General features: G+C 38.2%; 2 long non-coding RNA genes across 2 annotated transcripts; one reads left to right on the top strand and one right to left on the bottom strand.

Annotated features, from left to right (window-relative positions):
* Nucleotides 1–17,455: 17,455 nt before the first annotated feature.
* LOC120308849 lies at nt 17,456–33,832 on the bottom strand. Its single transcript, XR_005556938.1, has 3 exons — nt 33,561–33,832; nt 28,222–28,277; nt 17,456–17,613 (listed from the first exon to the last, which is right to left on the bottom strand). It is a non-coding gene; the product is annotated as an uncharacterized LOC120308849 (long non-coding RNA).
* A 1,938-nt stretch (nt 33,833–35,770) lies between these two features.
* LOC120308848 lies at nt 35,771–40,506 on the top strand. The gene is made up of 2 exons (XR_005556937.1): nt 35,771–36,304; nt 38,885–40,506. It is a non-coding gene; the product is annotated as an uncharacterized LOC120308848 (long non-coding RNA).
* Nucleotides 40,507–60,948: the final 20,442 nt, after the last annotated feature.

The raw sequence follows: 60,948 nt of genomic DNA, 5'->3' as shown, positions 1-60,948 counted from the left end.
ACAAGAAGTACATCCTAAAAAACATCTTAGGAATACAATGTGAACACTTCCACAGAAACATACTTTGCCAATTTATACGCAGCTTGGGTTTTTGATCCCTGATATTAGCTGACTTCAATATTTGACATGCTTTATATCCAGCTATCAACAAATAATAGTAATAATAGTAAAGTTGGAAGGGACCTTGGAGGTCATCTAGTCCAACCCCCTGCTGAGGCAGGAAACCCTACACCATTTCGGACAAATGGCTGTTCAGTCTCTTCTTAAAAACTTCCAGTGTTGGAGCATTTACTGCTTCTGGAGGCAGGCTGTTCCACTGATGTAGTCATTGATTTTGCAGTGGTAGAACTCCGCACTATTTGTAGATGGCATATTTCTCCCTACATGCTTATCCTCTTCCTGTTCCTTAAACTGTTCAAGCAGACCCATTTCAAGACCAGTTTCCATCTGGAAAAACAAAAATCACTTCTTGTTTGGGAATACCACTTCCTGAAAATGATGACCTGCCTCCAAATGATCAGAACAATATATTCTAAAGAATACTAAAATATTGTCTTACCAGAACATGTAGCTCTCACTCAATTCTTGGCTTGCCTTGCTGTCAATTTCTTCTTTTCTCAGCTGACCTCAATTAGGACAAAATCATTGTGCAGCAGTAGAAAGCTACAGTATGTACCATATTTTGAGCACTGAAACTCTCCAACTGTAACCTGAACTTTAATGCAGACTTCTTTTAATACCTTTTCTGTGTTAAATTGCTTTTTTCTTAGTAAATGCATGGTGCATTTAGAATTATTTTGGTTACTTTTTTTCTTGGCCAGACCAGACTTTATGAAATCATTTGTTTTCTTCCATACCATCAGTCAGACTCTCATTTGAAAACATTATACATTTAAACAAACAATAGAAACCTAAATAAAATTCCATTCATGCTTAACAATATGGTTTTGAAAAACCTTCATTTTTAGCCATTCTTAAATTACATACACAATTAGTTTAACATATTTCATATGTTAAACTAATAGAACTCTCTAAAGAGTTATATGCATGTTTCTGTTTCCTAAGGTATTTCTAAATCAGTAATAGAGTAAAAATGTTTTAATTAAAAAATCTCATCTCCCTATACAATAAATAAGGTTTTTATATTTTCCTTCCAATTTACATGCATTTGCAGTATTAAAATTGTGTCCCAAAACTAAAGAAATTTGCTTAACTTTTAACAACATGCTAAGCACATGTCAGTTTAAATATCATATGAAATAGACAGCCACCAAAATGCATAAGGAATTTCTACATCAGCCTTCCTCTGTATGGCAGAGATGCTGAACTACAGATAAATATAATGATACAAATACAGAAGTACTGAACTACAATTCCCATAATCTTCCATCCATCATAGCCAGTGGCCATCCTGGCTAGAAATTTCACAATTTAAAGCTCCACTGTCTGGCTAAGAGTCAAGTTGGCAGAGACAGTGCTAAAGGACATAGGGGTAATCCTTGATTTACAACCATTCATTTAGCGATCGTTTAAAGTCACAACTGCATGAAAAAATTGACTTTCATTACAACCGTTACAGCATCCCCAAGGTGAGATGATCAAAATTTGAGCACTTGGCAACCAGCATGTATTTACAATGACTGCAACATCCTGGGATCATATGATTGCTATTTGCAACTTTCCCAGCTGCTTTCAGGAAGCAAAATCAGTGGAGGAAATTTGATTCCCTGAATCACTAAATAGATACACTTAACAAATTCAGTGATTCACTTAACAATCATGGCAAAAAATGTCATAAAATTGGGTGTGACTCACTTAATAAGTTATTGTCTTGCTCATCAATTAAAATTCTGGTCCCAACTGTTGTCGTAAATCAAGGAATATCTTTATTTTACTTGCTCGTTTACTTCAAATGCTAAAAAACAAAACCAAATAAATAAATTTTCTACTTAGAACTGCAAGGCACTTTCACAACACTAATTAAACACCATCATATAAATAATCTAATTCTCGATCACCAGTCACTTTTACTGTATTATTTTTTTAAAACCCAGGAGAAAGAGCTTATAAACTGATACCCCTATAAAAGGATAATTGATGTTTCATTTACTGTGATAATTAAAACTTTTACAAAACGCTCCCTAAGGTAGGAGCTGGACACCCAGAGTAACCATTTTCTGCTGTCCAGAAGATGAATTTTTAATATGGCTAATACAGGGCTTTTCAACCTGTGGAACATTGGCACCTAGCAGGTGGTATGCGGCCATCCTAGAAAAGTGGTAGTGGGGGAGGGGAATGAGCTGAACCGGTGGCAGCACCACACAAGTCTGAGCGAGAGATGGCTGGAGCTGCAGGGCTCAACGGAAGCACTGTCAGGGCTCAACGGAAGCACCAGGATCAGCGCCAGGCTCCAGATGGAGCTCGGCGCTGATCCTGGTGCTTCTGCTGAGCCCTGAAGAAGCACCAATCAGTGGAAAGCAACACTTATCCTGGCACTTCTGCTGAGCCCAGAAGAAGCAGTGATCAGCTGGAATGTTGCAGAATCTCCAGGGTCTTGTGATTTACATTCAGATGTTTGGCAACTGATTCATATTTATGACGGTCACAGTGTCCCATTGTCATGTGAAGTGACCAAAACCTGCTGCAACCACCCAGCAGACAGGGGGAATAAAAACCAAACACCCGCCCACCCCACCCCCACTGCCAATCCTCAACAGAAATGCTCACAACAGTGAAAACCTTGGACAGGAGGAAGAGTGCTGCCGGGCACTGTCTTTTTTCAGTGCCATTGTAACTTCGAACAGTCACTAAGCAAACCTATACTTTATCACTTTTGGGGGGGGGGGTCATCAAGTCTTTGACACCTTGCTAGGCAACTGGTGGTACTCGGATGTTGCCATATCCTAAAAGTGGTACAATGAGTTGAAAAGCCCTGGGCTAATACAATATAAATATTTAATACAATATATTAAAGTGTAGATAATTTTTAAAAAACATATTTATTCATTTAAAATTGTACATACTATTGTTCAAATCAAAATTTTCCCAGTGGGGTTTGCCATATTGTAAATATATAATTTAAAATTAAAATTTACTTACACAAAAAGATCAGGAAATGTCCTCTTCAGAGCAAATTTCAAAATATTATATTATCATCTCAAATTATTTCACTGGGTGCCAAAAATAAAAGCCAGGTATACCTCTTCGAAGGCAGTTTTTCAGAAATGGGGGGAACATTACTCAAAGTTTCCTTTTACAGATTATGTCTATGAATGTAATATCCATCACTTCATGATGTCAAGAAAGACCTTTTTCTATGTATATGCCTTGAGCACTAATTTTCTATATCTAGGTCCCTTACATTAATTACTTGTATTAGGTATATTGGGTGCCTTGAGTTATTTATAAAAGTAATAATTGCAGGATAAGAATAAATTACCAATCTGTTGTGAGCAGAACATAAATATACTTTTGTATCATAAATATACTTTTCTTTTTATATTGGCATTGTTCCAATATACTATGCTATCTATTTTGATAAATTTATTTAATAGAGTTTTTGGGAGAGTGTCTTATCCCTCTCAATTTAGTGAATTTGTGCAAAAATCCATTCAAAGATTGGATACATTAGACAAGGCAATATAAATACTGGAAATTTATAGGTCTCATGAAATAGAATAATCATATTGTGATTATTCCCAAAATTAATGGTGTCCTTCATTTCTATGAGTTTGCTTCTGTGACATATATCCTCATCTGATGATAGAGTAATTTTGCAGGTAACAGAAGAGGTAGGGGTACCATATATGATAGTTCTATTTTTATACATGCTACATGAGATTGTCAGAATGGTATAACTACAAAAGCAATTCAGAAATTTAACTAATTTTTCACATAGAAGTGCCACCAATAAGGATGCATTTTGATATTTGCAACAAAATAATCTCTGAGACCAGCTAATTCAGTTTATGCAAATCAATTTATTCATGCAATGAAATAGCATGAATAGTGCAATGAATTGTAGCATCTAATTTTCTAAAAGGTGTTTAAAACTATAGAAAAAGAAAAGCAATTTTTCATTATACAATATTATTTCATTATGGTAAAAAATGCAACCAATGTTCTTTATTAGGGGAATTAGGAGAATATTTAAAAATCTATTAATTATAGAATTGCATCATATCTATAAATCTGTATTCAAAAAGAGGTTATAAACAATAAGAAATAGGCTTTCACTGCTAGTTCTACTATTAAGTGGAATTTAATACCAAAATAGTTGCCATGGCTACCATAATCAGATATTTATTGCTGGACATAATAGCATAACAAGCATTTCTTCCTTCATGAGCAGAAAAGTAGAAATTTTAAAAATCAAAAATGCTATCTTCTTTTTCATTCAAATGCCTAAAATCATATTTCTTGCATGTAATTTGCTTTTTACAATCCTATAATCCTATGTGATGTACACAATGGCTTAGGATATGCCCATTATTTTTTTAATTCAAAAATTATGCTGATCCAAGGGACGAAATGTTATTAAAAGTGAATCAGTCTCAGTCTAGCTGCACAAAAAGTAGACAGAACATCCAAAATGGCAAGTGACAAGCAGCCATGAAAATAACTTTCTGATCTACAGTGTTCTATTCTGTAAAACTGTCTCAGTTCATGAATCTTTGTGCATGTGTGGAAGCCTGTGCGCACACACACAAAGACACACAAAGTGGCTAGTTCTTTTCTTGAGAATGATGGGGACGTACTAATCAAGAACTCCTGAAATCTGATCTCAGCCTGCAATCTGATTCTCTCTTTTTAAATTTCCAGCAATGATGAAATGGTTTTACTCTTTGCTTTTGTTTATGAAATGTGTTGCTTCCTTGCCAAAATATATTTAAGGATTAAGCAAGCTAATAATTTAAATCAGTTTTTCCCCATTCAGCCTTGGTCTCCTGTAGCCACCTACTTCTAGATAGAATAGCTGGACTTATAGAGCCAATAGGATTCCTGACTTAGTAACCCACACAAAGGTTATTAGTTTCTGAAAAGCTATTAGCTTCTGAACAGGAACAAGAATGCTTTTCCTCCTAAAGCCAATCTGGGATTATAGCAAAATCTGGCAGATCAGACTGCATAACATACCTACAATTTGAAATTCCAAAAACATTCACTTTAGAAATAATGTTGAATTGCTGGCTTCTTCTCCTTCATTACAGTAATTAAAATAAAAAGCAGTATGCTAAGCATAAATCCTTTTGGCAGAGTCTTCTGTGATGTCTGTTATATTGCTTTTCTTTTTCATTCTGGACTGTTTGTTATATTTTTGATTTTTAAAATCATTGGAGATTTATGATTACTTTATTGTAATTTATTAATTTATTCTTTTGTGAACTACTGTACTCTGGGTAACTTAGAGAAGTACAGAAGAACAATAATTCAATTAAATTGTTTGTTATTAAATTATGACATAAAATGCAAAGACTCATCTGTTGCAATTTTAAGCCATCATGATTGTAATAAAATAATTTTAAATGGCAATAGATAGACAGTTGTTTTTCTTATCACAGTTTTTCCTGAAACAAATGTTTTTTTTTCACTTTAATTTCTACTTAAACCAGCGGTTCTCAACCTTTGTGTGATGGCGACCCCCATCACACGGACGCGGCGCGCATGCGCGGCGCTGCCCGCATGCGCGGCCCGCATGCATGGCGGCGCCCCCTGAGGGGGAAAAATGGCGGATCGCATTGTTTGGCGACCCCCGTAAAATGATCGTTCGACCCCAAATGGGGTCACGACCCATAGGTTGAGAACCGCTGACTTAAACAGTCAGACATATCATACATAGTGCTTGAGACCAACATTTATAGTGGAAAAGTACACACACATGTGACAAACCATCATCTGGTTTGTTTAGTGACATATTTAACAGGTAAAGGAAGAGAAAGGGACAAGAGAAAAGGAGAAAGGGTCAACAGGTTGTAGAGAGAAAAGATACATGGAAAATGAAGAAAAGATGTGGAAACTAATTTAAGGAATCTTCTTTTTAAAGAAAAAATGCCAAGAGATATATTTTAGACTTTTTAATAATTTTGACCTCAAGAGAAAACACTGCTTTTTAAAATAAATTAAGATCAGTTGAAGAGAATGTGACCTTGTCAGTTCAGTGCAGATGTTCAAGCTATATACAACAAATACATGGATGGCATACGTCTGACCAGCACATGTAGCAGAATACCTAGGTGTAGCATATTCTGCAAGAGTTGTTTCCCAAAGTCTCCTGATGAGTGAGACATATTCAATTGATTCACAAATTATTCTCCATTTCAGAACTTCAACTGATTTGGCTGCCATGTTCTTCCTTTCTCTCCTTTTTATAGCAGATCTAATTGCTTAAACAGGGCTTATCAATCATTTGCCATTCTTCTTTAAGTGGCTTTCTACTTTTCTTTTTCTGTGTCAATTTTGAAGTACTGGCACAGCAACTCCCAGAAGTCTCAGCCAGCATTTTCAAAAGAAGGGCACAGGCCAAAGTCCCATCTTTCAGATTTATTGCTAGCTCAGGAGGCATTCTCCACATTCCAAAGTACTCACTGTGGTCCCAATTCAACACCTTCTCTTATTAAAAAGGGATTTGCAAAGCAACTAATGATATAAGATAAGTCTCCTAAGTAATTAGGAGCAGAGGAAGATAAACTGTATATCAAGTTACATCTCCAGAACTGTGATTGGTTTTCTCCAACCAAGTGTTGTAAGGACTGACTAATCACTCTACACAACCAATGACCCCTTTAGAGTTTCCAAGCAGCAAAGTTCTCACATAAGGAATTTGTTACCACACCTTGAGACAGCAAATCATTTTGAGGTGTTGAAACAAGTGAAGATTTATTACAGAACAAAGACAACTGTGAATTAAACAATTCCTGAGATGGTGGAAGTAATATGGGTTTGGGGCTTTTAAAAAAATCAATAACATTTTTATACTATGTTATGACTACATCGAAGGGTGAGTAATAGGAATTGAATATTAGTTGAAAACTAGTCTTCCGCATTACAGTATGGCAAGATATATGTTGTTTCTTTTTCAAACAGTAATTTTGTCCATATATACATGTACATTATAGATAATGTCCTTTTTAAAAACAGTATGATGTAATTGGTGACAATAGCTGGGAACTATGACAGTGTTTGACAGCAAAACTTCTTAGGGTCTAAGAGACAAAAAGTTGTTGTACAAGATGCACAGAAGAAAGTCCAAAACAAAACTTTTTCAGAAGAATAATAAGAGTGAGCAAAATACTTCCCCAAAACTTTCTGTACTAGTGAGCATCCATCTTCCTTCTCTCCAGCAAGAGAGGATTTTGAATCCTTTGGTGTATTTTTGGTATTCTACGTGAAACCAGGGATTTGATGGCATTTTGAGAAAGCTAAGGCTAGATGGAGCAAAAATATAAAGTGATTTTTTTCTGTCTTTTTTGATATATAAGTTCACTATTTTTAAAATTATACTAAGCCTTTTGTATAGTTTATATAACAAGTTTTTGAGGTTTTCTACCTCAACATGATGAGGAAAATGCCTCTAATTTTCATTAAGTGTCAGAATGGTCTTGAAGCTACTTTGAAAGTCGGGGAACTGTTTGCATCCATGGGTTGCCCATCTCTGTTTCAGATCTCGCTTGAGCTCATTATTTAGGAGCACTTGGCCAACTTTGTCTAGCCTTGGATAGATAATAGCTAAATATGCAGATGTAGGTGGTACTTTGCTGGGAGACTACCAAAAATATCAAGGCCCTAGAAAAGTTTAAAAGAAGAACAAATTACCAAACATTCTCTATGTTGCCAAGAAAACAACAATGGATAAGTTTCCAAGAATCAAGTTTGACTTGAAGAGCCCAGAAAATAGACTACCTTTGAAATGGACTATCAAGACCAAGAATTATATCTGTAAAATATTGTATAGCACTTTGAATGTTTGGGATAACTTTTCATCTCATAAATAAGAACCATACTTGAGGGGCCAGGAAGATATTTCATATGTAGCAAGGCCATGGGTTCATTTATAGCATCTCTGCTTCAAAAAGGGTAAGTTACTGTAGTAGACTTATGCTTGCAAAAAAAGAATTGCTGTCATTCAGAGAAAGACAGGCTTCTTTGCCTTGGCTCCTCCTCCCTGTGTGTGGAACTATCATACCTCAGTTCCAAATCAGCATGGGAAATTGGTATGTTGGCTATGCATTATAATAGTTTAAATCTCACATGTTTTAGTGGTACCAAACAGGGAAAGCTGGAACAGACAATAGACATTTCAGATACAATTACCTCTAATATGCAAATTCCTGGCCATCCTAAAATGCTGAATAAATAAGATATATTACTTTTATAGGAAAGTAAGTATTGTTGACCAATGAGAATCATACAGAGAAGCAATGTCATGTTCCATTTCATATTCTTCCTGGTTTCAGAATTAATCAGATTTTGTTCCCATCATATGATATGGTAACAGAAGGGATTGGATTTTTTTAAATTCACATACTCTGACACTATTTTTCCACTATGTGATTGAATAGTAATCTTGTCAACATGCCTTTTGCATTTTACTAATGGTACTTGATTTCCAAAGCAACATATGTAAAAACCACATGAGTTGGGCTGGAAAATAAAAATATAAAAAAGCCTCCTTATTTTGATATAGTAAAATCAAAACCATTTTGTACAAATGACTGTCAGATGTTTGCATTTTGTTTATACTATCAGATACGCTCCTTGTCAGAGTTGGTACTTTTCAATAAATATCATTTGTTTAGACTAGGAGAAGTTTTAAAGGGAGAACATTTTCTAAAGCCATCTTTTAAAAGAAAAAATCCAGCCGTCTCACACTTGTAAATATTGGGAAACTACAAATACCGTAGAATGAATCAAATTTAGTTGGTGGAATAATTTCATTATATATACTTACAATGCTGAAGGCCAGTATTTAATATTAGGCACATGTAAAACCCACAGGTGGAATTTTGCTTTCAGATCAGTTTTCTTGACCACAACCAACAAATTCCTACAGAAAATCCACTTGCCTACTCAAATTTCAGAGCTGATTTGTTTCTGCTGCCATCCTCCAATGTTACCAAATTGCTTGATTTAGTTAGGCAGCAATCTTACCCATAGCTTCCAAGCCTCACTAACATAAAGAACCTCACTGCTGAATAAACATGCGTAGAACTGCACTGTTAAGACTCCGTATTTTCTTATGTATTGTCAGTGCAGGTGCAGGTAGTCCTTGACTTACAGCCATTCATTTAATAACCATGCAAAGTTGTACCAGTGCTGAAAAAAAGCTATGTAGAACTGGTTCTAGTACATGTAACTATTTGCAGTGTATCCGCAGGGATAAAGATTCAGGTGCCTAGCAACCAGCATGTATCACCGTAACAACAGAAGAGTGTCCTGAAGTCATGTCATCACCATTTGTAACCTTTCCAGGCACCTTTCAATTAGCAAAATCAATGGGTGAAGCCAGATTTGCTTAACAACCATATGATTTGCTTAATGACCTCAACAAAAAGCTCATAAAATCGGGCATGATTCACTTAGCAACTGTTTCACTTAGTGATGGAAGATTCAGTACCAATTATGGTCATAAGTTGAGGATCACTTGTATTCTCATTCATGGGGCTCTGTAAGATGTGTTGTTTTCCCATATAAAGCTTGTTTTACTTGTGAGAATGAAAGATACTGGCACAAAAACTACACTGTAACAACTCGCTGGTGTGAAAGTAAGTAATACCCACTGATGTGAAGATTGGATGATAGCACAGCAGTTTTAAGAAAAAACATCATTTTTTTCCCTTTCTGGATCCAAAAGGAGCATTCCGTAGACAAATAGGACAACATCAGCATTGGTTTCAATTCTGATGAATTGAATTTGTGGTGGTCTTTTTAACACAAGCATCTCAGAGAACTGGAATCTCTGGAGTGACAGGAGAAAATATGCCAGCTTGTCTTGAAGGCCCCCAGTTGGGACATTGCTTTTTTCCTGTTGGATACTTGCATACCCAAAGCAAAGGTCAACCATGTAAGCTTTGCATACCACCTCAGCTTCTTTTAAAGCCACAAAATCATGCAATGTTCCAGTGTTTACTGCAGGAAATGCATGCCTGAACACTTCTGATTATAGGGCACAGGGAACTGAGTTGGAGAAAAATGAGTAAAAAAAAGGAAGCAAAGTAGGAAGTGTAGTTGATTTCAAGTGGTCTTAAAATAAGTACCTGTTGAAGTCTTCAGGCCTTCAAGTTCATTTTGGTGCTATACAATATACTTTAATTTACTTATTTACTTATCACTGTGGATTGGACATCCTTGGATAATCTTCATAGCATTATGACAATTCTTCTAAGTTCCTATTTCTTAGCTAGCAGTGTTTCAGCACTAAAATAAAAATTCCAATTTGTTTCACGAATGAAGGCAAATATATGTGTTTGAGGATAATATTGCAAGACCCAATCTGGATCAATCACCAGGACCAGAGGTTTACTCTTCTCAGCTTTCAAACTTGTGTCGACCTGAAGCCTTGGCAACACATGGAAACAACAGCCAATAGCTGGCCATCAACATGCTAATCAACCAATAGCAGTGGTGGGATTCAGCCAATTCGGCAGAACCGTAGCTAATTTTTTTGTTGCCCAGGCCCAAAGTGGACTTCTGGAAGTGGCATCGAAACGGTTATTCACATACTTGAATCCCACCACTGACCAATAGGAAGGTACCACAAAAATAGACACATAAAATAGCCCAAAGTACATGTTCTGGTAGAGGGAAGTTCCCTGAGCTTGGACTCTAACATGAGTCTGAAAGCTCGGAAGCCTAAACCTCTACTCCCAGTGACCGACCCAGATTAGATCTTCCAATTTATTTCAGATGACTTTTAAAGGATAAGTTATTCCATCCCTGTTAGAGCTGTTTTAGACTAATGTGATTCTGTCATTGCTTGAGCCTTAATGCACTCTTCTGGAAGGTAATCTGATTCTTCTTCCCATTTGTTCTCCATTCAGTCTCCAAACCTCCAAGCTTCCAGGGAGTTGTCTCACAAGCTGCCTTGCCAAACATCCATCAACAATTTAGGCAGTGTCAGAAATAGATAACAGAACAGGTGCACATAGTAAGGTACCTTAACATCTAATAATTACATACCCCTTTTTTAAAAATGTACAAAGCAATCCAAATTTAATGTTGAGAGGACTGAACAAGCTTCCTTCTGCAGTTAACTGAAGCTAAACAGAACAGTAGCCACTTATGACCTGCAAAAAGAAAAAAAAGGAAACAAAGCAGAATGTCAAACAGAGAGGGAGAAAAGAGTATACATAAACAGCACAAATTTAAAAATAATTACTACAATTTAAATATTGTAAGAGGAGAGTCATATTAGTGCTAACTATTTGAACAGATTTTTCAAATGAGCTGTGGATTCACCTAACAGACTGCCATTAAACCTGTTTTTAGATTGTGCTAATCAAAATAGATATTCTGTCACACGCTTGTAGAAAATCCACAGAATTCCTATAGTTGATTATCCAGTCTAGAACTGAAACAAATTAATCTGGCATGACAATCCAGCAAGTCTCTATAAAAGATTCAAAGGGTATTTTACTTTCACTAAAGCTATAATCCAGATGTCCCTTTGAGCTTTCTCACTATGGATACTACCAGAGGCCATTTTGTTGGCCCTGCTTTGATATTCTATGTTTGTTTCCTTCAGAATATCTTTTGACGTGAAACAGCCAGTCTGGTGGCATTCTATTTGAATGCCTCCATTGGAAGCACTGAGGTAAGGTCCTTTACTATTTTGTGGCAGCACAAAATGCAGTCCATCTGCAATTGGGGATCTAAATTTATTCAAACTCAGTTGTATTCCTTGATTATGTTGCTGTTAAACTCGGATCTTTCTCATTTTGCCAGTTCTTCACAATTGTCAATGCAATCATATCTTCTCAAAGAAAATTTAATTATAATTTATAGCCAAGTATAGCTCCTGGTGTCCTGTTTATTTTCTCTTCCTTTTGTTTTGAATTGATGCATAACAGTCCATGTTGTGGTTTTTAATATCTCAGTAATCTCAGCCCCATCCCCACAATTGAAGGTTATTTGTACTGCCCTTCTTTCAGGAGCAAGCCATAATAAAGAGAGAAAGAGACAGATTTTACGCATTGTTCTCTTATTATAGTACATTTTATACAATTTAGTTTTAAGTAAGCATACCATTTGAATACTGACTATTGTCCTCAACCTATCACATAATTCTTATCCCAAAAGAAATGTCTCAATTTGAATGAGATAAGAGGAGGTGCTAGATTAATAAATCGGAACAATATCTCAAATTTGGGCAGAAGTCTGTTCTTCGAACTTGCTGTTTAGTTCCCAGATGTTTTGTTACCAAACTAGGTAACCTCTTCAGCAGAGTTTGAAGAGGTTACTTAGTTTGGTAATGAAACGTCCGGGAGCTAAACCACAAGCTCAGAAAACAGACCTCTGCCAAAACCTACAACCTGACCTACAAATATTCTCATCGTTTTCTAATATAGCATATTATTTTTCAAACTTGGCAATTTTAGGATGTGCGAACCTACAGTATATCGTATATGTCCATACATATTAAAGTTACCAATTCTGAAAAATAATCTTTTAGACAAAGAGGAAAAGTGTGTGACTCAACATTAAAAGGTCACAATATACACACACACAAATAACTGCTGCCCCATTGGACAGGGAGTGGGGAATCATCATATGAGCAATTCCTTTATTACAGCTGGTCCTGATCATAAATGGCAACTGTTTAATCAGATTTCTTATATCACTATAATTATTGCCAACAATGATGGAAAGTTCATTTTTATATGCAGAACAGCTGCTTTGTTTTGTTCAGATAGTCCCATGAAATCAAAACCAAAGCTTTCATACGTATAACCTTAGCATGAAACCACAAAACCCGCAATTTTTCTGAATACATTTATATAAGTTCTATATGTAGAAGTTATAACTAAGAAAAATTGTGTTGCATATAGCTATCAGAATGCCTTCCTGGGAATGAAAAGAGCAACATGTAATTTAGAACAGCAACCTCAGCCAATTTCATTAAGTGCCATCTTAATTGGGCAGACCTTTAATCATCACACCAATGGTAATTGGTGGTTCTACCAAATCTAAATATGTGTTTTATGAATGAAGAACTCTAGCAACCACTAATAAAAGTACATAATTCACCACATCAAGACTGCTGTCTTTCTAGCCTGAATTCTTAGAACTCTTCCCAAGGCTAAGCCATAAGGGATTGCTTTGCAATGCTCCCACTCTTGAGGGCATACTTATTCAAGAAGAGTCGATTATTTGTTTATTTTTAAGATTTGTTGTTATAAATAACACAAGGCAGCAAACATACCTAATGCTCTTTCCTCATCCTATCTTCCCCACACAGCAACAATCCTGTGAGCTTGGCTGAGAGTGAATGACTGGCCCGAAGTCATCTAGTCTGGCAGGACTAGAATTCACAGTCTTCTGGTTTGTAGCCTGGAGTCTTCAACATAAGACCAAACTAGTCTATTTACTTACATATTTATTTACAAAAAGTTCTGTTCCTAGTATGGGCATTCCTTCACTGGAATATCAATTGAATTAATAAACTCTGATACCTATACTCTTTATGGTGGTAGCTTGAGCTCTTTATATCATCTCATGGTTTCCAAAAGTATCCTACTACTCTTACTAACCTGAAAAGGTTCTAGATCTCTTTCACAGAGAAGTCTGTGATAGCATTATGGTTTTGGCCCTTTATATTTTTTAAAAGAAAACTGGGCTGTGAAAATTCTGACAATCACTAAATGGAAGCAAAGAGTTTTCTGTATCATTGGATGTCCAGATTTTTTGCTATTTCTACAAAATGCTTGTTAACTTTGTGAAACACGGGATTATTTTGGTTTTTTTATATATAAATATGCAAGACTATTTTTAAATAGTTTTGATTATAAACATGTAACAACTTTACTGCACAAGTTGCAATGATAACTGTACCAGAAAACTTCCAGGTTCAATTATGTGGCTTCAAAGATATGTTGGTATCTCCCAATTATTAATGATTTTGAAATTTCTCATTTTGAAGGAATAGGATAAAATAAATACTGTCAGAACTGGTTGCCCTATTTAAATAACAGAAATGGACCAGTGAAAATCAGAAAGCAAATTATCAAAATATTTTTTAAAGAATCCTGAAAATTGTAATAGTAAATTTAAAAAAAAAAAGATGGGGAGAGAAGACCAACCCACTCATGCTTCAATTCACCCTAAAGGGCAGTTAACATGTATAGTAACCGAAAAGTGTTGCATATCAGTTCAGCTGGAAAATATTAAAATAATGGAAGATTATTGAAATAATGGCAAAATATTGGCCTAAGCGCAGTATCTAGGCCTTTTGATTAGAATAGACATAGCAGAGGTTAGGAGATATTATTATTATTATTATGGATCATCGCACAGTCAACCAGATGTTCAGACTGGATTTGGTATTTTGTCTACCTATCAAGTCTTTACCAAGGACCTGAGATAGGCAGATGTGGATGTTTGATGGTATTATAAATACCATGCAGGATGGAAGCAGTTCCTAGTAAGGAACTAATTAATTTTGCAATTAATTAATGGTGAATTTGTCAGTGCCAATGCTGCTCAAGTGGTGCTCCAGTTGTTTTGGGATTGCACCCAAGGCGCCTATTGCTATTGGTCCTACCCTTGCTTGCTTTTGCCACAGTCTTTCTATTTGTAGGTCTTTGTTATCTTCTTCCATTTTTTCTCATCTATTCTGCTGTCTCCAGGCACTGCCATGCCCACTATCCAGACTTTTTTGTCATCATCATCATCATCATCATCATTATTATTATTATTATTATCTGCCTATTTCACAATGGGGCTACTCTGCTATGTTTTTTATCAGAAAGAAGTCAGTATGCCACTTTGTCAATAATACCAATATCCATAGAGGACAATGCATTGCTGGTGTGTCACCACTATCAAGCTTTTGTGGTTCCACAACAGCACTCAGAACCATGCTGATGGCTCAAACTTCACACAGGATTTTGTCACTTGATTCAGTTGTTTAAATGGAAAGACATAAATGTGGAAATGTACAATGTCAAATAGATACTGGGAAAACTGATAGCCATTTGCTACATGCTGTTGTGCATGTGTATGTGTACATTTGTGTTTGTGTGTGTGTGTGTGTGTGTGTGTGTGTGTGTGTACAAGTGCATAAGCTGTGTTTCAGAATTTTCTTTGCTTCTCTGTGTTGCAAACATGTAATTAATATCCAAACATTTCAAATGTACAGATTGTATAAATATATGGGCATTTGTGCCATGTATTCTGGAATTCACCCATTATGGAATGTGCATGTAACCATAATTACAAACACTGGAATGTCAGCCATGTGCTTGCCCACAGAAAATTGTTGTACTTATGCCAAAAAGACAGCGAATATATCACAGCAAAACTGAATGACAGATAATGTGAAAATGATTATCACTTGTAATTTTATACACTACTGCAGCTTATTAGTTTTCATTCAGCTGCATGAAATCATTTTACTTATTTCAAATCAGTATTAGTAACACTGAGTTCGATACAAGTTTATTGAAGTTGTGCAGAGGGGGTGAAACCATAGAAAGAAAAGAAAAGGGCAAAATTCAATCCTAGCCAATAACTAACATAGATCAGTAACTCCAGAAGCTGTTACTTTAATGTCTTTATACACAGAGAACAAATGTCATGGTTCTAAAAAGGGCATTCGGTTACAATAATTATATTCACAAGGAATCATAGAATCAGAGTTGGATGGGACTTTGCAGATCCAACTCCTGCCCAGGATAGAAATCTTCAGGCCATGCCAACAAATGTCTCTGATAAATAAAAAGACTTATTTCATATTAAGCTTGCAAAGGATTATGTTTTTACTATTACGGGGAGTCTCCTAGACTTTGGTAGAAGAATTCAACTATGGACAGTGATTAGCTGCACTTATCAACTATTTTCAAAACAACAAACCAAAGTCAGTCATACAGATAACTTAATCATTGAAACTTTCTAATGATAAAAAACAAACCCCAATGCAGAAAATGCTAATATATTTATGTGAAAGAGAAAACTGAATTATTATTATAATCGTTAATACAACAAAACCTATAGCAACAAAGAAATTTTTGTTTTGTATTGTTTAAATTCTCTTTGGGAAAATAAATAAATGTGTCTGGTGCCAAGGAAGTGTGTATATCACAAGGGAGATTGTAGAAGGAGAGTCAAATTAGCCTATGATTGAAAAAATCATGAGTTGATAACACAATTTCTAACACATTTTTATCAAAAAGCCTAAACTTTTGTGAGTATAAATAACTTCATTGGATGCTTCTAGTGAATTGAGCTACAGTTCATGAAAGTTTATATGTTTCTTAATAACATTTGCTAGTTGGAATGAGCCCGGATGATCACAGGAAAGGTACAGATAATCCTCGTTTAGTGATCTTTGCAGTTACAAAGATAAAATGGTAATTTTATGACCCATTCTCACATTTACGACCTTTGCAAGTCTGTAAGGAAATTGGAACAAGATGATAAGCACAGTCACAGTTTCACTTAGAAACTACATTTCTTAACAGCCAATTTGCTGGTCCCAATTGTGGTTGCTAAATGAGGATGACCTGTATTCTATAACTTCAAAAGAAAAGTCAGACTCATTTTTTCTCATAACTACCTGCCAAGCTTTCAGTGCAGTAGGACTTAAGTTGATGATCTGCAGTTATCAAGAGAATCTAAGGAAAGATAATCCTAAAATCCCACTCCCTTCTTTTGTTTCTTACAGGCATTTGAGATGTATCTTTCTGCCCAGGACATTCAAACAAGTGGGATAATAAACTTATTATATTTATTTTCATGCATTCATTGATTGATTCATTGTCAAAACAATATACCTGTGTCTCGCATACATCTGTTTTATCTTCATGACATCCTCCAGAAGTAAGGTGGCTGAGATACAATAATTGGTTCAAGGTCAGTCAAAATTGCAACCTTTGTCCTTCCAGTCTTATTCTCTTAGCAAATTAGTGCTAGAGTTTCCATACCATGTTATAACATATTTTATTTGATTAAATCACAGTATCCTGGTTCATACCTATGCCATAGTTTAATCATGGTATATAATTTATAATGAATGAATATTCATCATGCTAAGCTAAGATCCAAGCTACACTGTTTACTGTAAACCCAGCTGTGAACACTTGTTACCAGAAAATGGTGCAAAAAAGCTATTAATGACAAGAGACAGAATTTATTTGGCTTTTTAAAAAAATCCTTCATTCTCTGAAACAGGCTTCTTCTGCAAGAAGGTGTCAGGACCAAAGGTTGCATATGACATTTTTGTACGTACATGTCATGAGTCTTCCATTGCAGCCCCAAATCTCCCATCTGGCAGATACTAACATTCAGCCCTGCAGATGCCCTTGTCGAGAGAGTTTGCAACTTGAAGTGGACCAGGAAGTGACCTTCTGAAAACAGATTATATCTTGCACTTGAGGTAGAAAAAGCCACATTTCTCTATCTCTGAAAATAAAAATACAGTGAAAAGAAGACATTTGCTGATCCAGATACCCTAAATCATCTATTTGCAATTGCTGCTTCCCTAAATTCAATGAGAAGCATAGGTCTCTGCAATTATTCACAATTTATGAACCTGGCCAATTCTATATTAGATTTTTCTGTCGTTGAAATCTTGCCTTGCCGTCCAGAATCACTTTATTGTGAAAGGGGCGACACATAAATTTAATAAATGATAATAATCTTAAGCAGCAAAATAAACATTTAGTTAAAGTTGTGATTATTAATTCTTTCACTAAGCATTTATATTCTCAGAATACACAAAAATATATGAGGCTGTATTGAAAAGATTAGGTGAAAATTACATGGACATGTTCATGTTGGGACTAGGGATCAAGCTTTTTGTGAGAGAGTCTTTATCTTAATTTCCTCAAACAAATTAACCTTAAAGCAGGTCTAAATTCTAAGGAAATATTTACCTGCACACACATAGGTTAAAAGAAATTGAAAAGCACAGAAGCGGTACTGCAGTTAGACAATTTAAATAATCCAAGGGAAGCAGGTGGCCATGAAGATGATTTGGGTATAAGCAATATACTGTGGCAAAAAAAAGTTTAAAATGCATTTTAAAAGTAAAATAACAAAATGAACCTAACATTCTCTAAAGATCAGCACTAGGCTTGTTTGCTATTTCCTTCGTCACCTGCCAGTGTCTGAAAGGTTCTCAGAGGCTCCTGTATGATATAATTCCACCATCTTTGCATCTCTAAACCCCTGAATATAAGGGCAGCTTTAAGCCATCAAAAGGTTGCCCAGTGCTGGCTTAGGTTACTGCATTATCTCATTTATTATGTAATCAATCACAACACTTAGTCTCATCAAAGCTTGTAGGGCAAGGGGATAACAGAAAGGGGAAGGGAGTTTAGTCTAACACAAGGGTGTCAAACTGTGGCCTATGGGCCCACACAGGCCATGTCCATCCCAGCTCCGCAAAGGCAAAAATGTCTAGATACATCATGATATGTCACATGACGTGGTCAAGTTTGATACCCATGGTCTAATGGATATATTTCCAAAATTTACTGGGCTTGATGAAAAGGTGATGGTAGGATTTAGAAAAGCTCTTTGTAAAGGTAGTCAAGTAGTTTTGAGGAAAACCAGTGTTTTCTAGTGATACCTTTGAAGGAATTAGGACTACAATAATCAAAGTTTAGTTCTGTCTTAGGCATGAAAGCTCACTGGCTACTTTTGGGCTAGTCACTCTCAGCCCAACTATCTCAGAATTAGATTCTAGCCTGCTTGCAAGCTACTTCTAGATTTTAGGAAAAGGCAGAATATCCATTTAACAAATACAAAAAAATAAAGACCTTAGCCAAAAATCAGCTTGGAAAAATATAATTGTAATATTGCTGCTTCTTATCCCAAATGTTCTTCAATTTGGCTTGTGTGGCAGTTTCAACAGATTAAAAAAAACATGATTTTTATGTCCAACATTTGAAAGAGAAAAATAAATTTCCATAGAAACTCTTCTGTGCCCTGAGAGTAAAATCTGGAGAGCAAGTCTGGGGAGACAGTAAGGCGGTCCAGCATGAAGTAAAATTTGCTTGTGGCATTTGGCGAGGCTGATGGATCGTCAGCTATGTGGTTTCACCTGTTGTTCTGGCTCACAGAGCGCATATGCAGGAGCAGCAGGGCCGTGACAGCTCTGAGGAAGCAGCAGCAGCTGCAGAATAGCTGAGAATTGGAGGGATGGATGTCTCCTCATCTCACTGTCCCTCTACTCTGGCACAAAGCCTACATTACAAGGCTGTGCTGTGGAGCCATTAGCCTCAGTCTGCTAATATCTGAAAGGACTGATACATGAAGGTGAAGAAGTATCTGCTCTATAAAACTCCCTAATAGGATAACCCCATCAATTACTGAACTGCTATTACTGAATTGCTATGATAAATTTATATATATATATAATAAAATGAACACCAAGGTATTAATTAAAACTATAAAAGTTTAATTTAAAAACGCCAAGCTTTCGCCGTCACCTGCCGGCATCATCAGGGCTGAGCCGCCAGGGTGTAAGAGAGTCATTTTATAGGCAGATCGAGGTCTGCACTCGGCTCCTCGATCTTGTCACTGGACCCAATTGGTTAGATTGTGCTCCGGTGGTTCGTTTCTTTCTGTCCTTCCTAGCTGCATGTGTATCTTCATCTACCTTTATGAACCTGGCTTCTTTTCTTTGGATTCTAAGGTAGGTGATGTAAAATCCTCGTCTCTCCGATTGTCTCTATCCCTCAATCCATTCCCCCTTTCGAGTTCGAGTGGTAATTTACATTTGTCCTTTTCTTTTCCCCAATCACGTTTCACCCAGTCACTTTCTCTATGAGTATCTTTCCTTTCGTCCTTAACGCCCCTCCCTCGTACCCAACTGTCGTCAAGATGGTCATGCACAGTGTTCCAGACTGGGTGGGGTGGCTCGATAGGTTGTTTTTCTGTGGGGGTGGTCTCATGGTTGTAATTATCTTTGATTACTACACCCTTCCCCTCCTTTTTATCCTCTGCGCTCTTGTCGCGTATGCTATAGTCCGAGGTCTTGGTCTGGGGGTGGAGTTACGATCTTCCTGAGCACCGTAACGCTCCTTCCTTACTCTCCTCTTCGTTCCGACACCTCTCGCTCCTGCGTGTGTATGACGGGAGTCTTTGGAGTCCATGGGTGTTGCCGGTACGAGGCGCAGCAGGCTGATCTCATTAGCTCCGCCCTCTCGCGCACCTCTCCGTCTGGACCCGTTCTTCTCCTTACTTTCCGGAGCGTCCGCTAGCTTGCTGTTATGCACGGCGCAGTCCCACGCTCCATATGTTTTGGAATCGGCTGACGATGCGGAGTGGGGGGATCGCTTCTTCCCCCTTGAATCGGTCATCTTGTTTCTTTCTGAGCGCCGGTGAGGTGTCAGGTTTGACAAACTCTCCCCATCTTTATCTATCGTGTCTCCTTGCACACCAACTGGGATATCTCCGGTGTTCATGATGCAGGGATTCTGGGCTTTAATTTCTATCGCTCTCTTAGCTTTTTGCAAGCGTTTTAACATTGCGGGGGTAGTGGGAATTCTCGATCGTTGCCCCTCCTTTCCTGGATTGCATCGAGCTGACTATATATGCAGGTCTTGGTGTATTCGGGTCTTTTCCCATGTAAGATTGAGAGTATCTTGGCGACGTTTCGACAAGGTCCCACTTGTCATATTCAGGCTGGTGTCTTCGGCTTCGTGCTTGTGCGAGCAAAGTGTGATCGGAGCTGCCATCTACGAAAACACACACACACACATATGTAGGTCTTTGGTTATTCGGGTTTTCTCCCATGTCAATGCTGGCTGTGGAATTCTGGGAGTTGAAGTCCACATGCCTTAAAATTGTCAAGGTGTTGAGAAACACTGCTTTAAGGCTTTCCAAACGTCTAATGGTCTCCTTCATTAATCATTCTGCACAAGCTCAGGCAAAAACATTGATCTAGAGGATTTTCTGGGACTTTTCAGGCTAGAAAATCTTTCTTCTCCACTGTCCAGGATATTATCAGAAGCAGATTCAAACTAACAAACTGAAAACTCCTTTCTGAGAACACAGGCAGAAATAGATCAGTTTAGCAACCTCTAAAGCAATTCTAAAGGCTTCTCTGTCTTACAGCTCTCAGCTCACAATACCTGTTGCCTTTCTAATTGACATATATATAAGGTTGTAGGGCTATGCACATTTTCTGATGAGTTATCCCAATTAAATAACTGCCAAATAAACATGTATGAAGTTATACTAATCTATTTGTGATAACTGAAAATCTATTTAAAAAAATGATGTTTGAGGCTTTGTTATTACTAAAGTGTCGCATATCAAGTTGAAAACCTACCAGCAAAGTAATATTTTATTTGATGAATAACAGTACATTTTTGTACATTTTTCTATGCCAATCCCAATAAATTGTCTACAAACTAATATATGTTTGGGCACGTAGATAAAAATACGTAGTTCAGTAATATTTTACCAACATGATGCTACAAGACATTTTTAAAAAAGAAAAAGGAAGAATACCTCCCATCGTGCAGATAGTACTGATCATTTTCAACTATGAGATTTTTTTTTGCAGATTATTTAAAGACATTGTCCATTTTATTGTTATCTTCTTCAGAATCACAATAGCAAGGACATAAATGTCTATGGAACAACTGGTGTTAGAATAAACTTTTGCACCTTTTCTTATAACTTGAGATTTTATTCTTAAACACTTAACTGAAAGGTGGTGTACTTGAACATATTATATAGTTTGAATTGTGGAAGGCTTAATTTTCAGATATTTTAATTTCCTTCCCTCTGAAGATTTCCAACCCACCCTTTTTTTCTAGTCTGAAAATCATTGTAAAAGGATTTCTACATAGTGTCTTACTTTGAAATTCATCTGAAATACAAAAGGAGAAGAACTGCAAAAATTTGGGTAAAAAAACAATTGTACAATGAATAACAGAGCAAAAGGGACATTTCTGGTCTTGGACAAAGGACTTGGTTATGGCCCAAACTTTGTAGAGGGACTGAAGCGCGGAGAAGGCACCTGATGGTATGTATGGCTAGGGCTTCAGGATAGCAAACTAAGTATCTTGTTCAGTTTATTTATTATATGAGAATAACCATATTGTATTCATCACAATAGATTCTTCTTTAGGTCTTGGTTTATCCATCTTACTTTTATTTGTTGACTCTCTTTTTTGTCATGTGGTCTCAATATTGGACTGTAATAATAGACATAGACCACTAAGTCCCTTACCCCTGTCCCCACTACCACTCATCCTATGTACAAGTCAGGGGCTTGACTCAGCAGAAGGCAGATTCCTGTGTTCCTACATAAAGCCTTCTTTATACAGTGCCAAATTGTTACCCCCTTCCCCTCCACCTCTTGATCTTCCCTCTGCTGCTTTCACAAATCTCTGGATTGGCCTGCTAGTTTAGAAGGAAGTGAAGGGCGGCAGCACCTTGAAGGATAATAGTGAAATCTGAGACAGAGAGCTTTTGTCACAAGGCTGTTGGAGAGATGAATTCCCCTGCAGCCTCTCAGATTTCAGCTATGTGGAGAGACATATTATGAGCTCCCATCAATGGTGACAAAGGTATAAGGATGTGTGCATCAGTGTTCAATGCAATATACATGTTTTCTGTACTAACAGTGAGAATCTTTGTTTCACCTTTAAAATATTAGGAAGTTTCTTTTCAGATATAAAATAAGATGGCAACTGCTGTAATAGTAAAACATTCTCTACATATTTTTGTTTTATACTACTTATTTTAATTTTGTAAATGTTAAAAATGTGAATCATTTATATAAATATTTATAGCAAGGGCCACATTTCATGAATAATCTGTTGAAGATCACATGGCAGGATTAAAGCAAGCAAACAGAGGATAGAGATAGCCCAAACAGGTTGGAGTTGACTATTAACTGTCTAATACTCCATTTTTTTCTCTTCCAAGCAGCTGACTACAAAGGAATGGGTGGCTGTGCTAAAGGCACATCCAGATTCCATCCAAAGAACTTTGAATAAGGCTGAATCTACATGGAATTAGCCTAAGACTGAAGGCTGCTCACCATAGTATAGAACAATAAAGTTGTATACATAAGCTTGTATTTAGATTTAGCTTTATTTTAATCCCATTGACATTAATGGCACCTATTTTGCTCATACACTGCTGCTTTGTAGATACCCTCACATTTATGCTTGTTAAAATAATGATACTAACTTAAGGCAATTTAAAGTCATCTAATTGTCACAGGCTTCTAGATGTCAATCAAGTGCTGAGGGCATGAGAAGGGCCTATTAATAATGGAAGCACTAACTAAATGTATAATGCAGGCTTTTCAGTTCATTACATGGAGTTTGTATACTTCTGGGAATCACTTTAATGAAGAGATGTTTTGTTATGAACAAAATACTATTGAAAGATTAGACAGATACTTTGCAATGACCTGGCATTAATGTCTTATGATAACATACATCAAATTTCTTAGGATAATTGAAAACAACTGTGTGAACACACACACACACAGAAAGCAACCTTGTGATTATTAGAGCAAATTGTCAGAAACTTCTTTCTAAGTTAAAAAAAAGTAATTGCTATTTATTTATTTATTACAATTGTCTAAGATGAGGAAGGACCATCCAAACCCATGGATCACATGTAGTCTCCATTATACTTCTTCCAGAATTACTCTAGATCAGGCATGTCAAACTGCCAGCCTGCGGGCCAGATGAGTCATGCCGAAACCACACCCACCCCATTGCCGGCAATGGAAAAAAAGTCACAATATGTTGCGACACGTTACAAGAAGTTGCGAGTTTGACACCCCTGACCTAGATATTCTACTAAAATGCACAGGGACTGCTGAAACCTAAAAAAGCGTTGTACTTATTTATGGCAAAAAACTAAATAAAATCTATTGAGACTTCAGATGGCTTTAGCAGAAGCAAAGTTGCCCTTTTAACTTGCAATGACATTATAAAGATGATACTACTCTTCAAAGAAGAACAAGAACTGCCTAACTAGAAAATATTCCCTTTTCCTATTCCAGATACTTAAAGATTATTACCATCCAAAATTCTCTTCCTTTCCAGCTTATTTCCACAATAATCATTTGGGAAATAATAAGGTGAGAGGTGGTGATAAATTCAAAGCCAGCCTCTGAGCTTTCTGGTTAACTGGAGATTTAAATTTTCCCTGACCTAATCCAGCATTAATCACTATACCATTTGAATGGTTTTCTTGCAATTGAAATGATCAAAATATTTTTCTCTTGTTTCCCTCTTATTTAACACCCCCAAATTGACCTCTATAGACATATGGAGACATTAGCACTCACAATGCTAATGGAGGCAAAATCTAATTTATTCAATCACACAATCTCTGGATTTTATCTGAGGACAGTGTAACTTTCCAGAGCAGCATAATGCAAACATAAATGAAAATAAAAACTGCATATGCATATCACCATTACAGTGATAATGGTGCTGCTTAGGGCAGATATGCCACATGTAACATTATGTCTCATTTGAAGTCCTGAAAACTATTCTTTTCCATGTACCAAATAGTATAAATGTGGCAATCTATTGGCAATTAACTGCTTCACAGAGGTTCCCTAATCAGGGAACTATATTTGGTCATATCTCTAGCCATTAAGAAAACATAGTTGCCCACTGTCAGAAACATGCAGCTTGTTTCCTCATTATGTCTGAACAGGCTTCTGAATCTGGAATGTGGAAAGTGCAATTTTGAAATATCAATATGTTTAACTTCAATTATATAGCTTATATAGCTTGTTAATTACAGTAGGAGAACCTTTTGTACTAAGAGCTTTGGGAAATCTAATCTTCATATTTCTGCCAGACTAAATCACTCATTTTAGCAAGGTAAATCAATGGGAGGAAAAACTTCTATAAGTACCATTGTCTGATGCATAAGATTTCAATGGTACCAGGAAGTGAATGAAGAAAAAAGGGTAGCCAAAGGATTAGGTTGGATATTAGTTGAAGATTTATTTATTTACCAAAACTATAATTAGGAAATGAACCTCTCTTACAATGGTAAAACTACAAATAAGAAAATGCTTCAAGGCATGGAAGTCTGCTTTAAAAAAAAAAAAGCAAGGGTGGATTAGAAGAATCAATAGCTATTTTCAACCTAATTTCCCACACTCTGAATTGGGGATTACCCATTAATTAGTTTGCACCAGTTCCTTTTGAATAGCTATCATTCAAATGTTGATTGAATGACATTTAACTAAAGTGCAAAGATTTGGAAAATAAGTGAAGGCCTATACTTGTGTGTAATTTTGTGAAGCAGCCAAGAGTCCAAATGAAAAGGAGTTCAAAATGTCTCTCCAATAGTTTACAAGGGAATAAGCCAAGATAAATATTTATTTCTTGATGTTATGGGAGCTTCAGCTAAATCAGGACACCATTAGGTTGCAAGATGGATAAAAGGAGCTGCAGATTATAAACCAATATTTACATGTGTAGTTTTCTTTAACCTGTAAACTGCAAATGTATTGAGACTACAGCTCTCAAAATTCTCACTGTGCTCCGTTCCATTTAAGAAATAAAATCTCAACCTATTTGGACACTGCTATATGTACAGCAGTTCCAGGCATCTAAATTCTCGATCTTGCTCTGCAATTTTTATTTGATAAAATAGAGAAGCCTATAATACATGGCTAGACATTTATTAACTAAAATTTATTTATTTGTTTGTTTTAAACTTGTATGTTTACTGGAGGAATTATATTTTTGTCCTAATACTGTGAATTCCATTCCAAATGTGACCCTAATACCAACCCTCCAAATTGCACATTTCAATGTACAGAGTATAAAAGTGAAATGGTACAAAGTAAAACAAAAGATTGTCTAGTTTGAACTATAGTAAACAATCCAACTATACTAGCACCAATTTGCCATTAAAATCTATTTTCATTACAAACTAAAGTATTCTGATTTTTTTTCTCAGAAAATAGAAAATTGGTCAATAGTTAAGTTGTCCCTTTATTATATAATATTGCTGGTTCAATAAGGGTGTATTCTGCATTGTACATTGTGTAAAGGTTTATTGCATTTTTTAAAAAAAAAATAGCAGGAAAATAAAAGCAGAGCCAATGCATTCCTTGCCTAATCTGAGTCTTTCTTGTTCCTTCTTAATCTTATTATGGATCAATGATCTAGAAATTGGTTCTTTATTCTTAGTACCTTTATTAAGAAACTAAGATACTGAAATGACTTTTATAAGGCTTTTATATTACTGTAATGAATTGTCATTAACTGTGACAGGTTCAGTCATTAGCAAACAGCTTCCAGATATTGGAAAACCATGTGACCATTATGCTATCTATATCTCTCCTCTCTTTCTCTCAGCATTACAATTTTTTTTCTACAGCAAAATACAGTAAAATGTTTGAATGAACTCCAGAAACATTTTATTTTACCTGTCTTTCTCTTCTTTTGTATGACAGATAAAATTCCATCTCTTTTGGAAAGACGTTCTATCACAAAAATCAATGCCTTTGATTTGGATGTTCAAAGCCAGCTTCTCTAAGTGCCCTCCAAATGTACCAGACTACAACTTCCAGAATATTAAGAACTGTAAACCCAACATCTGGAGGGGGAAGAAATCTGCTGAAGGGAGTATTCATTCACATGTGGTTTCCCACCCCATATTTTCTAATCCTTCAACTGATCTGGATTCCTGTTGCATAGCTGCACTGTCATGTGCCCAGGCTTCATCAATTTGATTAAGACTTTACATCATGTTATTTCATCACTCACTTATGTCTGGTGAATAATTTCTTCAGGAAAGTTTTACTTCCAGATGTACAAGTAACCATCCATCCCCATCAGTACAAAGGAAACATTTGTCCCTTGCCTGTCTTTTTTGCATCATTCACAGAAAACAATTAAAATTCCTTTCTTTCTTCTGTTAATTATTTTAAAATTAATTTGGCAAAGGTCTGTAAAATTTTAAGTGATTCAAATGTGTAATAATTTTCATTTAAGCCAATTTTAACCAATTTTTTTCTCATACTCGTTTCTCTGAATTTATCGAAGATGCTTTTTCTTTCTGTGTATTTCTTAAAAACAGTTTCTTGGTTCTGCGTGGAAAACTGGTGAGAAAAAAATCATAAATGATATGTATGCTTTCCTGAAAAATGAAAGTCAAATCACAATTTAACATTTATTGACTATTGTGATTTAGAATTATATATCACTGTATACCTGAAGGCACAAAAAAGAGGCAATGGATGGAAACTAATCAAGGAGAAATTTCTTGACAGAACATTTAATCAGTGGAAAGGCTTGCCATCATAAGTTGTGGTTGCTCCATCACTTTTAAGAAGAGATTGGACAACCACTTGTCTTAAATGACATAGAGTCTACTGTTTGAGCAGGGAGTTGGACTAGAACAGGGCTTTTCACTGATTGTCCAACTTTTAGGGTATGACAATATTCAAGTATCACAGTCGCCTAGCAAGGTATCAAAAACTTGATGACCAAAAAAAAAAAGGAAAAAAGTGATAAAGTATAGATAGTCCTCGACTTATAACAGTTTGCTTAGTGACTGTTCGAAGTTACAATGGCATTGAAAAAAGTGACTTATGGCCATTTTTCACACTTATGACTGTTGCAGCATTCCCAGGGTCATGTGATTTACATTTGGATGCTTGGCAATTAATTCATACTTATGATGGTCACAGTGTCCCAGGGTCAGGTGATCACCTTTTGCAACTTTTTGACAAGTGAAGTCAATGGTGGGGGGCATGGCCAGCTCGTCACTCAGGTCACAGGGCACCTGTGGGGGGTGTGGGCAGGGCTGTGGGGGGTTCCAGGGTCTCTGGTGGAGGGGGGTGGAGCTGGGGTAGGAGCTAGGGCATGGTCCACCAGAGGAGCCTCACCCTCCCTCTTGGACTATGCAGGGGACTCCCAGAGAGTGGCATGAGCTACCTGGAGCTTTGGGCAACGGAGGGCAAGCACCCAGCCCGACCCTCGAGCTCCTGGGGCACCCAACCCAGTCCAGCCCCTATTCTCTGAGGGGCTGCCTGGCTGTGCTTACCTCCTCTTCAAGGCTGCTGATGTGTCCATTTTCTTTCACCAGGTTGCTCATGGTGGCTGCAGGAGAGCAAAGTATTTGGATCAGAGGGAGGCCCATCCCTCCCCATGCGAAGAGACCCAGCTCAGGATAGGTCAGGAGAAGAAGGCAAGGGGATGGCGAAAGGGCAGCAGGGCTGCTGGTGGCAAAATGCTAATGCAGGATTTCCTTCAGATCTTGCCTCCCTCTCATTCCAATTTCCCTTGTTCCTTCCTTCCTTCCTTCCTTCCTTTCTTCCTTCCTTCCTTCCTTCTTTTCTTCCTTCCTTCCTTCCTCCCTTCATCCCTACCCTCCCTCTTATCCTGTCTCTCTGCTTCTCATTCCAATCTCCTTCCTTCCTTCCTTCCTTCCCTCCCTCCCTCGCTCCTTCATTCCCTCTCATTGTCCCATCCTGGGCGCTCTCTCCCTGTGCGGAGAGGCTGACCAGGCAAGGCAAAGCTGGCGAGAAGCCAAATCTGCTTGGATGTGTGCAGAAGAGGAAGAGAGCACATGGTGCCTGGCATCCTGGGTGAGAGGGAAGCACTCAGAATACGGGGCAAAACAGGCATCTGGGATGCCATGTGCTCACTACCTCCTCTGCACGCACCCCAGCAGGTTCAGCTTCTCGCCAGCTTCACCTTGCCTGGCCCAGCCTCTCTGCACAATAAAAAGAATGCACCACTACCTCCCAAATCTGAGCAGGCTGGGGTCTGGTCGGCATAGCACAGGTAACATGGACTCTCATGTCACTTGCAGCGTCCCCTCCCCAGAGTCATGGTTATGTGAAGTGGGCGAGGGCCATTTGCTAGTCTCCTTCAGGGGATTCTGCTTTTCTTCATTTCTCCCAGAGGAATGAACGACCCTTCCCCAGCTGCGTTTCTTGCCTGTTTATTGCTGCCACCTATGTGCACACCCAGCATGAAGTTGTAGGTTGGTTGCCGGCCAGCATTTTTTTTATCGTCTCCTCTCTCGCCCCTCCTCCTCCTTCTTTTCTCTTTGGTGCAACTTCACCTGACTCCTCTTCCCAAGGCTGCATCTTTTTTCTCTCTCCCTCTCCCACCCAAACTGCCTCGTTTTATATCCCTTCCTGGCTCCATCCTCCACGTCCTTTCTCTTCCAAGTGTGCTGGGAGTGGTGATCCTGGGGCCTTTGCCTCACCCCAGCCGCCCTGCAGCTCCTGAGGACTCTCTCACAGCAAGTCCTGCCCTGCACTGCTTTGGCTCATTACCTCCCCCGCTACAGTTGGCTAGGCTGGGCATGGCCGCATACCACCTGCCAGGTGCCAATGTATCAGCAGTGGTACATGCAGGGCTTTTTTTCTCATAGAACGCCCAGAACGGAGTTCCGGCATCTTTTTTGAATGGAACTTGTAGGGTAGGCCATATGGGTTGTTTGACATGTGTGAGTTCCGGCACCTTTTTTTTTTTTTTACAAAAAAAGTACTGCAAAAGAGTATGATTGAATTTACAGCCCAGTCCTATCTTTAACACTTAGATTCTTTTTCTAAGAAGATAGCAGCTTCTTTTCTATCAAGAGAGTCATTTCTTCAGGTTTTCTATATTTTCAGTGGAGCCAAAACAAGCAGTGGTGTAGCCAGAGAGAAAAGTGGATGTGGACATACTTTATATCTCTCATAGCCACACTTCTTATGTGACCAATCTGTTGTTTGTTTCTTTGTTTGTTTTCTTAATTCATCTCTTTCATTCTCCCCAATGGCAGGCTTTAAAGGAGGGCCAAATTAACAAAGGTCTGAGGTATCCTTTTATGACATTAGGCAGAAGGCTGTTCAGCTGCTATGATCTCACCAGGGCTGTCCACAAGGTGTTGTTTAAAAAGTCAACATGACAGCTGGGTCATAATTCTGCCCATTTTTTATGTATGTCATATATTTCTTTGTATATGTAATCTATGGATTTTTCAAGAAAAGATAGGTCGAATCTGGCCTTGGGCCCTAGCTTCTGCATACTGTGGGACTTATTTATTATTGCGTACCAATGAACAGCTTACAGTAATTTCAATGGAGCATACATCATTTTATATTCATTTTACAAAACAGGAAGCAGGAAGGAAAAGAAAAACATGTTTCTATACAGCACTCACAAAAATAATCGTTCTTACAGATTTTCATTTTACATCTACTGTATTCCACCCTTGGTTTACCTTTTTGGCAATTGTTACCAAAGGGGTAGTTTAGAACATCTGCAGACAATTTTTTTTAGGCACTAGTGATTTATAAAATTTTATTTCAAAGACATTGCCTACAAGATCTTGAGCTCTGTGGGACCACATGAATTTCCCCACAAAAATCCTTGGTTTCTTTCCAGAGTTTCTTTCATGAGTTCTCTTGTCTCAGGGATAAAGTGGTTTTGCTTCAGTTCTATCATTAGCCCAAACAATTCCTTTACAGTTTTATCATCTTCCATTACATTTTTAAAAATAGTTTTGAATTTAATTTTGAATTGCATTTGTGCTGTATTTGAGATTCAGCTTGTACATATACAGGCATATGACAACCTTTTGTTTATAATGTGAGCTAAGCTGAGCAAAGTGAGGGGATACCTGATAATACAGAACTAAGCTGTTCAAATTTCCTTGGCTTTGATTCAGATATTAGTGACCATCCAAATCTATTGTCAAATGAAATATGTATAAGGCACATTATTTTTTCAGGATAATATCTTATTTTTCTTGTGTAATTATTACACAAATCCAGCTGTGTTCAATGGATCACACTTCCATTTCCCATGAGTAGAATATCATATAACATCCCAGGGACATGATTTGCAGAGACAGTACTGTAAATCCTTCAGTATCTCTGAGTGTTCATAGAATTAAAACACAAAATAAGGTATGTGGAAGAGTAGGCCATTTTGGAAACCAGTATAATCAATTTCTAACAATATGTGAAAAGATTGTAATTAACAGTTAAAATTAATTTTTGTTATCTATTTAGACTGAATAGCCTGATGGTATACAGGCATTTTTAAAAGAAAAATATCAAGTATCCTTAACTAGGGCATCAACTACCTGGCCTTTGCAGGATTTAGAATATCTGTCATCTCCCAAACTTAAACTAAAATTTTAAAAATTATAAACTTTTGAAGAATCATAAGAATAGCTCAGACCTCTTAAAATTCACACATCTCATGAAGATAAGAAAGCCAAACTCTGATAAGACATTTCAGAAGATTCTGACAATCTTGCATGAAACCTTATGACCTGCATCATTTATCATAAATAGTTTAAGAAATGTTCTAGAGGAGGTGCAGTGATCTAGCTATTAAGATGCTGGGCTTGTTGACCAGAAGGTAGGCAGTTCAAGACCCAAGCTCCCCTTGACAGGGTGAGCTCCCGTTCTTGCCCCAGCCTTGCCAGTCTAACAATTTGAAAGCATGATAATGCAAGTAGATAAATAGATACCACTTTGGTGGGAAGATAACAGCATTCCATGCACTTCAATGTATAGTCATGTCAGCCACATGACCATGGTAGAGTCTTCGGACAACGCTGGCTCCCTCGGCTATGAAACAGAGATGACACCATTTCCTAGCCGAGAGTCGAACATACTGGACAGGGAAAATCTTTACCTTTTTTTTTTAACCTTCATATCATAGAGGCCTCCTTCTTGCAACATGTTGAGATTTTATTTCATCATGTGTTAGCTCATTAGCAATAATAATTGGTAGTCTATGAAAATAGTTTACACCTATCTCAGGTCAGGAATAAGACGAAGAATATTTGAAGAGGTGGGGAAAACATCTTAAGTGCTCTTTATGCCCTTTAATGCTAAAAGATTAATCTATGTTAACAGCAGATGTTATAAAAATAAAAACACTATTATTAAGTCATTTAATATATCCTGGAAACTCTAACGTGTGCCCAATAAATTGGCATTCACAAATTATCCAAAACCCAAAGAAATGTAACTTCATCTCTGTGTTGTTGCTTCTGTGTAACACAGCATATTAATACATTGCTTGTTGTGCAACAACTATGATGAATGTGCAGAGATCCATAGAATTATATTTATGAAAAAGTATAAAACAGCAACAAAAATTAAATATTACTTATTGATATGTTAGTGGAGAAAGAAAAGAGGAAATCCAAGTTTAAGTGTTCTAAAAGGATAGGATTTAAAACGGGAGCTCAGAAATAAACTGAATGGTTTGGAACAAACTGCTGTTTTCAAAATTCATATAATTGATTGTGGTAAAAGATCTGTAATAAAGACTAACAAAGGATCAAGAACTTCAGCCAGTCTGAATATAGATCATGTCTTGATGAAATATATGTTTTGCTGAGAATTGTTAGGAAGCATATTGTATTGTGGGCCTCCAGTGAATCAAATCATAACGGCAACCTCTCTGTGAAGTAACAATTACTTAATGCATGTCTAAATGTAAAGCTATAGCAACAGTCACCTGCCAGAGCTTTTGGAATCTGAACAAAATTGAGTCCTGAGAATGATAATATATTATGCTGCCACATTGTTAAAGTTAGAGAATCTCAGTCAGTTCAATACCCTGAGGTTATCCAAATAAGTGTCAATGAAGATTTGCAAATTAAAATAAGATAAACTTGTAATAGACAAAATATGATTGATGATGGTTTTACTTTAGTTCAGTGCTTTTTAAAGTGATTCAATTCTCCCCTTTCTCAGTTCCAAATACAGCCATTATGCCCACAAAAAAACCCAGACTCTGTTGTTTTACACAAACATCTTGGCCGCAGCAGTCCCAAACTGGAACCTTGACTCACAAACAAGCAATTACAAATTGTTCTATTATCCCCAGGATAAGCCCAAATTACCCCCTTGGTTCCTTGGAGATATAATTACCCCCAGTCTTTACTGGGATAGTTTAGACTTTGAAAACAAATCCGCCCCCTTAAAAAAAAAATCCCTATCAAATCCGTCTCCTTCCTTCAGACACATATATATACCTACCATTCTGGATCAGAATCATGGCCTTGTGCAGGAATACAAGGAAAGCAAGTGACATAGGCGTGTCAGTGCATCCAGTCAGCACAACCGGATGCCTCTGATTTTTTGCATCATTTTGCCCTTTACTACAGCTCTTATCTAGATCAAGGTCAACCAAATGGATCATCTCTAGTGCTGTTGCCCATCTTAAGCAGGAGAACTTAAAGAAAGATGTTGTGAAGATTCTTATGGGTAATAGAAATATATGTCAGGAGGTAGTCCTTCTGATAATCTGGCTCTAAATAGTTTAAGATTATAAAGATAAGTTTTACCCCACTCTTTTCTTGCATGGCTAGCTTTCTATCTACAAGGGAGAGATTTTTGAAGACAAAAATTTTCTTACCTTCCTTATTTCTTTCCATTCTTCTCTGTTATGCCTGCTTATCATTTTGATGCCCACCAAAATCCCTTTTTATTGTTTCCATTTCAGCACAAACTGTTACTTCCACAGATGGTGTGTGATAAACTGAAGAGTGTCAATTAAAACTAACTCAGAGAAACAGTGAATTCTTTGAGGGGGGGTGCCACTGAGAAGAAAAACAGCATGACATAAGATTGGCAGATGCCTCAACTACCAACAGCAACACACAATTTTGTATGGTTTTGTCATGCATCAAACTAAAGGTTCTGTGGTTAAACAATCACAGAGGATGTAAAAAGGACAAGATTTTTTAGGTAGTTATTAAATAAAAGGTAGAATTTTAAAGTCATTTAAAAGTCCTGTGTAGCACTCAAGTGTTAGTTTCCCTATGTAGTACAATGAATTTTCATATGATACCAAGATGAACTAATGAAAAGACTTTATATTTTGCTTTAATATTTTGTTTTCTATTGAAATTTAATAAAGTATATTTTAAAAAGAAAGACATAAGAAACTCATCTCTCTGAGTGAAGAAAGACATTATCATACTGGAAAAAAGCATTAAAGCAACCTTTTTTTCTAAGCCATATGCTGACAGCTGCAAGAACAAATTTAGCACAACATTGGAAATGAGAAATCTTGCTGACAATATCAGACTGGGAGACCAAAACTGGAGAGTCTGCAGCAATGGTAAATTTATCAGTATATATCCCTAGCAGGTGTTTAACCAAATTTAAACAGGGATGACTCCCTAAAATATAGTACACATTACACAGCAAGGCAGATATAGACCTTGGAATATGATTTCTAGTGAAAAGTTATGAAACCAGTTAAATATAACAAATGAAAGTGCTTAAAGAAAAACTAGCAATGATCCTTAATGTTCTTAATGTAAAGTATAAATATCTAGAATAGTTAGCAGTTGGAACTATAAACAGAAATGAAAGAGAGAATATGTCATTAGAAGGTTTTCACACAATACTTTTTATACATACTTAGTGGTTCTTTGTCTTCTGTCCTATTTTTTTCTTTTTCTGTTTGATTATCTTATTTTTTTTTTTCTGGATTGCTGTAATGGCTTCAGTTCTACACATACAGTTAATCATATATAAATAGACCAAATGGAATACTTCTATCTCTACAGGCCTGCATAACATATTATATTATACTATAGTATATACTTTACAGTACAATATAGAGAAGGCCTCCAAAGTTATATGCAATTTGATTATGTCATCCAAGGAAGAATAGTTGAATCATGTAAGTTTTGGGGCTTATTCTCTGGTTTGTCTGTTTCCTTAGAAGAGTTGTGTAATTTGCATAAATAGGCATTGATATGGATACCCATCTTGTAATCTTGTGATTACATCATAAGAGTCCAAAGTTAGTACAACAACACCAAGTTCCAAAGTGAGGAAGTGGATTATATGGTTGATATTAAGTAAATACCAGTTGGGTCCAGTGCCTGGAGAAACAATTATATCCAGACAATCAGTTCCCACCAATTCAACTGATCTAGTCAAATTCATGAAATATATTCATTATCTCCGGTCCTTATACATTTTCTTTGTACTTCAAGAACAATCACATCCTATACTCTGCCTTGATTGTTGAAGGAGTAAGAGCCTGAGTCTTCTGAATCCTAGTATAAATTAACTCATGTTTTGCACTCCTCCTCTATGGGGGGAAAAAATCAAAGCCATCCAGATAAGCATCCAAAGTAGCTGTTGGCTGAAGCCATCCCTAATCAACTAATTCACTGAACTCAATGATTGTAATTACAGAGAAAATCATTTGCACATATACCTGGAAATAAAGCTTGTCTAAATAAGCACTCACATTACTAAAAAACAGTAACAGATAATTCTGAAATGTCTTTTTGTTGGTTATTCTATATGATCCTTTAACTGTCAGTCCAGGAATATCTGTATGTACCAATACCTTTGTTTTTGTTCCCATCCCAGTGGTTGTTTATGTTCCTTCTTAAACCAAAGAAATGGCACCAGAATATTGCTAACTTTTCAGCAGCAGCATGATTTTAGGCTGAACCATCTAAACTGTCACTCTTCCTTAGGACAATACAACCCTTGGCAAGGAAATGAAGTGGTTCCCATAACAAGTCTCTTGTGTTTCCTGTATTTATAATAAAGTGTCACATGTTACCTGAGGGTTTCTGAGTTCTTTGTGAAAGAGAATGGGGACCAAAGTAAAAGAGATTACTATTCTCTTCCTCCTCTGCACCTCTGTTTGGAAGGGTTGGGGCTGGTAACTACTACATTAATATAGGCTACTTTTCAAGCCCCAGAAAGGCTGAAGGAGTGGTGCAATATTAAACCCCAGACATCTTTCCACTTGTCTGCATTTTCTGTGACAGCAGCAGTGTCTAATGGTGTGAAGTTCTGGCAGTTAAAATACTTTGATATGTACTTTCCCAGGCTTCAAAAGAACAGAGAGACAATGAACTCATGACTTGAGGGCGAGCAGAGTCAGCCAAGAGCTGGAGAATTTATCTTTTTTCTTTTTCTTTCAGTGTCTCTGGCAGGAGTTGAAATATTTTGGGAGGTGAAAGAGATATACAAGAAAGAAAGAGACTTGTTAGTGGTTTCTGAGGCTGCAGGTTTGATGCCTCCGGCAGTTTTCCAGTCTGCACAGGTTTGCTCTTACTGCCACAGGTAAATCAGGGGACAGCTCTTCATCAGAGTTGGAAGACTTATAAACTATAAAAGGTATGGAAAGAAGCAGGTAATTAAACAGATCCTTTAAAGCTCCCTGGATTTCTTGAAGTCTTCAGTCAATAGCTGGAGAATGCTATTCTTAGAAGGATATAGAATCTTGGCAAATGTTTATATGTATGGCAGGTACTGCACATCTTATTGATTTTTATCAATTCATGTTTTGCTTTCCCAAATAATTACCTATGATTTTCCAAAGCAGTTTTCATAATGTTGTTTACCCCACAAGGAATTATCAAGATACGTATGTATGTATATATGTTTTTCCAAGTCTTGGGATATTGGTGATTGTCAAAAACGTAGTTGGAGTTTTGTGGGGAGGGTGGAATTGAGTAAATATAAATTCCATTCACATAATTTCCATTGGAATTAAGCTTAGTTTATCCAGAGGAGACTTTCTTTTCAAGTTAAAATCCTTACCTTTATGACTTGTTTAAACTAAGTTTACAAACTTAAAAGTCTATTTTTCTCTGCATTAAGCCCAAGATGCCAAATGACATAAGTGCTGTGGGGATGATCAGAAGACAGAATGTCATTGTCACCTTAATGACAAATAAAGCAGCCAAACTCACTTTGGGCAATTAAAAGAGAGGGTAATTTTCATATTTTAAGGAAATGGGAATAGAATTATTATAGATGGTCATTATGTGCTTTTTTTGTTTTCTGAAATATGAAGCTTGTAGCACTTGCTTCAGTTGTCTTGATTTTTGAAAAAAAAAATTGCACTGTAGTACTATTTCAAATGGTGTTTCTAGCATAACTTCTGGTTGTGTTGAGACAATGATCCTGGGAATTTCCCATCAGCTTCAGCAAGTTTAGTTGGGAACATCTAGCATACCTGGAAGATAGCCAGGTGGGAAGAAAAAACTAGATGACAGTGTTTTCAAGCCTATGAATCTGTTATATAAGAAAATGATGCAGATCAATTCTTCTTCCTGTTCCATGTATAGAACATTTGCATTCTCTTCCTCACAACTAACTCTGTGAGCCATGTTAGACTAGATTTATGCTTGCTCCAAAGTTATCTAGTTAGAAGACACTTGTTTCAAGTTAGCTTCCTTTAGTGTCAGTTTTGGATATTTCTTGTAACCCCAAAAGTCATAAAACAAGAAGAGAATATGCAATATAGCAACAATGATTTGCCTAGAGGATTCTAATAGGTCAAAGGCAGTGTGATGGGGGAGTACATGACCTTTTGCTCAAGTTAAAGATACAAAAGGTACCTATCCTATAAAACTCCTAAATTCTGGAGAGAGTACTGATTATAACCTATTTATTCCAGGTTTGCCATTCTGTCTGCACACTGGACAATAAAGTGCTTGAAACAAGAATTGGTGTTGCTTCTTAGTCCTTACTCACTCCAGTGTAACCCTAATATGGTTATTCCTGCAACAGAATGCTAAATCTGGACAAGTAATTACCAGTAGTGTATTGATAAACTGGATGGAGTTTAAAAAAAGTACAACAAAAATAAACACATTAACAGTGAAATTGATTTAGGAGGGTTGATTAAAAGCTAAGAGGATATAATTTACTTTAATATAGTAACAAAGCATTAAAGCCTGCAATGCTAATTTTACTTTCTCCTGAGTAGGTTCTTGAAAATATATTTCTTTTAAATTAATATCATCATCATCATCATCATCATTTATCCAATGCAGGAAGAAGGCCCATTCAGCATGTTTCCATCCAATATGGTCCTGAGCTTTCTTTTGCCAATTGAGCCTGCAAAACAAGATTGATTCATCTTGTTTAGGTCTCTTTTGTGGACGTTTTTTATCAAATGGGATCCATTCTGTGACTGCCTTGGTCCACCTGCCCTCAGTTTTTCTTCTGTGTGACCACTGCATTTCCCATTTCTTTTACCCTCTTGATGATATTGTACACTTTAATCCATGGGCAGGTCTTTCTATCTTGTCTTGTAATGCCGAGCATGTCTCTCTCTCTATGCACCATTCTTAGCTTTTGTATTGATTGTGAGGTTACTGTCTATATTTCACCGGCATATGTTGGAGCAGGTAGCACACACTGATCAAAAACTTTTCTCTTTGGGTATAGGGACAGGTTGTTCTTGAAAATTATACTTAGCTTGCCAAATGCCTGCCAACCACATTTTACAGACCTTATATATATTATATAATTAATATATTAAAGCCAAGTTGCATGTATGCTTTTAAAGGAAAAGAAATAAGAAAAGAAATGGCATTTTATTACATCTACTTTGTAATGACTTTAAAAATGGGATATGGAACTAAAACCTTACATGGGTGAATAAAATTAAATACTTTTTTACTGTGTTTTGCACTATAAGTTGGTGATGATAATGATTATAATATTGAACATAGAAATATGTGGAGAAAAAAAACAACAAAATAATTTCCTGCCCTGATAAGTTTACAGCCTAATTTTATTCCATTTATACAAGTGTAAGGAAAAGCCAGGCATAAGAATATTGTCTGATCACATTATCCTATCAAAGGAAATATACCTACATGCATACAAATGCAACATTAATATTTCTTCACTGCAATCATATTTAAGTGTGAGACTTGTTACTTTTGTTTTATTTTTTAGTGCCTGCAACTCAGTCTTCGTTCCTGGCAACTCCCTGAACAGGTCTCAGAATTTTCTTGGCCAGAATTTGCCTCCTTCCTAGGGCTGAGAAAGAGGAACTGGACCAAGGTCACCCAGCTAGCTTCAAGCCTAAAACGGGACTAGAACGCCTGATTTCCCAGTTACAATCCCTTAATCATGAAACTCAAAACAGCTTTGACCAACCAAGTCTTACAATGAATAAAGATGATTGCCTCCTGTGCTGCCAAACCACTGCTGTACAAAGAGTAGATGGACATTATTTGACCTAGTAAAATGAACATTATTTGACCCTAAATTGTGAATAGAAAGAATAATAGGTTTTTGGAAGAAAAACTGGATCTCTGAGCAACAGAAATTGTTCTCAGCTGCTACATCAGTGCTGAAATAACAGTCTTTACTAAAAGGGATATAATGCTACCATTCATAAATAAGGTATTCTCCACCTTAAAAGTTAAACCACTGAAAAGATCATAAAAATCTGCATGGAAGTAATATTCCAGGGAATAATAGAAATAGGGTGAAATTTATGGGGATGTGAATCTGGGAGAGTTTCTTTTTTTCTCCTTGACAACAGCAGCTCCTAAAATGCCACAATTACAAGGAGAGAGGAGCAAGGAGAGATTTCGGTTGTTGATGAAATCCCTCTTTTGTACTATAGTAACAACAATGCAAAAATGCAAACAGAGACTGGACAACAAGAAACATCATTTGAAAATGGCTTTGAAAATAACTACTTTAAAAGATCTGCTGCAGCCTTTCTCTCTGATCACTTGTTTTTCTGGGCTGCCAGACTTGTTTCCATGGCTCATTGTCAAGGTTAGCCTATTCTGGGCTTATTGTCAAGGTTAGCCTCTTCTCGGAAATATGTATTATGTTTCACTTATACTAAATAAACAAAAAGTCTATTGCATATAGAATATATTACAATATAGATAAATTTGTTCTTTGGGCACCAAACACACTGTCCTTATGTAAGTAAAGACAAGATACATACAAACAGCATAAGGGAATATTTCGAAGGGTTGAAAAATTATGGGGGATGGTAGGCAGAATGAAGAAGGGAAGAAAAAGCTGAAGAAATATAGATGGACTAATGACCAAGTCCGTGATAGAGGCTAATGACATCTACATTAAAAGTGAGACAAAAAACACAAGGAACAATAAGGATAAAATTTATAGATTTCATAAAAGTCAAACATTTCTTTAAAAAGTAATCAAAGCAAATCAGGTGTAAGAAAAGACCAACAGAATACATTTGAGCTGCTATTTCATTTTCTCTTTTTTCCTCCAAGTAAATTTTATAAGTAGCAGGAAAGTAAGATATAAACCAGTAGAACAGCATTCCTCCCAGTGTTCTGACAACAGAGTTTGTTGAATGATAAAACTCATGGGTTAGTTATTCATATCAAAATCAGAATACCCATCATACCCATTAAATATCACACACACACACACACACACACACACACAAACTTACTTTTGTCTATATAGGGAAGGAAAGCTAAAGCTTAAAACAGAATCTGAGGCTGCAGAGCAAAATCTCCAAGTAGTCTTTGAATTTGATACTTGACTTAAATAAATTTGAATATTCAATTCAAAAATTTAATTTGAAGAACTGATTCAATTGATTTTCTTGTTCAAATTAAGTCACTGCTTGCTTTTTAAAAAAAGTTTGTGTTGTCTCTCCCCCTTGGAGAGGATAAATGTGAACATGCCACATTTTTTTAATACAGGGTACAAGTGCTTCTATGATGGTGATTGTGACTGAACTGGGGCCACACATATTCGCAAGAACAAGAATAGGTGGCTCAGTGCCAATCTCTTACGTCAGAAATTCTTAAACTTTCTTAATTTACAGTTCTCTTAGTATCTCAGTAATTTTTTCATGGCACTCCTAAAAGTTTCGAAACTATGCATAGTAAAACAGTATCCAATAATGTTGCTGTTTGATAACCATACTCCTATGTACAGGAGTGAGTCTTAAAAATTCAGACTGCCATTTCCCAACTTTTAATGATCTTAAAAGTCTGGTTTGAATTGGAAGAAACCATTTTAGTCATTTAAATAACCCAAATAAGAGACTACCCATTTCCATGCCATTTTTTCATTGTGGAATTGTTATCTTCTTAAGAAATTTATTCTAATATTTAGCTAAATTCTATATTTTAGTGACTTAAAACCATTAGGTTTAATAATGGTTTCAAAATCTTAGCTCTGATCCATATGATGCCCTCCTAGTATAAAAAGTGTTACTCTAGTCTCATGTGTTTATTTTCCTTCCTTCCTTCCTTCCTTCCTTCCTTCCTTCCTTCCTTCCTTCCTTCCTTCCTTCCTTCAATTTTATATTTACAGTATATTCTTAACTATCTTCAACTTCCATCTCAATATCTGTTGCAGTTAGTCCTATTTTTGGTTTCTTGAAATGAAGTATTCCAAATGGGATACAGTATACCAAATATTGAACAGGACGGAAATTGATAGACATAAGTGATTTATTGATTTAGATTCCATCTTTCCACAGTAGTCAAATTCTTCCTTCTTTTGGCTGGGAGGTTGCCTTGAAAGAAAGTCCAAAATCACAAGTCCAAAATCACCCAGTCATTTTTATGGTGAAGTGAGGACCATCTCTATTCCTAAGTCAAACACTTAACTATTACACTAAATCCACAGAGCTAATACATTTCTTGTTGATTTCAAAATAAATACAATACAATACAAAGCATCACTGGGCCATATAATAAATTGGAGAGGCCATAAAACAGGGAGAGGGGGTTGTTATATAAAGAAACATATTAACAGAAGTGGCTGCAATCTGCATATTAATAAGGAACTTCACCTCACAAAGATAAAACAATTTTTCTTAGTGAGGCATGTGCTCCCCATCAATAAAGTTTTGAGATTGGCTTGATCAGATTTGATCAGCCTCTTCACTTCAACAAAAGGACATGCAAACTATCCCCTTTTGTTAATTTGCCAAAGGTAAGGTAGTTGCTTCAACAGAGTGGCTTCTTTACCTTGATTATATTCTCCATTATTCTCTTTCCAAACAATCCAGTAAAAACAGCTTTCACTCAACATTTGAAAGGAAATTTGTATTACAAAGCAATTATGGCTGTCCCTCCAGTTGTCCTTGAACCACTCTCAGTATCCCTATCTCAAGTGCTGTTGCACTGCCCAATGTTAATGTACAAGAGGCTGGCCAGTCAAGTTGATTTGGAGGATAGACTGAAAAAGAGCACTACTTGGCTTTTGCAGCAAATGTCTTGGATCCATCTGGTAAAAGCCACTCAAGTGAATGCATAGGCACAGCTGCAAATGGATTTCATCCATCGTAAATGGGATATTTAAAATTTTTAAAAAGCAGTGCTCCTTTCATTTTAAAATGTCTACAGACCTCCCATCCCTCTCTTTGGTCTGGACAACTGTTTCCTTTCCTCCTTGTCCCTAAGCCTGTTATACTGCAGCATTCTTTTCTCCTGTTCCCTTTCAACTTGACATCTTGCAGAAACATTTACTGTATATCTCTTGCATTTCCTTCCCATTTCAAAGCAGAGATTTCAGCTGCTCCTATTTTTATGGATAGACCTGTCATTGGTACATAAAAGATGTGATGACAAGTAAATGCCTGCTATAGTATAACCTAAGAGGTGAGGATCACTTGTTTTATTTAATGTTTCTACTTCATTTCATGGAGTGTTTTAAATTTACTCTTATGCTACCTGACTACCTAACATAATAAAATTACAGTGTCTGGTTTCTTAATCATATCCAAACTCTCTCCCTCTTTCCCTTTCTTTTGAATATCTGTTTTTTGTTTTGTTTACTTCCATATATTAAGATGCTAATAAGCAAAGGGCATCTTTTAAGAGTTTCAGCACTATTTGTTACGCTGCAATAAAAATAGATGTGATAAATAAAAATAATTACTATTTATTAACTATATTATTACTATGAAAGCAGTTGAATGCAACTGCCCAGCACTACTATTACCTGTTTCCTCAATTTAAATTCAGAAGTTATTTCCTGAACCTCAGCTTAAGGGAATCAGGAAAGGCACAAAACAAACCCATATTTCTATATACATACATGTGAAATGCCAGTTCCATTGACTAGGGCATCACAACAGGTTGCACATTCAAAAGCTATTCTATTTTCAACAGGTGCAAGAAATACATAAATTACATACATAATAAACATTATTGTTTGATTTCAATAATGCCATGGGAATCTTTACATTATGACATCATCATCTATCATTTATGATGAATGTTTTTCCAGTTCACATAAAACATAAGTTTCAAACCCGTCTTCTATCAGGATTTCCAGTCAATGATGAACTTTTGGAACTATAATTCTGTGAAGGAATTAGAAATGTCTAGCACAAAAATTCAGCCTAACTAAGTAATCAAAATTAGCCAATCTTGTCTGATTTCTAAAAACTAACCATTTCAAAACAGAAAACATTTAGTCCTATTTAAATTAATTGGGAATTTTTAAAGAAAAACAATATATTTTTATCTTATTACCAAAACACCTACATGGATATATCCTTGAAGTCAAAATTGACTTAGAGTAGAGGTCCCCAACCTATGGTCTGTGGTCCGGTACTGGGCCATGGCCTGTTGGCCACTGGGCCCTGGGTATAGCTGGCGAGGGCCCCCGCCCCACTTGTAATAGCACCACTGCGCAGGACTAGCAGCCCCATTTGGGCATGCATAGGGACACTTCCACCACCGCCAGTGTCACGCAGGCACCAACAGCCATTTGTACATGTGGGTGGGTGTGGCCCATTTGCGCTTGGTGCTCCCTTTCCTTCCGGGCTGCCCAGCTGGAAAGATTGGGGAGCTCTTACTTAGAGACTTTCCAATAAAAAATACATAATGTTAACATAATTAAAGCAACAGTTTTCAAAGGTTCCTTGAGGAATTATAGAATCATAGGGCTGGAAGGGACCTAGTCCAATCCCCTGCCCAAGATGGGAGTCCTTATACCATCCCGGACAAATCATTGTCCAATTTTTTTTTGAAACCCTACAGTGATGGAGCACCCACAAATCCAGGCGGCAAACTGTACTATTAATTAATCATTCTCACTGTCAGAAAGTGTGATAACAACTGTTTTCAATCTTTTTTAAAAGCAAGACTATCAAAATCCAGTTTAAACTATTTTGGGAAAGACCATTAAATATAAGTTGGCAGAAGTTAAGGTCAATTAAATATATATTGGCAGAAATCACAGTTTCTCTACTGCTTTTCTACTGCTCTATCACTAACCAGAAAAGACTATGTATTAAGATAATAGTTAAAATGACTATAGATTGACAAAGATGAAGTCCTTATTTACAATATTTGTGAGGAAGTTTCAAAGTTGTTGGGCTTTTTTTTAAAAAAAAAAGATCCTACAGTGACACAGCAGTCTAACCATATGGTGTCATTATTCAGGCAACACAAATTTGACACTTGGTGAATTTATTATATTTTGCTTTGCTTCTGGTGCCTGAAAGGCTTTGTAACGATCCTTTCATAAGGCCTGTCACAGATGTTGATGTATTTTCCCTCCTTTCCAGTCCAGGTTTTATTGTGGAAACTGATACAACTTCACTATAGAATTTCTAGATGAATTATTCACGCATTGCAAGCTTTCTGCAGAAAAAAGGCTTGGAAGAAATCCATCTCCAATTCAAGAAATAGTTCCTTTACATTTCTTGAACAACAGAAATTTCCAGCATTTTCTGTTAACATGTTTGTCATCCAAATATTTTGGGCAACATATTTATACATGATAGCTAGTTGATAGCTAGCCATTCAGACACATAAGAAGACTGATATTCACCTTAAAGCACTATTAAGGTGCTCTGAATAGAATAGAATAGAATAGAATAGAATAGAATAGAATAGAATAGAATAGAATAGAATAGAATAGAATAGAATAGAATAGCTGGAAGGGACCTTGGAGGTCTTCTAGTCCAGCCCCCTGCTCAAGCAGGAGAACCTATACAAGTGACTGTCTAGCCTCTTTTTAAAAATCTCCAGTAAGGGAGCGCCCACAATTTCTAGGGGCAAGCTATTCCACTAATTAATTGTCCTCACTGTCAGGAAGTTTCTCCTTAGTTCCAGGTTGCTTTTCTCTTTGATCAGTTTCCAGCCATTGCTTCTTGTCCTGCCCTCTGGTGCTTTGGTGAAGCTGAATGCATGGTAGCTTTGCTAAGGAGCCAGCAAGTTCATCTGCCCTATGGATACCATGCAGTTAATAAGTACATAATGCCTTGGAGAAAGATATGTAGGGGACATTCCCAGTATTAGCGTTTCTCTGCAAAACTCTAAACAAGTCAGGAACATATTAGATAATTGTCATGTTATGATATCAATTGGGACCAAGATTGCCATTGCTAAGTAATGCGATCATAAAACACAATGTCTCTGTTGCCATCATAATCTCCAAACACATGGATTCCTAATCAGAAAAAAAGAGGTAAGGAGCATGGGGGGTGCCAGAGAGGCAGTGATGGGATTCAGCCAGTTCGCACCACTTCGGCAGAACCGGTAGCTAATTTTTTGTTGCCCAGGCCCAGAATGGACTTGCAGAAGTGGCATCCACACAGAGAAAGGGGCGTTGTCTTACCTGAACGCCTTTTCTCAGCATGATGATGGAGAATCCACGGATGGGTTGTCTTAATCTATCTGCTCCAATTGGACTAAGTCTGAAATTGGTAACGCCCCCTCTGTGCCAAGTGCACCCCAGTTTTAGACTAAGGCAATACCCAGACTTTAGTCCGACGCGTCTGAATAAATGGGAACCAGGCCAACTGACCTAATGGGAGGGAGTGGATTCTCCATCATCATGCTGAGAAAAGGTGTTCAGGTAAGACAACGCCCCTTTCTCCAGCATGATTGGATGGAGAACCCACGGATGGGACATACCAAAGCCCTGTGTCCCTAGGGTGGGAAATTAGATTGGGCCTGGGTCCCATCCAATGTTAATGCGTGTTCTAGTACCTTGCGGCCGAATGAAGCCGTAGAAGATGCGTATACATCCATCTTGTAGTGGCGGACAAAGGAGGAGGGCGATGCCCATGTTGCTGCCCTACAAACCTCCTCTATGGACGCCTGGGTAGACCAGGCTGCTGTAGTGGCTGCGCCCCTGGTGGAATGGGCCGTGATATGGCTGGGAGCTTGAAGTGACTGAGTTTGGTATGCCAGAGAAATACAAGCTCTAATCCACCTGCCTATAGTGGGTGAGGAAACCTTTTGTCCTAACGACGATGGGTGAAATGACACAAACAGAGCCTCAGTCTTGCGGAAAGATGAGGTTCTCTGTATATAGCAATATAAGGCCCTGCGAACATCCAATCTGTTCCACTGAGCCTCTGTGTTATTAGATGGGTTCGGACAGAAGTCCAGCAACACTATGTCCTGGGACCTATGATATAAGGAGTTGACCTTGGGCACAAAGGAGGGATCTAACCTGAGAGTAACCCTGTCCTTATGGAAAATACACAGGTCCTTTCTTACTGACAGGGCAGCCAGCTCAGAAATCCTTCTGGCTGAAGTTATAGCAACCAGAAATGCCACCTTCATTGATAATTGTTTGAGCAAACAAGTGTCAATAGGCTCAAAGGGTGGTGAGACGAGAGCCTGTAGAACCTGATGAAGGTCCCAGGAGGGATATCTATGTACCGTTGGTGGTCTGGCATTGTTAGTTCCCTTTAGGAAGGAGCGTATCATAGGGTGTTGTGTTAAGGGCTCCTTGCCATGGGAAATAACCGTGGCAAGTGCTGCTACCTGCCTACGGATGGTACTTGTGGAAAGACCTTTGTCCAGACCATCCATCAGGAACTCCAGGATAACTGGCACTGTAGCCTGTAAGGGCTCAATATTGTGCGCTAAACACCAATTACAGAAGCTTTTCCACGTGGCATCATATATTCTATTCGTCGAGGGTCGCCTGGATTGCTGGATCATGGCTATGACCCTTGACGAATATGAGTCTAGGCCTAAGGCCTGCCTCTCAAGTGCCAGACGGTTAACTGGAGCCATTGAGGGTCTGGATGATGTAACTCTCCCTGAATGAGGGAGATCCGATTGGCTGGAATCCTCCATGGAGTGGATGTGGAGAGCTCCATCAGGTCGGCGAACCAAGGTCGTCTCAGCCAATGTGGGGCGACCAGGAGAACCTCTGCTTGTTCGCGAAGGATCTTCCTGATCGTGGCAGGTAGAAGAGGTAGTGGAGGAAAGGCATAGAGCAGTTCCCTGGGCCAGGGACTGCGGAGTGCATCTGTTCCTTCTGCTGATGGGGACGGGAACCTGGAAAGGAATCTGGGAAGCTGTGAGTTGGCTGGGGAGGCAAACAGATCTAGGGTTGGGGAACCAAACCTGTCCACGATCTCTCTGAAGATCTCCGGATTCAGCTGCCATTCGGAATGGTCCACGGTGGCTCTGCTCAGTGAGTCCGCCTGCTGGTTGGCCACTCCGGATATGTGCTCCGCCCTGATGGAGGCAAGATTCAGTTCCGCCCAAGACCCCAGCAATCTGGCCTCCTGCATGAGAGGCTTGGACCTCGTTCCCCCCTGTCTGTTGATATGGGCCTTGGCTGTGATGTTGTCAGTTAAGACCAGGATGTGCTGGCCCTGTACTAAGCTGCTGAATCTCTCTAGGGCCATGTGTATGGCTCTTAGTTCCAGCCAGTTTATATTGTTCTTTAGATCCTGCCTGGACCATTGCCCTTGGGCCCAGTGTGTGTGGAGGTGTGCCCCCCACCCAAATAGGCTTGCGTCTGTGGTGATGGTGATCCTGTCTGGTTCTTTGAATTCTGCTCCCCGTGACAGTGCCGGAGAGTCCCACCAACGAAGGGAGTTCAACACCGTCTGTGGAACTCGGACCTTCTGGTGGGATGTGCTGGTATGAAGTCTCTGAAATGGAAGGAGAAGCCACTGTAATTCCCTGGCATGGAGACGTGCCCATGGCACAATTTGCACGCAGGACACCATCTTCCCTAGTAGCTGTGAAAGGGATACCAATGTGACTACTCTGTCCCTTCAGATCCGACGTACAAGAGTCTGGATAGAGTTCCGTCGGTCCTGAGATAGGTAGACCGTGCAGTTGTCTGTGTCTATAACTGCGCCCAAATGGAGGAGCCGAGTTGATGGTACAGTCTGACTTTTCTGGAAATTAACGGAAAACCCGTGCTTCTGCAAAACTTTGATGGCTAGGGCGAGATCTGCTTGGGCCCTCTGCCATGATGATGACTGAATTAGAATGTCATCTAAATAACATTGAATTCTGATGGGAATTAGTCTAAGGTGGGCTGCAATCACTGCCAGTACCTTTGTAAATACTCTCGGTGCAGATGAGAGGCCAAATGGAAGGGCTCTGTACTGGTAGTGGCGTCGGGCATAACTAAATCTGAGGAATTTGCGGTGTCCAGGAAAAATGGGAATGTGCAAATATGCCTCAGTCAGGTCTATGGAGGTAAGAAAGTCACCTTGCCTGACACTAGCCAGGATTGATTGAAGTGATTGCATCTTAAATTTCTTATACCTCAGGTAGAGGTTTAGACCTTTTAAGTTCAAGATCGCCCTCCAGCCCCCTGAAGCCTTGGAAATGACGAAGAGGTTTGAGTAAAACCCTCGCCCTTCTTGTTCTTGTGGAACTGGTTCAATTGCTTGTATTTGCAATAAATGAGCTATTGCTTCTGACATAAGTTCAGCTTTGGCCCTGTTCGTTGAAATAGGACAAGAGCGGAACCTGTCAGGTGGATGGGAACAAAACTCTAATCTCAGGCCTTGGGAGACAGTGTCTAACACCCATGCATCCGTAGTAGTGGCCGCCCAAATGCTGAAATAGAGGGCCAGCCGGCCTCCTATGGGAGGTGAGGCTGCAGGCTCACTTGCCTCGCTTGAAGGAACGGCTCCCCGTGCCTCGAAAGGACCGTTAGTCTGGAACTGTGATCTGCCTCTGTATGCTGAACGATCTTGTTGTCGTTCCTGCCTCTGAAAGGAGGGGCGAGAAGCCTGGGCCCAGTCCCAGGATGGCGCTGGCCAAAAGGGCTGCCTTCTGTAGTTACTCTGCAACAAGTTCCCCCAGCGCCTAGCTCCCCTCCTTGATGTATTGACCAAGATCTTGCGTTTATCCTTACCTTCGGTTAGGTATGGCTCTAGCGCCTTACCAAAGAGTTGTCCACCTGTGTAAGGCTTGGAGGCCAGACGCCACTTGGCCTTGGTGTCTGCTCGCCAGTTTCTGAGCCAGAGGAGCCTTCGTGCTGAAATGTCTGCCGCGATGGTCCGGGCAGTGTATCTGGCCGTGTGTAAGGAGGCATCGGCCAGATCCTGGGACGTGGCCACCAACTTACCTAGATTCTGGTGGGCTCTGAGCTGGTCCGGAGGAATCATGTCCTGGAGCTCCCGTAACCACAGGACCGAAGCCCTGGCAAAGAAGGCCATGGAGGTTGCCGCCCTCGTTGCCCAGGCTGACGCTTGGTGGGCTCTGCGTAGGGCAGACTCGATCTTCTTGTCCTCTGCTCTTGGTGCCTCATTTATGTCCCCAGGAATATTGGACTTGGGAAACAATGAGTTCAAGGGCTCATCAATTTCGGGTATCTCCAAAAGGAAGGTCAGGGAAGGAGCGACATTGAACAATTGTCTTTCTACTGCACCAGGGTTCAAGGGGGATCCTAGGTTCTCCCATTGTTTCTGGACCATCTTTAGAAAAAGGGGAGGGCAGGGAATATGATTCTGTGAGACAGAGGGTTCAGTGTATATGGCATGGGGACCTTGGGATGTTGGTGGGGTCTCCTGTTGTTGGGTGAGGTTTGCAGTAGTACAGGCTTTGAGTAGCAGGGAATTAAAGAAGGAATGGTCAAAGAGACCAACAGGAGGGGTGGGCTCGGATGGGGCGATGCCCTCGTCATCAGACAAGATCAGGTCAGGTTGTTCAGCTCCTGTAGATTCCAGGTCCGATGTGGGGTCATCCATCCAGTCCGGAGATTGTGAGTGATGTGTGGTCTGGGGGGGTGACTGTGGAGTATTGGAGGCCATAAACTGAGCCACAGCCTGGGCTATCATGGACTGGAGCAAGTTCGGGTTCAGGGCTTGGTTCTCAGGGAGGCGAAGCCCTGCTGCAGTGGGTGTAAATGTGGCCTGGGGCCCTGAGGTGTCCTGACCAGTCATACCCCTCCCTGAGGCCACAGCTATGCTCGAATCTGACTCGGTAATTCCTCTGGGGGGAGACCAAGCCCCTGGGGCTGAGGCACTATGAGAAGAAAGGGGCTCAAAAATAGACCTCCCCCTCGTGCCTGCCAGATCTGGGGATACCGTTCTCGGTCCTTGGCCCCCTTCCTCCCTCTGTGGCTCCCTGCTTAGTCGGGCTCGCTTGGTGGTGCTCTTTCCACTTGCCTCTGATTGACGACTTCTCTTGGCCGGCTCGCTGCCTCTCTCTGCCATGACGGTTGCTCTGGTCTCAACCTTGGCAAAACGCCCCCTCAGCGCTGTAGTTCACCAAGGGAGTCTACAGAGATAATTCAGCCCTAGAGGGGAAGGGCGGGGAACTGATGTGGGCACCCCGATCACTTAGGATCGATCAGGCCCTCCCCAGTCGAAGCTGCTCTCCTGAAGAGTTGGCCACCGATGATCTAATGCTGCCTTCAGAAGAAGGTTCCAGGCAGCCTGGACTCCGGCCACACCCAAAGGGCCTCCGGTGGCTTTAGCCACGCACAAAATGGCCGCCGATGACTTCAGTAACAAACAAAATGGCCACCGAGGCTTCAGCCCCACTCAAAATGGCCGCTGAGGGCTTCAGCCACAAACAAAATGGCCGCCGAGGCTTCAGCCCCACTCAAAATGGCCACCAGTGACTTTTGCCACTCCCAAAATCGCCGCCACTGGCCTCAACCACCTACAAAATGGCCGTCGGGGCTGAGCCACACCCAAAATGGCCGCCGGAGGCAATTCAAAATGGCGGCCGCCAATTTGGCGCCTTAAAAAAGCCCAGAAAAAACGGTCGTTGGAAGGAGGCCTTGAGGCCCCGAGTCTAAGCTGCGACGAGCCCTCGTTCGGATGAATCGCCTGGGCTCCTAAGCAGCTGGTGGCATGCGATTAGGCCGGCTGGGAAAGATGTCGTCCAAGGCCTGACGGGCCCTCCTGGCTCCGAAAATTGGGCCGCGCCCAATTTCTCACCTGTTCCTGTCGGCTGGGACCGAGGGACCTGGGAAGGCTCCCTGCCGGCCTGACGAGGCTCGACGTCATTGCGGAGCCCTCAGTGCGATCAGCAGCTTGCTTTGTTGAGGTGCTGGTCATCGGAGTATGCCAGATGCCTCCGACGATCAGCTGGCAGTCGGAGGATCGTCAGAGCAGCTCCGGATGAAAGCGAGTGAGATCGAAGGTTTGAACTGCTGTCCCTAACTGAGGGAAACAAACAGGGGGAAAGCTTCCCTCCCCCCAGGGGGAAAGGGTTGTGAGTCTGTCAGCCTAAATAGGCTTCAGACTGGTCTAATTGATCCTTTTTCTTAGAGAATAATCGATTCTGAATCAATAATAAATAACAATTAATAATAATAATAATAGCCTGAGCTAAGTAATTAAATGGAATTTAACAGTCTTCTGCTCCAGGAGCGAAGACAAAACGCGTCTTAGAGCAAATAGGACTAAGTCTAAAACTGGGGTGCACTTGGCACAGAGGGGGCGTTACCAATTTCAGACTTAGTCCGATTGGAGCAGATAGATTAAGACAACCCATCCGTGGGTTCTCCATCCAATCATGCTGGAGAACTGGTTGTTCACATATTTGAATCCCACCACTACAGAGAGGTGAAAGTGGCTATGGGAAGCCTGGTACAACTTACGAATAGGAAGAAGCCAGGGAGGGGATGCTATGGTGTCATGAGAACACAGGAAGGCCTTAAGATGGAGTGAGTGCGCAGCATAAGCAAAGGAAATCTGAGGGACTTAGTGACTCTGCTTGTGGGAAACTAGCAGGGAAAGTCACAAATGGTGATCATATGACCGCAGTCACTTGCAACAAGGTCTTCAACAACATCGGCAGCAACCTGGAGTTATGGAAAAAATATATTACAGAAGTCTGATCCTTATATTTTTGTATCCAAATGATTAATGCAAGTACATATAATAAATCACTGAATTTGTGTCATGACATTATAATATCCTCCCTCCACAAACACTCACACTTATGAGAACAGCACCCAGTTTACACATATTTAGTGATTTATCTTTTTTGACAAATCATTTTGACAAACCTGTAAAGCACTTTGCCTCGTGGTATTTCCTGCACTTGGTACTATGTGATTTGTCTATTTTAGCAATTATTTATGGAGTTGTATACCATCAATAAAATATTTTATGCCATTTTTCTCTTAAGTTATAATTTTCTGTAAATTTATAGATTTACACCATAGTTCTGTTATGTTATGGCTGTTTCTTTACAACCCTACAATTTTTAATTTGTTCTGTCTCTATGTTATATAACCTAATAGGTGGCCTTGATTCTATATGGGCATTTCAAATTGTGACACTGCTCACAATTTGAGCTTTACATTTTCACAGGTTCCAACTCCCTTACAAAGCAACATAGCTTTGGTGGTTGTCTGGCTGCTAGAGGCAGTAGTCAAGAACTTAACTTCTGCTCTACAAAGATTGAGTCAATATCCTGAATATTTGCATTCACTGGCTTTGGATCAGTTCCATTCCTTCCTACTTAAGACTCTGGCCCCCTAAATGTTCCTGAGTTCAGGATCTATATTCAGTTTCTTTGCATTGTGACTTTTTATCGGCAACAGCCTTCAACTGTGATCATCTCTGGAAGAATCCCGGATTTTACTGGGGTACATTTATCTCTCTCTTCACTCTGATTCAGGGGTGTCAAACTCACCACGTCACGTGATTTGTTGTGACGTGTCATGACTTTTTTCGCATTGCCAGAGCTGGGGTGGGCATGGCCTCTGCATGATGCAACTAGCCCATGAGCCAGCAGTTTAACACTCTCTAACTAATGAGTACCAACTAGCTTTGGATGGTTGACATATTTTCAACATACTTTCCCCAGCCACTGAATGTTCCTAAAATTGCTCTGTTTAATGTTCTTATTTTGTAATGTTGCTATAACTGTTTTAAATTTGAAGGGATTTTTATAATAAGAAACAGTATGGATAGTTTAAAGAAATAAAACAACAATAACAATTTACTTGTACTTCTGGCATAAATGGCCATTGCTTCTGAGTCACTGTGGCTTGGACTGCTTTGTGTAACAGCCTTGCTGGAAAGAATACTTATATAGCCACTCTGGTCTCCTTCATTCTACTTATCAACCATCTGATCAAAACCAGCTGCTTACATTAAGAAGAGGTTACATATGCCTCTCCATTTGGGAATATGCTTAACCATATGTTCCTAGTGTGGGGTTTAGACTTAAAGCTTATGTCACAAGGTATGTTTTTAGTGGGTTTTTTCCCTGCTCTGTTGTTTCAGTCTGAGAAAACTAGGAGAAGATTCAGACAATCCACCTACTGTAAACCAATTAAACAAATCAGATGAAAGGACTCTTGAAGATGCTTTTTGGATTGCAGATAGGAACATCAAAAAGATGGAACCAAAACAATGTCTACTTCTCAAACAATGTCAGGAAACGTCTCCATGCTATATGTAAGTATGATAGGCATCAGTAGGTTCATAGATGTATCTCTTTATATTAGAGACACCATATAATATTAAGACATATTCAGCAACAGTAACACATCATAAAAATCCAAAGTCTTCAGCCTGAGTGTTTAGAATGGAGGGAGGAGAAAAGCTTTCAATGTGCTATTTAGTAAATATTTTCTAAAAGCTTGTTGAGAAAAATTAAAGCAACACATGAGGGAGAAAGTGGCATTTTAAAAATTGTTTTCTGAATAAAATACATAAATTCCCCCTTGTAATTCATGTAAATTATTCAAATCTGTTCCCGCTAACATTACTCATTTTCTCTTGGGATCTATATGGAAACTGAGAGACAAAGGCTTACAGATGAACAGCTAATCCTTAGATCAGTACAGCTGTGCAATGTTCTCTTAAGCATAGCAAATGTGTGGTATCTCTGAATCTGAATATATCAATTCTCATTACGTTCACTATAAACTAGAGATTCCAGTGTCCTGATGAATGTATAAACATCCATGAAAAATAACAATCTTCTTCATACATATGCTCTGGAACTCACTTGGCAGATATTCTTAATCAATAACAGCCCATGGATACATCTACATTTCTATGTCCTGGTTCACATAGTATGTTAACTTTTGGTTGGCTTAATCATGGCATAATTCAAAAGTAGCTGTTATATTATGGCATAAAAATTGTTTATGATCTATAGTGGTTAGTTCATGCAACATAGAAAGCTACAATTAGGCTAGCCCTCCCAACTTCAACTTCAAATTAGAGTTGAATACTACACAGCTGATAATTGTTGAGGTTGAGAAACAGTAGACTAGACCACAGGGGTCAAACTCATCACATCACGTGACATGTGCTGCTGCATTCTACCACAACTGCAATCACTGAAAAATCAGTCTTTAAATCAGAGCATTGTAATCAAACATATTGTTTCATTGATTTCCATATTGTACACTAAAGTTCTGTTGGCTCTTAACACTGTTTCTATATACTGTGGATGCAACAATTGGTCTGCAGAAGCACATGTGCATCAGAGTCAATTCTCGATTTGATAGACCTTAACACTGGAGGGTTAAAAGATAATCAAAGAAAGGTGGCATAGATTTTGATAATCCATCATAATGATTTTATTCCAACTGAAAGGTAGCAGTGAAAGCAATCAACCAGCATCTATCATTCAGTGCTGAAACCTGAATAGATACAAGAACACATTTGGATGCATTCCTAAAAAGGCATATTGAAAGTCTGCAATGTTGGTCATGGCTTTGTCTTTTATAAAACATATTTTAGAGAAATGTGTATATAAAACTATGTCTATAAGGAAGAGCTACATAGAACTATATTTCTTAGAGAAAAGAGCAAGCACATTTTCCAGCTGTGTTTTCATTTTACTCAAAAATATATGATGAAAGAATTATGCATAATACTATGTGATACTGAGATGGAGCAGATCTGATACATACTTTCCTGCTCTTGTTCTGCCTTTCTTGGTTAGTTTCAACTGGCAAACAAACAAGAATCATTAGAAATGGACTGAAGAATATGTAATGGTAACAGTTCTATGTTTTATGTGTTTTTATGTTTTACAGTTTAAACAGCTGTGAATTGTTTTTTTCCAGTGTGGCAGTACACAGTTTATCAGTCAATCAGGCATGCTCTTGAAATGAGAACAAGGCAGATGCCACTGTTATTGCCCAGAAAAAGCCAGATTATTCTACCTCTGTTTTCACAAAAACACCAGCAAAAAGGGGGAGGGGTAGATTAATAGCAGGAGCAATCAATCCTATTTTCACTTGCCAGATGTACACTGGCAAGATGTTTTATAGAAAGCAAAAGATGGTGAACAGGATTGCACACGCCAAACCTGCTTCTGATTTTCAAAATGTTCAATGTAATATATACAGAAGTGTTATACAGCCATATTAGTTATCTTGAAATTCTTTGGGTATCAAAAACCATAATATCCCTCTTTAGTGGCTTGTATAACTGGGCTTTAGGAAAAACCTGTTTCTTGATTGACTTACATTCTCAATGAAAAAGTAGATTTGCCACTGGGAGTTTTTCTTGACCATCATTGATCTCTAGATTTTGAGTGCAAACAATGTCAAGAAAACCACTTCTTCAGTTGTAACCATTGAAGAACTGGTCAGATTTGGTTAAAGCAATGCATGAAGTATGTGAGCATACTGTCCAGGAATATCGGGAAAATTCAACTAATGCAAAACAGTGCAGCCACTTTGCTAACCAGTGCATGATAACACGATGTATCCCTTGTAACATTTGCACTTCCAACCATTTTCCATGCTCAATTTAATATTTTGGCTCTAATATTAGAGTCCTAACTGGCTTGACTAACTAAGTTATGTTTTGATGTGCTATCCAAGCCACTCTTCAGTCATTCAAAATTAAAATTCAATAAATGTAGAGTAGCAGTAGCAGATTCAACTTTTTAACAAGCATTTTTATTAGAATGTCTGATGAAAATCCCACAGGTGAAGAAAATGCATAGAGGCATTAAATGCAGAGGTAACAGTACTTTTGCTCTTGAACCTTTTCATGTAGGTTCATTCAACTTTACAACTTCACAGGAAAACATGCTGTTGAAATATAGAATTAAACTAAAGAGCAGTCACATTACAACTTACATGGTGGTATAATGTGTAATTCTATAATGAATTTGCACTTTGTCAATTTAGTTTGAGATGACACCAAATATCATAGATATATATGTAGTCCAGGACTGAACCTGGAGACCTTGATGCTCTTTTTGAGCTTGGTTGTTTACTTGCAGGTGTTCCATTACTTAACTACTGGTTGTTTACTTGCAGGTGTTCCATTACTTAACTACTGGTAGGTGACAGCAAATATCAAACTCAAACACTGCTTATTTTCTTCATAGTATTAAAATATATTTAAAATATGTTTACATAAGAAAAGAAAACTCAATAGCACAATCACAAATTCACCTTACTAACTTCGAAATGCAATTTAATTTCCAAAGTTATTTCTCTCTTTTGACTGGACATTTCATTTAGAAATGAACTTTTACTGCTGTTTTTGTTCAGTCAATTAGTGCTTTCTGACTCTTGACCCAATAAATATTAGTCCACCAGAATTGTCTGTCAGTAACTGTCCCCTTGAGTTCTTGTAAATTTATGCTTTATTATCAGTGATAAATATCTAACCGTCTTGTCATTTGTGAGCCTCTTTTTGAGTAACTATGATTTTTTAATCATCAGTGTCTTCTATAGTAACTCTTGCCTTGGCATTATGTATCCAAAATATTTATGTTTTAGCTTCATTATTAATGTTTCTTGAGTTTACTTATTTAATAGGGAATATACTTCTTGTATTTCAAGGAATTTTCAATCATGTTCTCCAGGACCACAAACCAAGGGCATCCTTTTTTGACATTTTTTGTAGTCTTAAGAATACATACATTTATCTGATTCTATGTACTTAATATTTTCCCCAATATTGGGAATTCTCCTTTCATGACTACAGGCACCATTCCTCTGATTATAGTAAATAGCTGCAGCTAGGCAATTTTGTGCAATCTTGAAAACTCAAGCAGATTGAATCTTGTCAGTTCTTAGATTCAAGATACCCACATACTAGATAGCAAAGGCAATAAACATTCTATCCCCCAAAACTTGCATGTGTTCATTAAGTCACTAGGAACTAGGAACCATGATCATATAGAATCTAATAACATACAGCTTACCTGTTGCATTTTTACCCCATTTTTCAAAGCAACTATTGTTTACTTTGGTCTTTGGCTTTTCTTTTTTCTTTTCTTCAGTAAAATCCTAATGATGTGCAATCCATACACATTGTCCTTAGCAATGGCAAATCTTTTCTGCCATGAAGTTGCTTTGCATTTTTCAAAAAAATATTTTAAAAGTCATGTCTCTTTACAACAGGAGTCTTCAAACTTGGCCCTTTTATGATTTGTGGACTTAAACTCCCAGAATTCCTTAGCCAGACCCCTGGTTTACAACATGCAAACTACAAAACTGTTACTTGAAAGATTCTTGATAAAATATTGCAACTGAAATATACTACTGGGATAAATAATCAAAAGGCATTTTATCCTAAAAGAAGAACTGGGTTTACTATCAACCATTATTTGGCAAGAATCTCAGAAGTACAAATCAACAGTGCCTTTGTGTTTTAAAGAGCCATTTGTTTAGGGACAGTTTGAAGACTATGATTGAGAAAACAAAAGTAGATCCAGATGTTTAGCTCATACCCAGGTGTGTTTGGCTGGATCTGTCTTGCAATGAAACCTTTCCCATATGATGTTCAGAAAAACATTGTCTGGATATGATTATCCATAGAAGGTTAAACCTGCTACAAAGTAACCCTGATTTTGCTTTGATCTTTTAATTGTGAGGGGCATCACTTAATTGTCACTTGAATACAATACAATGTTTTTCTTTTGCTTTTCTGTTTGTTCATTAGACATTATCACAGTGTAGGATTCTAAAGCACTTAAGCTAAGAAATGTATCTAGCACAATTAAAATATGCATGTAGCAAAATGAAGAGACAAATATATAGAAGATCATCTGACTACCGTCTTAAAAGAAAAAAAACTGAGAAAAATAATGTAACAGATGGCTATATGTGACCAAAAACATTTTTCATTTAGTAGTTGGTATTATTTTAACAGGAAGTTACTGTCTATAGAGTTGGATTAGCATTTTTAAAAAGTTGAAAAGTTGTTTGCATAATAGTGTCTACTTAGAGAGGGCCGTAAAGCACTATGAAGCAATATATAAGTGCTATGAAGTCTACATGTCTTAAAGTTGGCAAGGTTATCCTGCTTGCTCCAGCACAAGAACACCCACTAACTGCCTGCCTCTTCTGAAGGAACTTTCTAGCTATGAAATTCTGGACCATTTTGTTTGCTTCTTTGAAGTTCATTAGTGGACCAGTGAAAGGTTGCCTTTTTTTTTTTTTACAGTTCACTAGTGAAATGTTGAGATATGTTTGTTTTTACAAATGTATTAAACCAATAAAATAGGCTGCCATAGGAAATAGCCCTATTGCAAGACAGCACTTGAAGCAAACGTTATTGTTGTTGTTGTTAATTGCGAAGTCGTGTCCGACCCATCGCGACCCCCTGGACAACGTTCCTCCAGATCTTCCTGTCCTCTACCATCTTCTGGAGTCCATTTAAGTTCACACCTACTGCTTCAGTGACTCCATCCTCATTCTCTGTCGTCCCCTTCTTCTATTGCCCTCAATCTTTCCCAGCATTAGGCCTTTCTCCAGTGAGTCCTTCCTTCTCATTAGATGGCCAAAGTATTTGAGTTTCAACTTCAGGATCTGGCCTTCTAAAAAGCAGTCGGGGTTGATCTCTTCTAAGACTGACCGATTTGAATGCCTTGCAGTCCAAGGGACTCGCAGGAGTCTTCTCCAGCACCATAGTTCAAAGGCCTCAATTCTTTGACGCTCAGCCTTTCTTATGGTCCAACTTTCACAGCTATACATTGCAGCTGGGAAAACTATGGCCTGGACTATACGCACTTTTGTTGGCAGGGTGATGTCTCTGCTTTTTAGAATGCTGCCTAGATTTGCCATAGCTTTCCTCCCCAGGAGCAAGCGTCTTTTAATTTCTTGGCTGCAGTCCCCATCTGAGGTGATCTTGGAGCCCAGAAAAATAAAATCTGTCACTACCTCCATTTCTTCCCCATCTATTTGAAGCAAACTAATATAAGCCAATTTAGAGCTTTGAATAAATCATTCAAATATGAAATAACTTCATATTCCAAAAACTTTAAAACTTATATATTTGGATATGTCCTGTGCCTTTGGAATCCCTGTTTCTCTCTGAACTTAGTTGCTTCCTTGCAGACATTTCATTACCCAGTGTACTCAGTGTTATCTTCAGATGCTTATGATGTTATCTAGTTGGGTAATGAAATAACCATAAGCAACCAAACTCAGAAGGTACCAGGAATTCTACAGTTTAGCTGCGTATCTCTGATAGTTACTTGTCCTTCCCAATGAGACTGGTTAACATAAGGTCAGTGGAGACATTGCATCAGAAGAGAACTCCAGCTATGAAAAGCAAAAGAGCAAACATGTGAAAAAAAATAATGTTTTTAATATTAAAGAGAACAATAGAGATGGGATATTGGGAGAGGTTAGGAAAGTAGTAATGAGTTATCAGAATTTTATTCTGATATGTCTGTATTTAGTGATATGGGAAATACTATAAGCAACCCCAAGCTTTCAAGGTAGGGCATAAAAAATCTAAATAAAGACATTCAAGACAAAGAAGCTTGCATACCTTCTGGTAAAGGTAACCTCAGATGGCTACAGTTCTATTTTTGCAATGTGAGAACTCTGCGTTGTTATGCAGTTCTTTTTTTAAGTTCTGTATTAATGCTGGTAAGGATTTCAAGAGTAGTGCACTTTAAATATTTGTATTCGTTGCAGACAAGGAGTCTGTAGAATCAGCATTTTAGCCAATTAAGTTTTAATCAGGACAGAATGTTAAAATATACTAATTGAGCTAACCCCGTTGGCATGTTTTGTCTTCCTTGGTATGTCACTCTATATTCTTTCATTTCACTGCTTACTGCAAAGTAGAACAAGTGTATATACTATTGCCAACATCAAAAATTAGGAGAGTCATTCTCAGGGCTAGTTTTTCCAAATTTTTCCTCTGGGATTGTGTGATATTTATATCAACATTTATATGTAATCCAGAAAAAGAGTGTTTGACAAGATCTATCACCAGGTTAGAGAACACAATACTGCAGTCGTATTCAATGGTTGTCTTCTTCATTGACCTAATAGCATAAACTGGAGACATCCATAACATGAAGTGAGAGTAAATTATAGAAATGCAAACTCTTCAAAAGAGTTGATCAATATGTTGGAGTGTAAACAAGGCACCTCTGTCTGATATAGGGAAGTCAGTACATGAGGTGATATTACACTTTGATCATAAACTTAAAAACTTGACTGCTTCTTTCTCTCCTGAAGTTTATTTGAGCGGACTTTATAACATAGATAAATCTTTGGATTTGTGACAGCTTTGTACTAGGCAAGAAACTAGGCAAGAAACACTGAAAAGACATGCAGATAGAAACCCTTGTTTCCACTGCTGACACTGTGCCAGAAGTTACCCTTGCGTAAGATGAATGAAGGTTCCTGAATAAAAATTAGCCTTTAATTTCTGTAAAGCAATTCAGTTGCTTCAGAGAGGATCTGGTTTGCTGTCTCAGCTGCATACCAGGTGTTTTCAATTGCTGACTAGAAAAAAAGTGCAGAAATAGTGTTTTGGCCTTCTGACAGCAGTTAGTGGTGCCTTTGAGCAATGTGAATGGTGCCTGTTGGAAGGCCTCAGTCATCAATCTATGAGGAGGGTA

Source organism: Crotalus tigris, unplaced genomic scaffold (assembly GCF_016545835.1).
Source record: "Crotalus tigris isolate CLP2741 ecotype Arizona unplaced genomic scaffold, ASM1654583v1 scf7180000017952.28453644438:3035480, whole genome shotgun sequence".
In the NCBI taxonomy this organism is placed as follows: domain Eukaryota; kingdom Metazoa; phylum Chordata; class Lepidosauria; order Squamata; family Viperidae; genus Crotalus; species Crotalus tigris.
The sequence above is the reverse complement of the archived record's forward strand: the minus strand, read 5'-3'. Positions and strand labels throughout refer to the sequence as shown.